This window comes from Silene latifolia, chromosome Y, assembly GCF_048544455.1.
Source record: "Silene latifolia isolate original U9 population chromosome Y, ASM4854445v1, whole genome shotgun sequence".
Classification (NCBI taxonomy): domain Eukaryota; kingdom Viridiplantae; phylum Streptophyta; class Magnoliopsida; order Caryophyllales; family Caryophyllaceae; genus Silene; species Silene latifolia.
Genome location: NC_133538.1, coordinates 57369959 through 57442047, shown reverse-complemented (window position 1 = coordinate 57442047; position 72089 = coordinate 57369959). Strand labels below are relative to the sequence as shown.

Sequence of the window (72089 nt, the reverse complement as noted above, 5' to 3'; positions counted from 1 at the left end):
AGAAAAGTAGTTTCAACTCAACTACTACCATTGTGATCTTCTAATAACCCCCATTTTTATCCCAACCGCTATCACTATCGTATTCCCCAAAGTTAGTAGAAGAACCTACTTCATCTATTTCAGTAACAAAATCCTTATGTTGTCGAATGTTTAAGAGTACAAACTAAACATTCTCTAGTTATAATAATCAAAGTCCTGATCTCGAATTGTCAAGGATCTTGAATTGTCGAGCCTATGTTGCATATAGAGCTGGCAAGTCTGACCCGACCCGAGTGACCCGACCCGAACCCGAGCAAACCCGACTCGACCCGAACCCGAAAATATTATGACCCGAAACCGACCCGACCCGATGACGACCCGTAACCCGACACGGCCCGATTATCAGTGACCCGAACCCGACCCAGACCCGACCCGATATTGACCCGACCCGATACTGACCCGATTAAATTGATGACCCGATAATTATTAAGCTTAATTTTGATCAAAATGAAAGTGATTTTGTGTTTAGATTGATATGTTTGACTTAGTAATGAATTAACTAAACCAAATAATAGGTTACAAAAAATTAATGGTAAAAAATTATAGTAATGCGATTAAGTTACCGGACCGGATAATGACCCGACCCAAACCCGACCCGACCCGATACATCATTTGACCCGAAATGACCCGACCCGATAACGACCCGAACCCGACCCGACTCGACCCGAAAGGGTATGCTGACCCGATATGACCCGAACCCGATATGACCCGACCCGACGTGACCTGACCCAAACCCGACCCGACTGACCCGATTGCCACCTCTAGTTGCATACACTCACAATATGCAAGTGACACTATTCATGGGGTGCTCCATTTCCCCCCACTTGCCATCCCACTTGCCTTATCGTGAGATTTTATGACGGATAGTGTCCGTCACAAGTAAGACGCTTTGATTTGTCTATGGTACCGAACCTATGTTTATGTATGTCATACAAGTATATGACAATAAAATTTATACCTCTGTTCAAATTATTCATTGTGGTTAAATTTCACTAATTTAAAAAGAAATGCAAATATCAAGAGCTAATAGTACTTTGGAACAAAGTGCAAGCAAATTAAAGAAATAGCCAACATAATTCGGGATTCATCCTAAACAATTCACAAGAAGCAAGCACTAACAAAGCATAATTCGTTCGATTGAGATTAATGTGTGAATCACAGGCAAGCACTAGCCCATAGTACAATCATTTACTCCCCTATCTTGGTCAATTATTATTCTTTGATTTTGGCACAAAGACCAAGAAAAGGGGAGGAAATTATTTATAAGATAATTCATGCTTCTCAAATATCCTCCCTTACATTCCATGATACTCGAGAATTTAGGGCTGATATGAATATAAAAGTTTCCTCTTAGGTTCTTCAATGCTAGTAGATTTTCTAGCTCCCCAACGGAACTTTCTTCTTCCACAACAAACCTAGTAGGAACACATAGGCAGCTCAGTTTGTCTAGACCTGAAGGCATGTGTCTCAACACGTAACAACCAGATATGTCCAGGTGCCTCAGATTTGCCAACTTGGCCAAACCCTTTGGCAACTCTTTCAAACCTTTGCACCTACTTAGATCTAAGGTTTGCAGATTATACAGTTTTGTAACTGAATCAGGAAGCACTAGTAGACGCTTATTGTCAGATAGATCAAGATACCTTAAATGCAATAGTTTACCAATTGAATCCGGTAAAGACCGGATGTCTAGGTCATGTAGATCTAATGTCCTAAGAAACTTCCAATTTTCTACCTACCTGAAAGTTGATTTCAAACCCATCTCGAACATAGGAGCGGATCTCAAACCCATTCTCTATTTATAATAATCATAGTGCCACTTGCATATTGTGAGTGTATGTTTGTGTTAAGTGAACCTTAAGAAGCATCGTGGAAAAGATGTGTCAATGGAAATGCGGTAATTAAAACCGAGAGCAGCGAACAGTTTAGAAACTTGACATCCTGGCCTGGTAATTGCACATCATAAACTAAAGTGCCTCAATTTCGTAGACCTTCCAAATAAGAAAGAATGTAATATAAGCTTAATTTATGGTTTTGTTTGAATAGGTTTGTCAGTGGATTGGTTCCTTACGAAGCCAGGAGACGAAAGCATGTAGGAGTCCCTTGAACAACTCAGCAATAAATACCCAACTCTGAAATTCCTCAAGGTATTACCCCTCTTTAATGGTTACCGTTATCTTATACTCCTTTTCAAACTGCATCAATATTCACGTATTTCAAAACTCCCCGCACATATACGTAGGCCATTCCACCATTCGTATGTTCGCGTGATTGATCGAGGGAGTATGTAGGAATAAATTTCTCTATAAATTGCAAATGTCGGCTAACATAGTCAGTAAAATCATTGAGTTATGGTACTCATGTCCTCAGTTGACGCCGTTAAATACACAAATGATATGAGAACCCCAAACATGTTGTAACTCGTGATGGTTCACACCTTCGCGGTAGCTCACCCTAAATCATGTTGGGACAAAGGTTGTCAGGTTGTATTGATGTTGATGTTTCTCAATAGAAATCTGAATTAGTGATGCTTACAAATTTACAGGTTGAGATTGACGAAAAGGTCGATAACCACAGCTTCATGAAATCAGATAGCATTAGCATTAGGTCATTGCCTGTGTTCAAAATATACAGAAGCGGGTTAAGCATAAAGAATGTTTCCGAAGATCGAGGATTGCTAGATACACTGATACATTCCTTTAGATTGCTAGATACACTCATTTACCTTGATAGATACACTACTTGCTATAGTGAATAAATTATGCTAAAGTGAAGTTGTGTAACTACTAACTAGTATCTACGACTATACCATCGATTGATCAAAATCCAAAACCTTATGTATCTAGAATTCAAAAAGATGGATAAACGGATCAAATATATAGCAAGTTGAAAAATAAACCATTGAAGTCGACATCGACCCTTACCCCAAAACACACCCAAACCCCCTGCTACCTAAGCCCCTCGTCATTTTCAATCAACCATCCTCCATAATTTCCATTATTAACCCAATTCATCATTTCATCCACCAAGAATAAAAATGAAGGTAATATGGATATGATTGGTGGATATATATATGGAGCAAGAAAGACGTAAAATAAAAGAAACAAGTGTTCCCAAGTAAGCAGAATCACTGCCTCCAAGATTTCAATTACACTAATATGAAAAAATAGTGATATTCTCCATTCTTCACCCATCAATTTGGAAGCTATTTTCAGCAAGTGATTTTGAAAACAACTGCTAGTAGTTTCTTATCTCGTAAATTTGACAAACATAAATGCATTTGTAATCAAGTACCTTCTCTAATATTTTGTCAACCATTCTAGTTTGGCCGCCTCATTTTGTTCGCTTATATTTTTTTTTTACATACCCGGTGCTATTTTTTTTTTTTTTTTTGCCAAATTCAATTGAAATGCGAGATCTACAATAAACGAAGTAATATTAAAGAAAACCAATTGTACCGTTGAAGAAATCGGAAAATTTAAAGCTGAAAACTGCAATTGGAACGACCAAAAAAGAGCGGCAGCTTGCTGGCACGGTCTGCGTGGCCGGCGAAGGATAGCACCATCTCTGGCGGTCGTCTGGGAAACTAGGACGGATGGTGGTGGTGATTGGTGGTGGCGGTGGTTGAGGGAGGAGATGGATAGTTATGTGGGATGTGGATATAAACATAAAGGATAAAGGAAGGAGGAAGTCAGAACGATGGGTTTGCTTTTGCTGTTTAAGATAATTTTTTAATCACTAAATCTCATTGAAGACGGGCGATATCCGTCACAAGCTTGTGACGGATACCGTTTCCTCTCACAAAATACTCATTGAGAAGTGGGTGGGACACGCGTAAGTCTGAAGTGCCCCCTTGTCCCTCTCCTTTGTGAGAGTCACATGTTTTCTTCGACGGGATTAGCCAAACATCAGCAAAGACAATTTGTTTTTAATTTAGTTCGTAAGGTTCGTATTGAACTTTAGTTCGCAGCTGACCCCGCCCCTATATATATATATCTATCTATATTATTAAAGGAAGTTTTTTTCGAGCGATTACAAAGTCTCCAACATTAGCAAAACACATCAATAAAATAACACTCTTTTAACGTAAAAAGATAAAATAAAATAATGTAGTGTGTGAAATACTCCAATCCGTAAGATATAGTCAAAAGATATAATTTGCAGTAAAATTGTGTGTAACTACACTTCAAACACCTTTGTAGTGGTGCATATAAAATACTGATAAATCCGTTTTCTTAAGCCAATTTCTTTTGATGCGAAATAAGAGTAATATGTCATCATTTTACAATAAAATGTTGTTATTTTTTTATAACATGTTACCATTATTGTTCACATCATTTTCAGGGTAAAAAATGACACCTCTAGTCATTACATTTTGTGAATTAATTGGTTACATTTTCTTAAAAAATGGCAACATTTTATCCGTCTGACAAATAAGACCAAAAATGTCCGTCTGAAACAAAAATTTGTGAAAATACGATATACATGCATTCTATTTGTGTGTAACTACACCTCAAACACCTTTGTAGTGGTGCATATAAAATACTATATATACATGCATTCTATTTCACGTAGAAATCAATTTTTTCCCCCAACTTATATATCCTGCACTATGAAACAATTGTTTTGGCTTTCTATGTTTCCTATTTTCTAATTTTCTTATTTGTTTTTTTTTCAAGCTGTAGATGTTTGGACTATTCTAATACGGAAAGTGGTGGAGTTAGGGGGCTAGTAGAGGCGATCTCTCCTCTGACGGATGAAATTTTAGAAATTTTTAGTTAAATTTTTCGAAAAAAATTCGAGTGTACTTTATTAAATTATTCGTTCGTCCCCCCTAAAATTATTCGCAATACAGAGTATATTATTAGTGCTAATGCTTAAAGTACTCTGTATTAAGAAGTTATTATTATTATTATTATTATTATTATTATTATTATTATTATTATTATTATTATTATTATTATTATTATTATTATTATGGTTCTCCCGTTTACCATTCTCAAAGTTCTTACAAAGTACATCGGCACTATATGTATATCAACATTAATTAAATTAACCGAGTGGTGTTAGTCCAGTGGTAGCCGGGTTAAACCTTGAAGCTTGCAGAAATGCAGGAGTTGAGAGGTCCCGGGTTCGACTACCAGCTGGGGCGATGATCACTTGCCACTGCGAGCCCCAAGGGGTGGCTTACATGGTCCATGTGGTGGTGCGGGAATGCATGGACCCGGGGGGATTCAACCCCCTCGTCATCAAGAAAAAAAAAAAAAAAAAAAACATTAATCAAATTGTAAGAGGTGTAATTTGAGTTTAGTAACAACTGTTCATTATATCAACTTACATGATATTGTTTTTCTCATATAATATTCCAACCTGGGATAATTTGTATAAAACAAATATGATTTTCGTACATTTTTTTTTAAATTTAAGAATAATACAGAATTGCTACGAAAGACTATACAAATGACCCATGTTTATATATGACGTAAGTTATTAAAGCTATAGAACGGGGAAAGAGTAATAAACGTTATAGCTATTATTATTATTATTATTATTATTATTATTATTATTATTATTATTATTATGGTTTTCCCGTTTACCATTTTCAAAGTTCTTACAAAGTACATCGACACTATATGTATATCAACAGTAATCAAATTGTAAGAGGTGTAATTTGAGTTTAGTAACAACTGTTCATTATATCAACTTACATGATATTGTTTTTCTCATATAATATTCCAATCTGAGATAATTTGTATAAAACAAATATGATTTTCGTACATTTTTTTAAAAAATTTACGAATAATACAGAATTGCTATGAAAGACCATACAAATGACCCATGTTTTTATATGACGTAAGTTATTAAATTAAAGCTATAGAATGGGGAAAGAGTATTAAACGTTATAGCTATGATAATTGTTAGTTTGTTATAATAAACACTCGAGTTATATATATATTAGACTAGATCAATTCAAGTTACTGATCAAGTTGGGATACTCAGTTTGGGTATCGAGGTGTCATTTGGGCCGAGTTAATTTTCTGCGAACTCACGAATGAAAAGGTACAAAAACCTAGCTATACTACACAAGGAGTTCTTTGAAGTTGGGTTTATTTATGACAAAGTAAGACACGAGTTTTGTTTATATATGACAATCTCTAGCTAATTAGTAAACTTCTAAGTCTATTAACAATATAATGTAAAGTTTGTTTAAATATTTTGGTGTAAAGATCAATATCATTCGAGACTTAAATTGTTTGAGAAAATATTTTGGTGTAAAGATCAATATTTTCAAACGATATTAGAGTCTCCAACAATATTAAAAAACTATTAACAAACGTGAATAATTAAATGGGACAAAAAAACAAAATTCATCTCAATATGTTTGTTAGAGCAAATAGATGATTAACATGAACAAGTTGAGGGATAACGGTCAGCATGGGACGATAAATATTCAGGTCGAGTCAGATAAGGTCGATTAAGGTTTTGGGTCTTTTACTCGGGTGTGGGTTAGGTTTGAGTCATTCAAGTCAAGTCATTAATAGCATTAACATTAACTAATCATATAGCTCAATAAATGTATTAGGACGCGTGGTTCAATCAACATGACGTCGAATCGAGTCGTGCTTGTTGGGAAATGTGTCCTCAACAATAGTGCGATCACATGATTTAAATATCATATATATATAAATCTCATATAAAGAATACATGAGGGATGATTATTTATAAAGTCGACTGACCGTCATTAATCGGTAATGATTGGTCGACTAGAGTTTGACATTCTTGTCGTGTGACGGTGGTGGTGATTGATCCCTTAAGGTCACACCTAAAGGACAATTCCCTTAATGGATAAATTGATTAATTGTATGACGATACGAGGTAATCAAATCCTTAAAAGTGAACAATTTACTTGTGAGAGAGAAATTAATATCTTATTGTAATGGGATTAAATAAGATTCTTTTTAGTAATAAAAGGCTTTATTACTAAAATAGCTTATTGTTTGAGAAACAATAGAGATAAGAATGAATGGTTAATTATAATTACAAGATGTTGTGAATTATAATTTTGTGACCCATTTTATTTATGTGATCAAGTATCACTAGTCAATTTATTGTATGTAATTTAATTAATTCGAAAAATGATATTTATGGGATAAATATGCATTAAATTAATTAATAACATGTAAAATACTACATGTGACATATTGTGTGACAAATGACAAATTGACAAAATAAAATGGTAGTCCATCTAAGATGGATGTCACGTATGGAGGGAGTTATATGGGTGTGAGATTGATTTATTTTATGATAAATAAATCATAGGTTTTATATTAAAACCAACCCATACTACTAGGTTCTAGACAATTACATTGTTAAGACCAAAAGGGAAAGCATGCTTATTCCTTGGGTTCCCTCATGGCACGGTTCCCTCACCTCTTGAACCGTGAGATGCTCTTAATTATAGAGCTTTTGTTGTTGAGAAACAACACCAATTCATTCAACATTCATACGTGAGTTTTGCTCTTGTAGTAACTCTAGTTGTTGGACAAAGATAATTCATTCATTTTTGATGCAAAAAGTGTTGCTCTTATTTCTCTCTAATTCTCCAACAAGTTTTGGAGACACATAATATTAATGTTCATCAATTCTAATATTAAACATCATTACTAAGTGTAGTAGTAATAATTATATTAGGATGTTTTAAGGGTACTTGTATATTAATCTAGTTAATTAGTATACTAGTTTAAGGGTAAGTCTTGGGTGCAATCTAAGGAGGATTTCTATACTTGGGATCTTGGAGGATCATCCATCATTATAAGCTCAAGAACAAGAGAGAAAGGTGATCTCTCTTGTGCCCATTTATACCGAAATTTAAATGGTGAGAATACAATTTCTTCTCTAATTTCATTATTGTTTGCATGCATAAGATTAGTAATTAATTTTATGACTAAATTAATATGGAACATATATGAATATGTTAAAATTGAAATAAATATTTCCAACAAGTGGTATCAGAGCACAAGGTTGGTTGCATGCAAATCGGTTATTGTTTTTCCGAGTTATATGATTAACAAACAAAACTTATAAATTTGTGTTTATTATGAAATATCACGAAATTTATTATGCATGTTATATATTCTGGTCCTAAAATGTTTTTAGGTCATTTTTATGATTCACGGAAATTAATGCTCATTTTTAAGGATTTTTTGTCATTTTATTACATTTTTATGACTAAAATGGGAATTAAAATGCTAAAAATAGTTATATTTCGATTCTGACCTTGGAAAAATTATATGACCTCACATGCATATTTTACAAGTTGTGTGTAAAAGGACGAGTTAATGTGATTAATTTTGCATGATTTATGATTTTTATGAGATAAAAATGGATTAAAAGAGGTAAAATGGTTAAAAATAGTTAAATGTCGAATTAAGCCATGATCTTTTAATATGATGTCACATGCTATATTTACAGAGAGTATGTATTTTTCCAGATTTAAATATCTTCTTTAGCATGATTTATGGATTTTTGAGTAAAAATGGCATAAATAGTGACTATTTTAGCAAATATTAGCTAAAACGTATAACATGGCTTGAGAAAATTATTTTAAGTTGCATTTATATCCCACATATCAGAACTAAAGTTGTAAAAATTATTGGAGTAATTTTCGAGTACTTTATGTATTTTATGAGATAAAACTGATAAAATGCAACTATATTTACTCAATATTAATTCGAATTTTTTAACCATGTTTTTTGACATTATGAGGGTCATGGAATTATTCCAGAATGTTCAAAATTTTAAAATTCAAATTTTGAAACTTTTATGAGTTAATTTGGATTTATATCATATATATTGAGTTTTTAAGGTCAAAAAATGAGCATAAAATTAAATCAAGTTGAATTATTGTCAAAAATTTAGTGAAGACTGATTTTTGAGTCCTAAAATGTGTTAGGATAATTAACTTGAGCTTAGATGTGATTTAAGTGTTAATTAGTGATTTTAAAAGGTTATTATCACGCATTTCCATGAAAGCTTAGGGTTATATGTACGACATAAGATAAATAGGGCGATTTGGCACATGATTTTGCATGATAGGTACATATTATAATGCTGCATATTTCAATTGTTGAATGTCTTTTATTTATATAATTTTGAATTATGTAATTTTATCTTAGTATGGCCTTAGTTTTAATTAATATTACCCGTAATGCAAGGGAATATTGATTCGGTTGTAATTTAATATGATCTCGTATCATTTTTATTTTATTTCATTAGTTTTTCCATTTTACAAATGTATAATAGGAATAGCTTTGTATTTTTATTATTATTTGTAATTATGGAGCATCTTCAAAGACGGTGCCATTCGGAAGGGTGATCCGACAAAGACGGTGTCTTGGAAGGCGTGCCAAATTGAAGATTCAAGGGACCAATGGAGTTGGTTTCCGAATTTGTAATAGATTATTTGATTTTCTATTTCTAGGAAGGCCATACTAGGAATTTTTATTTATTGCATTGCATTTCTTTTAATATGTTACATGCATTGCCAAATCGCCATAACTAAACTTGCATCATACATTTCTTATCGAGATAATCGACCGTGTCAATTATAATTATCGTAGTTCACCGCTTTAGTTCACTTAAAACGTGATAGATAATAAATTGACATGACCTCTCGCTAAAACAATCAATTGAGATATAGCCTTACCAAATAGTAGAAACCATGAAAACCTATTTTGTGAGGGAGTGCGCTCGGCCTATCCCGGGTACAAACCTTGTTACGTAGGGGAAGTGGGTGATAAATGTCAATCCACCGAATTCATGTTGATGAGGGTTCCATCGGCTATCCCGTGCCCAAGTTGATGTGGATTTGGATCATGGACACGTTTATTCGAAATTTGGATTGACCTCAACGGAAGTATTGTTGACCGTAGTCTCATGTGTTCCGGGCTAAAGATAAGATTTAAGAGTAATTTTATCGACCGAGAGTTCTAAAAGTAGAATCGATTAAAGAGTTAATCCACCGAGTTATATTGATAAGGGTTCCATCGGCTATCCCGTGCCCAAGTTAATATGAATTTGGATCTCGGAATCATTTATCTAGTTGGGTAGAGGTCACTAGAAAAATGCTTTAAACTTGTTATTTACAAGTATGATTTAAAACGATAAATGTTAAGTTTTCCACTATTCCGTTATCATATTGTTCTATTTCTTTACCAATTCATATACGATATTATTTCGATTTTTCAAAATCTCCATCAAAACATCGTAACTAAAGACAAATATGAATTTGCTTCAAAAACCTCGAATTAACCATTGCTAAGGATCTCTTGCAAAGAGTATAGATTAAAGTTATTCATTATCAAACAGGTTTTTGATTCTTGACTAACACATCTACTTAGAATGGATTGTTTTTCATATACTTAAAAGAATTAAGTACCTTGAAATGATTGTTTTGGTATTTGGTTTTGTCAGAATTCGTAATTGACCAAAATAACGCAACCACCTCAATGAGAGTTTTTAAGACTAAAACGAACAAATGAAGAGTGTTCTTCATGAATTCAATTTTGCTTCTCAAAACCAAGACTCATTGAAATGAGTGGGAGCATTCTCTTAAACCGTTAAGATGAGAACGAGGTTCAAAAAGTAAAGATTATAATGGAATTGATACAAGGTAATGTTAAAAGTAAAGTTGTTGAGAATGACGATACTAAACCTATCAATCCCAACCGATAGAGTTTCCATTGTCTTAAATGTTGGACACGAGAAAGGAAACTACCCCAAATTATTGAAGAATCAACAAGTTAGTTGTGGGACATCTAATGGGATCTTCTTATTTAAATGTTTATTTGATTAAACATAAATTTTGCTAGTACTACTTCGTCAATATTAGAAACCAATGGAGGTTTTCATCATTGTACTTGATACATAGGATGATTAGAATATGACGACTAGCAACAATGAAGTCGAGAGATAGAGTCATTGTGTACTAAATCTAGTTTTTGGGTTTGGAGTTGTACTTAATTGTGACTATTAAGTACAAAAACTCTAAATAAGAATACAAACTTGTTAAAGATACAAAAGAGGTTTCACTTTTGTGACCCTTCACACCACGATTTGATATATGGCTAGCCCATTATCAAGGTGATAATATTCTAAACCAAACTAGAATGATATATCATGAAGATGATGCAAGACTCAAATTGGTAACCCAAGATTAAACCTTAAATTTTGGAATAATGAACGCAAAGAGTTATCGAGTACTCTTGAAACCATTAGATTGTCAATGGTATATGCGTATCTTGTATTCAAAGCAAGATGTCTCGTGTCTTTTGGTCGAAAAGGAGATCGAGGTTGTAAATCATTGATCCAAAATAGGTTGATCATTTTTTTTACCAACGATTTAAGTTTACACTAATGTGTTCACTTAATAAGGTAAATAGAGAAATCTTTGAAGAAGTTCAAAGTGTTCAAAGGAATCACGATTTAGTCGTGAAGGGATTATCAAAGTGAGGACTTTGATATAAGCCAAAGGAAATGTGATATGGTATCACAAGTTAATCTCTCTTAGCACGCATTATGGAATAATGTGTGGTTGGATAAAGAATTATAACGCTATACAATATGATTTGGACTTCAATCAAGTTACTTTGAGTTACTTGATCCTTTTGGGGATTTTATCATTTTTGTCTAAATTATTTTTCCACTAAATAGAATCATATGAGATATGAAATGGTAAGGGTACCATGTTTGCAAGTTTTCACAAGAAACAAATGCTCATTTTTCCTTATTATAATCACGAGTACACCAGGTTTGTGGCTCGTGAAGCTGTCGTTCTAAAATACAGGTTTATTTTTAGAAGACAGAGTGGGAGAAATTATTCAAGAGCCACAAAGAATGTTATGTTGCAAGAAACAGGTCTTTCTTGGCTACATGAGACGTGTTGTGTAAGACGTTGTTTCTTTAAAACCTAGGAGGTTAAAATTCGTCACTTGTTAAAGATGATGAATTCATGCTACTTTGAAGAAAGTAAAGAGCTTATAACTTACAAAAGAAATTGTTTGATTCAAGTTGATTACTTCTAGAAAGTAATGAACATATGACTTACATAAGAGTGTTTAAGTCACAACTCAATACAAAGCTTAGAGCCATGAAAATCCGAAACAAAAGGGCTTGATTAGTGACAAAGGGTTTTGCACTAATAAAGAGATATTTCAAAGCAAGATTGGTTGCAAAGGGTTTTGCACCAAATGAAATGCTTAAGTCTATTTGGATCTTCTTAGGGATTGTGTTTCATTATTATGAAATACATAGCGAGTGAATCTAAAACTCACTTCTTTAATAGAAGGAATGTATTCAATACATGTCTTGAGTTCAGTAGATTCTTGTAATCCTAAGATAATGTGAAACTTAAGAAAGAATCTTAAGTAGGACATCAATGAGTTGGAATCATTGTTTTGATCATGTGATAAAACTTTTCTCGATAAGTCGAGAAGTTGTGTTTATACATGGAGTTTAGTGGGAGTTACGGAAATTTTAATTAGTCCGATATGTGGATGACATATTGATCATTGAGAATGATTTAAGACTTTTGGAGTAATATAATACATCTTTAATATCTAGATTTATGTAGATAAATCCATGTGATATTAGCGTCAATAAGAAGTCTTATGTTGATAAGATTCATGACTAGTTCAATTAAATTGAACATATTTGATTGATTCCATTTGCTTCATTGCCGAATCAATTAAATAGGAAATGATGTATAACACTTCATATACTTTGAGTATGATGAATTGTTTTCAAAATTGAATTTAAGTAATCTTTATCAAGTAAGCCATGACAATTACCCTTAAGTGCTTGCAGAAGCATTAAGTATGTAAAGCAAAGTGTTTATGATGCAATTTTGTGTAAGGGTGTTACACAAGTGACAATTGACAATTGATATTGCGCATGGTTCCGACAAACCATAATCAAAACACATTAGGATGGTTAAGATACCATTGTGGCTATGATGATTAAGAAGTAGATTTTCTAGAATCGTTCTAGGCAATAAAGAACAATGAGAGATATTTATAACGGAAATTGAGTACACTTGTAATCATGAGATGTGCAAGAAGGATGAGTCCCGCACATTGTGAAATCAGTGGGAGCTATTCTAAGGCTAGAGGGCCTATGTCTTGATTGGATCTCGACACGTACTCGAAAAGTTTTGTAATGCAAATGTATACATTACAAAGGAAAACGAGTATGTAGTAAGGTTGAGTAAGGTACAAGAAGTTGATAAAACCTACTAACCAAAGCCTTCTCATAGGCTTAACATGATGAGTCATGTCATTTCAATTGAGTTGAAATAAATAACTACGTGCAAGATCAAATTAGATTATAGAATATGAAATAGTAATCAGGCATTGACTATTCATATGTGATAATCGCATTTGTCGTTCGAGTTTTACTTTAAAACTCTTTTATTATACTTTGTTACATCCAAACGGGTTGTAGAGACAATTGAACCCCGTTAAAGTGAACCCGGATTAACATAGTATTCGTCCATAGTCACTTGTATGAGGTGACGTCTCGAAGTGACTAGAGTGTGATGCGATTGATGGCAAGTTCAAGTGTCATAGAGTCATATGGGATGACTAGTCGATCACATAGGCGGATCAGTATGGGACACTCGTCGGACAGTGACCGCTTATAGAGTTCAGTAATTCATAAAGCCTGGTCGTGGCAAGAGCTACTATAGTATTCTTATGAGTCAATTCTTTTGACTAGAGACTATTCGCCCAAGTTGGCACAACTTCTGATTAGCTTTGATTTATACTCTACGATTTCGTAAATGAGGTCAAACTGGGTATATTTTGGGTTATGATGGACTGTGGCTGAACGAAGGGAATAGGGCGATAGGAATTGTCCACCCCTTGTCGGGTTAAAACAAATCTCAAGGCCACTCGAGGAGTAGTTAACCGGAAATGCGTGGCCACGCTCGGAAAGTATCTATGGTAGATAATCCGGTCAATCAGTTATTCTCCAGATCGAGGAAACCACTCTCGATATGATCACTTGCAAGTACGACCCGAAAGACACCTTGCATTGAGTGGGAGATAGTAATAGGACAAGAGAATTGGTGACGCACACTTGTCGAGGACAAGTGGGAGATTGTTGGGAAATGTGTCCTCAACAATAGTGCGATCACATGATTTAAATATCATATATATATAAATCTCATATAAAGAATACATGAGGGATGATTATTTATAAAGTCGACTGACCGTCATTAATCGGTAATGATTGGCTGACTAGAGTTTGACATTATCGTGTGTGACGGTGGTGGTCGATTGATCCCTTAAGGTCACACCTAAAGGACAATTCCCTTAATGGATAAATTGATTAATTGTATGACGATACGAGGTAATCAAATCCTTAAAAGTGAACAATTTACTTGTGAGAGAGAAATTAATATCTTATTGTAATGGGATTAAATAAGATTCTTTTTAGTAATAAAAGGCTTTATTACTAAAATAGCTTATTGTTTGAGAAACAATAGAGATAAGAATGAATGGTTAATTATAATTACAAGATGTTGTGAATTATAATTTTGTGACCCATTTTATTTATGTGATCAAGTATCACTAGTCAATTTATTGTATGTAATTTAATTAATTCGAAAAATGATATTTATGGGATAAATATGCATTAAATTAATTAATAACATGTAAAATACTACATGTGACATATTGTGTGACAAATGACAAATTGACAAAATAAAATGGTAGTCCATCTAAGATGGATGTCACGTATGGAGGGAGTTATATGGGTGTGAGATTGATTTATTTTATGATAAATAAATCATAGGTTTTATATTAAAACCAACCCATACTACTAGGTTCTAGACAATTACATTGTTAAGACCAAAAGGGAAAGCATGCTTATTCCTTGGGTTCCCTCATGGCACGGTTCCCTCACCTCTTGAACCGTGAGATGCTCTTAATTATAGAGCTTTTGTTGTTGAGAAACAACACCAATTCATTCAACATTCATACGTGAGTTTTGCTCTTGTAGTAACTCTAGTTGTTGGACAAAGATAATTCATTCATTTTTGATGCAAAAAGTGTTGCTCTTATTTCTCTCTAATTCTCCAACAAGTTTTGGAGACACATAATATTAATGTTCATCAATTCTAATATTAAACATCATTACTAAGTGTAGTAGTAATAATTATATTAGGATGTTTTAAGGGTACTTGTATATTAATCTAGTTAATTAGTATACTAGTTTAAGGGTAAGTCTTGGGTGCAATCTAAGGAGGATTTCTATACTTGGGATCTTGGAGGATCATCCATCATTATAAGCTCAAGAACAAGAGAGAAAGGTGATCTCTCTTGTGCCCATTTATACCGAAATTTAAATGGTGAGAATACAATTTCTTCTCTAATTTCATTATTGTTTGCATGCATAAGATTCGTAATTAATTTTATGACTAAATTAATATGGAACATATATGAATATGTTAAAATTGAAATAAATATTTCCAACAGTGCTATGACTGGACTGAAGTTTGTAATGGTATTTTATAACGTTTTAAAACACGATATTACAAGTGGCCCGTGCATCGCACGGGCATTAAATCTAGTATATATATATATATATATATATATATATATATATATATATATATATATATATATATATATATATAAGCGGGATCTCGTGAGTTTGGTTCTTATGGTGAGTTTGTGTTCACAAATCTCAGTCATTAGTTGAGGTTAAATACACAGCTGAGATGAATTCATCTCAAAAATCTGAAAATAAAATAAGAACACGGTCCTATCAAAACAAACACTCTCTCTCTCTCTTAGTCTCTCTTCAACCTCCCTCTGTATAAATCCATAAATTATATAATCGAAATACATTTTAATTTCTTACAAACTGTATTCGCATTTATTAATTAATCGTTAATATGAATTCCAATTATAACAAATTCGATTTCGAGTTAGGCATGAGATCAAATAATCATTCATTTAAATCTCTAGATCAACACAAAAACAATTTGGGGAATTGAAAATTGTCTTCGTCCAAGTAATCGAAGGTGGCGGCGGAAGAGGGAGTGGAGATGGGCGGCGAAGATGGTGAGATGGAGGAATCGGAGGGTGGAAGAGGGAGAATCGAACTGAGTTAAGGAAGGTGCATCAGTGAGTTAGATCGGAGGTGAGTCGTCGAGGTCGTCATCGCCCAAGCCTTCGAAGTGTTGGGGGGTTGCGGTGGAGAGAGGGAGGAGATGACATTAACATGTTGCTCGTGGTAAACTAACTGCTCGTTAGAGATCGAATTTGGGTTGCTCCTCTAGTCCTCTTGTCGCGTGGTGCTTCTGATGGTCGGGTGAGACGGACATATGGTTGATGTTGTTGGTGTCGATGTCGTCGCTCCTATCATGATGGTCTTGTGTGAAGATTGGTTCAGCCCAGATTTCGGTAATGCAATTGAATCATGGCATTGGTGGACGGAGTAGTTGAGCTCGGATTTCGGTACCGCAATTGAATCATGGTGACTGAAATCAGATAAAATAGGAGAGTGGCCTAGATATGCGAATTACATCCAAATTTTTGTTCTTAAGTCTATTAACTATAGATAGCTAGGTTCCGTAGAAGCCCTACAACATCGGAATAACACCGAAGTAAAAACACAATAACATCGGAATAACAACACAATAACAACAGGACACTGGCGTAACAACACAATAACACCAGAATAACAGCGAAATAACAACACAGTAACACCAGAATAACACCGGAGTACACACACAATAACATCAGAATAACATAAGAGTAACAACGCATAACACTAGAGTAACACGTGAGTAAAACGTGATTAAGAAAAATAACATAATGAGAAATTTAGAGGAACGTGGGAGAACATAAGAGTAACACTAGAATAACAAGAGGTAACACAAAAAAAAAGTATAAGAGTAATACTGGAATAACACGTGGTAACAAAAAGAAAAGAAAAAAATGACAAAAAACAAGAACAACACTAGAATAACAGGAAAAAAAAAGAAGAAAAAAACAAGTGGAATAACATGTGGTAATACAAAAAAATAAAATAAAATAAAAGGTAATATAATAAGAAAATTAGAAAAGCACGAGAACATAAGAATAACACTAGAATAACATGTCTCGTGAGTTTGGTTCTTATGGTGAATTTGTGTTCACAAATTTGGACCATTGGATGGAGTGAGATCTGACGGATGATATTAATTTATTTGTTATAAAAAAACTTACACGTTTCCTAATCAATCTTTCACTTTTCTACAAATCTATCGCCATTTTTTCCTGTTCATTCCTCCCTTTCATCTTTCTCTCTCCTCTCATACTTCCTCCACGCTCACCAGAATTTCGGCGACAATCACCGTCAACGATGAAATCATATAACGACGACACAGAAACACAGACCACCAAAGCCGACATTGAAATCATCACCTTTGATACAAGTCGCGATTGAAAACCTCGTTGTGGTAAGTTCATCGGAAATTATTTAATTTCTGAATTAGTTTTGTTATTATTACTATTTTCATGACTAATTTTTTCTTTAGAACGGAGTTTATGCGTCGCAATCATAATCGTCGCATTTAAGTTTTCATGCTAATTGATTGTTCTTCATCGTGATTTGTACTATTTTGATGATTTATTAGCTGTATTGATATGATGATGTTTGAAATTGCACTCCGTTTAGGTAAATTAAGGCGATTTTGGTAATTATTTGTTTACTTAAATCGGAGTTCATATGGGGCGGCGCAATCATAATGTACTATACTCAAAGCTTAACAATTATAATGATGATGGTCGTAAACCGAAAGATCTTTGGCTGTATTGCTATACTTGTTACAACATTACATATGTCACTTTTGAGATCGACGCTTGTGAAGTCGATTGTCTCTCGTTGTATTCTGGCACGTTCCTATTTCTGGAGGATGTTTTAAATTAGAATGTAAAATATGCTATTATTTTTGTAGTTGGTTGATGATTGTTTTTTAGCTTAATTGTCCGGTGTACTTAGGCATACTTTGTCTGATGTTACGTTTGAAGATCAACGCATGCGACATATAACGAAGAACTTGAAAACCGTAGTTTCAAATTTTAGTATTTTAGCTACTCTGTTTAGAATCATACTTCAACTTTGAGCACAAATTTTCATTTAAGACGGCCATATCCGTCTTAATCTCAAGACGGTCAAGTATCACGCATAAAAAAAAAAATAGAATGCATTGAGATCAATAGATGTTTTGTCCCATCTATGTATGTGGGCTTTATTTAACCTGCTCTGCTCTTAAGATGGAAACTATTTCCGTCTCGAGGAAGACATATTTGTGGGTAGAAAATAGAAATAGCTTAAAGTTGACCTAATAGTCGAGTCAACTGGTAGATACATATTTGGCAAAACTTTTCTTTGGCAACAAATTTGCACATCATCTGTGTGCTTTGATTCAAGAATTTCTTGAGGTGCTCAGTAAGCTAGAAATTATGATAGTTCGTGCTGGTCTTGAGACTCTAGCTCATTGGTCTCTTCTTGCCTTCTCTGTTTTCCATCATTTGTTGTCCACCTTTTTGTTTGTTTTCACTCAATTCAGCGAGAGTTCCTTGTAACAGCTCATGTTAACTAATTTCTGTAAAAAAAAATTCTTTCTACTACTGTGTTTTTCCTCTTAGTCAATATGTGTGAATTGAAGCCTATTAGCTCAATTGGTAGAGCATCGTGTAATAACACGAATGGTGTGGGTTCAAATCCCACATAGGTTATCTTGCTTATAAGTCGTTTACATTATACTCATTTCTTTCGTACTACAAGTCATCTAATAAAAATTATAAATTTGATAATTACAATACAGTAACACCACTATAACACTACAGTAAAACCACTATAACACTGCAGTAACAACACAATAACTCTACAATAACAAAGTAATAACACTACAATAACTCTATAATGACAGAGTAATAACACTACAATAACACAACAATAACACTATAATAACACAACAATAACACTACACTACAATAACAAAGTAATAACACTACAACACTACAATAACACAATAATAACACTACAATAACACAACAATAACACTATAATAACACAACAATAACACTACACAACAATAACTCTACAATAACAGAGTAATAACACTACAATAACACAACAATAACACTACACTACAATAACACAACAATAACACCACAATAACACAACCCTACAGTAATAACACTACAATAACAACATATTAACACTATAGTAACACTAACACTACAGTAACACCACAATAACACTAGAGTAACACTACAATAACACCAGACTAACTCAGTTCTCAACTGTACAGTAACAACACAATAACATTACAGTAACAACACTACAGTAACACAGTAATAACTTCATAGTTACTCCATTGTTACTCTTGTGTTGCTCCATTTTTACTCGTGTTACTCCTTTGTTATTCTTGTTACTCTTGTGTTATTCTTGTATTACTATGTGTTACCTTGCTTCTAAACGCTACAAAAACTCTTTTTCCTAATTAGTAATGTTTAAATAAATATAAAGTACACTTAATGCGGGAAATTAGTAAAACGATATATAATTTTTTTTTATTTAAAACGACTATTAATACGAAACAGATGAGTATAATGTAAACGACTTGTAAGCAAAATAGCTAGGTGGGATTTGAACCCACACCATTCGTGTTATTACACGATGCTCTACCAATTGAGCTAATAGGCTTCATTATAAATACGACAATGATAACGAATGCCCCCGGGGCATTTGATAATGAGGATAATTGACATCATTAATAATTATTATTCCTACAAATTAGCAAAGCCAACAAGTTAGTTATTTTTTTTTACTTGAACATTTCCTATAAAAAAAGGAAAACTCATTAATTCACGTTGACTTTGATTACAAGCTTAAACATATGCAGTGTATTATTGCCATGCTACTGTAATTAATTCATACTTCTTTTTTTTTTTTTTTTTTTTTTTTTTTTTTTTTTTTACATCAACATGTAAATTAAAATAAGATGAAGTTAAAAACACAGAATTAATAATGTTCTCAAATGAGCAATCATCACAAAAACTAAGAATAACAAGCTAATTAATTCTTTATAGAAAATACGGGGTTCACATTTGTGTCATTTGATGCAACTTTCTTCTTCTTTCTCCTTGTGCCATTAGAAACAATCTCGTTCTCTTTATTTGCAGGGCAATTATTTACATAATGACCAGAATTGCGACAAACAGAACAACGCCTTACTTGCTTCGCTAACTCTTTTCCACCTTTCAGCCTCTTGTTTCGGGGACGTCCTTTGGTTATTGATTGTGGAGGACATAAAATAGTATCATCATCCCTTAGAACTTATTCAGACATTTCGACATAAGTGTTCAGTCCTTCATTTTCATTCACGAAGTCATTATCCAAATTTTGACTTTCTGATACGTCAACCATGTGGCTGATGCTTTGGACTTGAAGTTGCCATCGAATAGGCAAGTACGATGATGGAATATGATTGCAATCAGTTTGAATAAAAACCCGTAAGATGTGACGACAGAGTATCCCAAGGAACTCGAATTGTTTACAGCTATACATCGCAATCTTTCCATCCCAAAAAACTCTTCGGCTTCGACTATTTCCAGGTTCATAATATTTCAAAATAAAATCATGGCCATCTTTATTAGCTATCACATATTGACTAGCTCTTTGATATTCTTCCTTGAACTTTTGAAAAGCAAATGGCGTCAGAATTTGAGAAACTTGTTGTTCTAGTGGCGATTTAGCGCTGAAAATTTCCATCTTACTAACAGCTAACATGTTATCGTGAAACTGCTTTTGCATAATTTCTTGAACAATAACTTCAATATGTTAGATATTAAGCATAAGAAATAATATGATCCACTATATAACACAAGAAATTGAATTTAGAGAATAAAAATAAAACACGACGGTCTAAAATAACTAAATGAGTTTTAGATACTGACCTGCTTCGCTAAATCACACAATGTGTAATTAGATGAAATAAATCGCTTGATAAAACCGTTGATATATTCAGATCTACCTGTTGTTGTCATTCCTCCAAAATAGTAACCTCGAAGATAAGCGGGAGCCCAAGAGTGCTTGATCTCGTACAACCCTTTAATGTGCTTGTTGTCTTGCAAATTGTATTTGGCAGTTATAAGAGCTAATTTATAAAGGGTGTAAAAATCCTTACACCATTTTTGGTACTCGGTGAAGAGAACGGGTGCAAACCATCCACTAAACTTATAAGTGATATGTCATATGCAAAAAGAATGTTTAGTAAATGGCAACTCTGTAGCAATTGCTTCCGTTATACATGAATCTTGATATGTTATTATTGTCTTGGGCGACTTTTTCATTACGGTCTTAAATGTCTGGAAAAAAATCATTGAAACTTTTTAACATACTTTGTCAATCAAAGTACTCTGTATGTTAGAAGCATGTAGGCATGGAGCTAACATCTTAAGAAAATTGCTCATAGAGCAATATGAGCAAGTTGACATATATGCTTATAATAAATCATCATATTTATACTAAAGAAAAACAATAGACTTGTACTGATTTTAGACTTGTTAGACACCAAGAATTGCATACTTGTGTCTTTGAGTAGTTCCTAGTATGTCTAAAAGAAAAATTATGTACTTGAATCCGTTAAATGCAATAGATACCAAGTTATTAGTAGAGTTGTAATCAATAGAAAGTGTGAAGGTGTGATAGTTATCATACCTTCATTAACCATTTAAAGGTGTCTGTAGTCTCATTTCGGAGAAGAGCAAACCCAAACAAAACCGTCTTTCCATGGCTATTAACACCAACAAATATTGCACAAGGTATGCCATATATATTAACCTTGTACGTCGTATCAAAAACAACGACGTCTCCGAATTTATCATACCAATCAAAACACTGAGCTGGAGACCAAAATAAATGTTCAAATTTCTTTTCTTGTTCAACTGTATAAACATACTGAAACTTTGGATCTTGTTTTTTGCTGCACTTGAAAAAATCCAACAAGTTCATAACATCATTTCCGCAAACACTCTTCTTGATTCGGCTAAACAAATTACGAACGTCTCTTTCAAGAAAAGGAAGATCCCCATGTTTTACATTTTTCTCAAGTTCAAGTACACGGATAATTTGTCGAACTACGGGGCCAGCATCTTTTAAGAGAAGAATACGTTTCTCATCTTCGGCACTTATAACTCGATTAGCGGGAAGGAAACGTGTATGTGATGCTAATAAAAGGCTATGGTTATGATCTGCTACAAAAGTTGTAACATGCCATTCTTCCGGAAAAATTTCATTTGAACGTCGCCATTTAATACGCATATGAGCATTGCACTTACATTTCGAGGACAATCGATTAATTTGCTCTTTGTTCAGATTAATCTCCTTTAATGGTTGACTCCCACCACGATGACAATAAAAGTCAAGCCTCACAACTTTCCCATCTTTATTTTGTGTGCGATCTTTACGAATACTGAAACCGTGAAGACGTGCATAATTCTGATAATAAACAAATGCTTCTTCTTCACTTAAAAATGTCTGACCCACAAATGGCTCTAATTTGTCGACTTCTATGGGCTGACTTTGAGAAGGGTTATAAATACTTGTTTCCGTCATAAAAATAGCTTCAGTAATAGGTAGTTGATTCAAATCAATCATCATCTTTGAAATTATTTTTGTGATTCTATATTTGGGTTTTTGGTTTTCGTTGTCATTTGTCAACAAAGCTTTAGAATTAGAATAGCAGTACCTCTCTTGAAGAAGTCTCATGTTGATTATCAAATATAAAATTAGATACGTTTCCTAGTTTATAGGAGAAGAAGTAGTTAAGCAATATTCCAACTCTAAGAATTTATTTATTTATTATAGCTTCCTACTTTATAGGTACACAAATATTTTAACTTCCATGTTTGCAGGGAATAATAATTATTAATGATGTCATTTATCCTCATTATCAAATGCCCCGGGGGCATTCGTTATCATTTACCTTATAAATATGGATGAGCCAAATTATTGATAATATTGCTCATAAAATGCACTTGTTAAAGATATCAATAAAATTGTCACAAATACACCTCTTTAAAACAGTACACAAACCCCCTCTTTATCATCACTTTTTAAAATCTTAAACTTGGGAATGAGACATGATTCAAAGGCGACGCAAATGCCTGCCACGTGAATAGAGATGATCGATCATCAGCAAATAAATAAATAGAAGAAAATAAAAAGCATAGATGAGAAAAGAAGAGCACCTAGCAATTCAAGTGCTGCTGGTTGATGAGCTAATAACAATTGTTCTATTCTACTCCGTATTAAGTACCACTTGAAACCCATCAAAACCCAACTAGCATTCTAATTTGTAGGCCTGTACATTAATACAAATTCAGGAAACAAATATTTTCTAATTCACATTGACATAAAACCATAGCCGGAAGCATCGACAACAACATTAATAGTGAGACAACAATGAAACAAATATACTCTAATTCAAATATATTCTAATTCTCATTGAACAGCTGCGACAACAATGAAAACATGATTCTACTACTAATTAACATTCAATTAATCCAAAAAAATCTTCGTCACAATCATTTGTTTACCCTTGATTAAAATAGGGAAGTAGTAACAATACTGACCTGAGAGCGGTCATTGAGCATCTCGAGATTATACTGTTTATCAGCACGTAACTCCTGAACCTTATCCTCGTTCTGAAGAAAAGCCATTAAAGGGGCAACAGCTTCTTCTAAAGACTTCAATCTGGCAACAACATCAACTCTCCTATCAATCATCTCTTGAGGAACTTGGTCGGTGTGGTAAAGTGATTTGTGGATATCCATGGCATAATCAACCATGTCAGTGAAGTTGAGAAGGTGGATCTTTCCCTTAAGAAGTTGGTCTTCAGGATGGAGTTGACGCTCTTGTAGGAATTCAAAGAGTGGGAATATCAGATGACGGTCCAGATGCGGCGCCATTTGAGGAGTTAGGTCATACTTCGCTATCGTTGCTGCTGCTTCTCCTTGATGCTTCTTCTATCTAGTATAGGTTTTATTGGAGGAGATTGGTGATAACTGATACTGGTATATAAAATCAGTTGCTCCACATTAATTCCCACGTTCAAATTGGAATTTAGCAAACTGATAGAGCGTTTCTATTTGGTTTGGACCAATCTATTTATTTAGACAATATCTCGAGTGACTTAGATCTAAGTAACATGCTGCATATTGCAAATGCATCATGTAAATGAACAACACAAACAATATGACTACGCACGCCGTAACAAAGAAAAGAAAAATCAAAACCTTAGAAAGTCAAGCGCTGCTCGTTAATGAGCTAATAACAATTGTTCTATTCTATTAAGTATCGAATAGACCCAACTAGCATTCTAATTTGTAGGCCTGACAATAGACTAATAGAGTGTACATTCATCCAAATTCAGGAAACAAAAAGCCAGGTCCCTGGTCGTAATTGCAAGTATAGTCTAATTGACATTGACATAAAACCATAGTCAGCTTAATAGTTCTTTGAAATGATCAGATGAAACAAACCCAAGGACCTCTAGAAATTAACATCGACTTTTACTGAACATTAAAAATATTTAAGCGAAATAACGAGCGAACATCAGAAACTACAATAATGTAAATGATATCCCCTTACTAACTCATCCTATCATCAGCATCAGATAGTGAGATAAGATCTCGTTGAACAGCTGCAACAACAATGAAAACACAAATTCGCAAAATTGGAACTTGTTACAGACAAAGTCTTTGGAGTATCATAGAACTATCAAACTGCAATCACAGTAATAGCTTAAATATACAGGAAAAGTGTAAAACCAAATTATATACAATATAAGATAGCGAATAGAGTGGTGCAGTAAGATAAGGTGCAGATCCCTCATGAAAAAACAGGTCATTTATGCAACTGTATGTAGGTTAATATACCTGGTGTGGCAGGCAAGAAACAAGTGTAGGCATGACAGAGCAAAGCTCAGGCCAAAAGTGCTTTTGGCTTAGCTACAAGAGGCTAACCGCATGAGATTTCAAAAGAAAACATGGTCTGTTAAGCATTGCATTCTTTGTAGTTGGTTGTAGTCTATTGGTTTCATTTAATGGTCACTAATTGAGCTAGGTGGTCTGGTTATGTTGTAATGGGCCTCGTCCGAAGGCAAATAGTGTGTATGGTGCATGGGCATTTTGATTATTAATATAATTTTTACATTCCACCAAAAAAAAACTTAACTCATATTTCAAGGTTGCACTAACTTCCGCTATAGCCCTGACTCATATTTCAAGGTTATACTAGTTTCAGCCATAATCCTTGGCCTTCTCTTGGTCGTGAGTCAAACCGCCTCTAGGGTATCACTCGTGAACCCTAGTTGCACACAACGACACAATAACAGCGCATTGATAGCATACGAAATGCAACTAAGACATTAAATCATATATTAACATACAAAACATAGTATTCATGACAAAACAATCATTAAATCACATTGATCGTATCAACTGGCATAAACACGATTAAAAGAGAAACACCTATTTAGCTTATTTGCAATTAAAGACCACAATATAATTTCCATCTTCATAAAAACGCCATTAAAAGATCTTCTTCTCTTTACCCATGAAAATACCATGAAAAACCATTCTTTTTTTTATCCATCAAAATAAGAAACCCAAAACATAGGTCGAAAGGTGCATACAAATATATTTTCTTTTTTAGTTAGGAAAAAGGAAAGATCCACAATAATGGAGTCAAAGAGAGAACGAAGATCAAAATAGAGAAAAGAGGAAGAGAGGCGTGCGACACCTTTCACGCAAGAAAAGAATGAGCAGCCTAGTTTCTTGCTTAGGGTTTTGTTTATATAAGAAGGTTAATAAGTGGACTTTGGGTCCATTAGATTATATGTTGGATAATCTAATTACAAATCAGATTAGATATTAATAAAATGTAACATGAGGTGAAAATAGAAAAGTGGTAGTTGTAGTTAAACCGTGCACAGACATTTTAACCTATCTAAAAATAGGTCGAAACGAGAAATAATAACATGGAGAACATATATATATATATATATATATATATATATATATATATATATATATATATATATATATATATATATATATATATATATATATATATATATATATATATATATATATATATATATATATATTTGGGATCCAGTGAGAACCACCAACATAATGAGAACCGTGAGAATTCCACCTTACGGATATTTTTTCTAAAAAATAATGACATTTTTGGATTCGGCATAGAATTTTATGGCTTGAAGATAACATATATCTTCGTACAAAAAGCATAAATTATTGACGGAAATCGAGACGAGAAACATTTTATTAATTTTCGTGCACCTACTACTCATTTTCATGTATCTAACAATTTTTATGCACCTAGAACTCGTTTTCGTGCACCTAGAGCCTGATATTTTCATGCACCTAGTAATCATTTTCATGCATGTAACAATTTTCATGCACCTAGTATTCGTTTTCATGCATATATAACTATTTTAGTATACGTAGTTGTACTTTCGTACACTAAGTTTATATTTTGTTAATAAAATAAAAAAAAATTGTTTACCCATACTAAAAATGTGTTTGAATAAACTTAACAAAAGGTAAATGATCGATCAAAACTTTCAGAACAAGATTTGATGATGATTTAGTAAGGGTTCTCACGGTTCTCATTATGTTAGTGGTTCTCACCGGATCCTAACCATATATATATATATATATATATATATATATATATATATAGAATTAGGATCACATGAGTCCACCCTATCTTTTTGAGTCCGTGAGTCCATGATACAATATCACACGTTATACTACACAATATCACAGCTTACAGTTTCACACGTTATACTAAACAATATCTCAACTGAAAAAAAAAAGTTTTTGAAAAAAAAATTCGGAAAAAAATCGTGATATTGTTTTGTAATACAATATCACACGTTATACTAAACAATATCACAGCATACATTAAAATCTTTTTTTTTAAAAAAAAAAAAAAAAAAAAAAAAAAACTTTTTCGAAAAAAAAAAATTGAAAAAAAAAATCGTGATATTATTTTGTAATACAATATCACACGTTATACTAAACAATATCACAGCTTGAAAAAAAAAAAAAAAACTTTTTCAGAAAAAAAAATTTCGAAAAAAAAATTTTGAAAAAAAAAAATTCGAAAAAAAAATTGAAAAAAAAATTCGAAAAAAAAATTTGAAAAAAAAATTTCGAAAAAAAAATTGAAAAAAAAATTTTCAAAAAAAAAAATTTGAAAAAAAAAAATTTCGGAAAAAAAAATTCGTGATATTGTTTTGTATAGTGCGTGATATTGTGTTATGGACTCATGGACTCAAATATAAAGGTGGACTCACCGGATCTTGCCTATATATATATATATATATATATATATATATATATATATATATAGGAATGGGATCAAGTAAGTCCACCTTCCTTAGGTGAGTCCATGAGTCCTAATCTTAGCCATTAGATTATAACAAAATCAATGGCTAAGATTAATTCTGAAAATGGTGAGTCCATATAAAACCCAACAAACCTACCCAACAAACCATAATTTCATTCATTCACTCACTTGCCTCCCTCACTTCTACTTCTCTCCCTAAATCTCTAAACCTCTAAATCCCTCTTCCTCCTCTCACAACGCCGCCACCACCGCCCCACTTCCCTATACCACCATCACCGCCCCTCCTCCCGACGCCGCCACCACCTGTTATCTTTCCCGCCTGTCCCCTGCCTCCCCCGACCACCACCCGAGGCCGCCTTCCTCCTCTCCTTTTGTGCCTCCCTCGGCACAACTCGCCGCTGCCACGCCGCCTCTATCTTTTTTTTTTTTTAGATTTGAAAAAGTTGTTGGTGGTGGTGGTTGGAGATGCGGTGCATAATGGTGTTCTCGCCTGCCACGCCGCCTCTATCCCTCCCCCTTTCTCTTTTTTTTTTTTTTTTTTTTTTAAATTTGATTGGTGGTTGTCGTGCTGTTTCGGTGGGTGATGTGGGGGGTTAGTCGGGGTTGTGGCTGCCGTCTCTCTACTTTTTTTTTCTTTTCGTTTTCAGATCTATGGTGGTTATTGTTTTTGGTGGTGGGTCTTTTGTGGAGATGGGGTGGTGATGATGTCGTGGCCGCCGCTTTTCTCTTTGTTTTTTTTCTTTTCGTTTTCAGATCTATGTTTTTTTTTTCCGAATGTTTTTTTTTCGAGTGGTGGTGCATGGTGGCGACGCTTGCAGGATGGCGTCATGGTGGTCGGTGAAAGTAGTGGTGGTTGTGGGTGGTTATTAATATAAAGTTTCAGCGGCATGGATTAAAGTTACAACGCATATGGACTAAAGTTACGTTTATATGGACTAAAGTTACGTTGACATACTTGCCAAGGACTTAAATTACATAAATTCAAATTAGTATAAAGTTATAATCGTAAAAAAAAATAAAGTTTCAAAAATTATGACTAAAGTTACAATCGTAAAACATTAAAATTCCATTCATAAAATTATAATATTTACATAGAATCTATAAATTAGTAAAATTTAATAACTTCAAATTTTTATATTAGAAATTGTTTAAAAAAATTAAAGTTTTAATTTTTAGTATTAAAGTTTCGTTCGTAAAACTTTAAAGTTATATTTGTAAATCTGTAAAATTAAATAAATTCAAATTTTAATATTATAAATTGGCTAAAAAAAAATTAAAGTTTCAATTTTTAACATTAAAATTTCAATCTTAAAACATTAAAGTTATATTTATAAATCAGTGAAATTAAATAAATTCAAATTTTTATATTAGAAATTGTCTAAAAAAAAAATTAAAGTTTCAATTTTTAATATTAAAGTTTCACTCGTAAAACACTAAAGTTACAATCAAAAATCAATTTTATATATTTAAAATAAAATTTTATAACATAAATGTAAATTTTTATTTATAAAATGACCTTAAATAATAAAGTTATAATTTTAAAAAATTAAAGTTACACTCATAAATTAAAGTTTTATTTATAAAATATTAAAGTTTTCATCTTAAAATTTTAAAATCTCAACCATCAATTTTAGAAGATCAATGGCTAAGATGAGGACTTAGTGGACTCACCATTTTAGGTGAACTCATTTGAACTCATCTCTCTCTCTCTCTCTCTCTCTCTATATATATATATATATATATATATATATATATATATATATATATATATATATATATATATATATATATATATATAAGTCGAGGATCCAGGTGAGAACCACTAAGATAATGAGAACCGTGAGAACCATCATTAAATCTCTACCAAATCTCAATTTGAAAGTTTAGGTGAATCATTTAGCCTTAACTTAGTTTGTTCAAACACATTATTTGGTATAACTAAACAAAATTTATTGATTTTATTAACAAAATATAAACATAATGTACAAAAATACAATTAGGTATACTAAAACAACTATAGATGCACCAAAACGAATACTGGGTGCATGAAAATTTTTACATGCATGAAATTAATTACTAGGTGCATGAAAATAACAGGCTCTACATGCAATTAAAACGAGTTCTAGGTGCATGAAAATTGTTAGATACGGAAAATGGGTAGTCGGTGTATGGAAATTAATAAAATGTATTTCGCCTCGATTTGCGTCAATAATTTATAATGTTTGGACCAAGAAATATGTTTTCTAGCCATAAAATTCAATAGAATCCAAATATGTCATTATTTTTTTTTAAAAAAATTCCGTAAGATGGAGTTCTCACGGTTCTCATTATCTTGATGGTTCTCATAGGATCCCAATTCTATATATATATATATATATATATATATATATATATATATATATATATATATATATATATATATATATATATATATAGGCGGGTTTGTGTCACGAACTAGCTTATCGTACGAACCGTCTAAAAAGGAAAGTTGAAGCGCTGTGTTATTCTTGTATTTTGTTAATAAAATCAATAAATTTTGTTTATATTTTGTTAATAAAATCAATAAATTTTGTTTAGTTATACCAAATAATGTGTTTGAACAAACTAAGTTAAGGCTAAATGATTCACCTAAACTTTCAAATTGAGATTTGGTAGAGATTTAATGATGGTTCTCACGGTTCTCATTATCTTAGTGGTTCTCACCGGATCCTGACCCTATATAGGGGCGGGTTCAGGTACGAACTAGCTTATCGTACGAACCGTCTAAAAAGGAAAGTTGAAGCGCTGTAATAAACTCACACTCACCTAAAAAGTCATCCCAACAACAAAAAAAAAAATTGTTCGAAGAAACGCGAATCTCCATTGCTGCAAATCATCCTACTTTCCGCCATTATTGTTCCTGTAACATGCGAATCTAAGAGGTAAGCTTTTACTCAGATTAGGGTTTACAAAATTTAAATCGTAAATTAGTGTTCGAACAAATTGAAATTCTTAAAATTAGGGTTTACCAATTTTAATAGTAAATTGTATTTTGAGATTTTGATGGTAATTTAGTTTGTGTTTTGATACTATTTTTAGGATGGTTTTAATTTCATCATCATCTACTGATTCAGGTATGAATTATTGTTGTAAATACATTTTTTGGAACTATTTTTCCAATTAAATTTGGGATCCATTTCTGAAATTGCTTAAGGTGTTGTAGGTGATAACGAAAAAGAGGATGATTCAATAACAGAAGAAGTTATAGGTACAAATTACTGTTTTTACTTATTGCGGGATGTCAGATACATGTATCTACAAAACTGAAGTAGTGTATCTAGGATCACAAAGATGTGTACCTCTGTATAATTTTTTTACCTCTGGATAATTTTTACGATTGTTTTTTGTTTTTTTGGGGGTTTAATGGGGGCCAAAGATATATCTCTGACAGAATAAAATTCTTAGCCAAAGATACATCTCTGGCTGTTAGATACATGATTCCAGCTATTTTGAAAAAAAAATGTATTTGGCTAGCTAAAACAGTGTATCTGGCTAGTTAAAACAGTGTACCTAATGTGGCTTGGGTGAGAAAGTCTGTGCTCCGTATGTGATAAATACTCGTATTGATTATGGTTTTGTGCACCGTAGAGCAGTCTTTCAAAAAATTAAGCTAGTATAGCATTTAAAAATTTTTGGATGAATGTTTAGCAGTTTGAAAATCGCAACTTCTTTTTCTCTGCACAAATTGTTGATGTATAGTGACATATGAATTATTGTATCTAATTTGAATGAGATGTGTACAATGCGAGATAGTATACTGCTACTAATGTCCATGCCTCGAGATATAATGGTTGTACTTCCCTTGACAGATGCAACAGGTACACAAAATGTAGCGTGAGCATGTATCTAAATACATTAACTATTGTATCTAATATCATAGTAATGTGTACCTATGGACTATATTTTTTTTGATTTTAGTCTTTGGAAAATAATGCGTTTCCCTCTTGTGTGTCATTTCCTGTGCAGACAGTATAGCTACTTCTAATGTTGATGCTCTAATGAACAATGATATACCTCCTGTGATTCCATTGACTAATGCACCAGGTAAAAAAATTGTGGTTTGTTCATTTACAAGGTTTGATTTCACTAATATAATGTACTTGCCTTAAAAATAACAACCTTTTGGTTAAATTGTCTTGTAGAAACCCCACAAGTTGGTTCTGAAAACACAATTTTTGGATTCCCAAGCTGTCCAGAAGATCTAAAACCAATCAACGGTATGATATTTTCTAATTTGGAAGATGGAATAGATTTTTACAACAAATATGCAAAAGTTTGTGGGTTTATTCCAAGGTTAGATTCAACAAAATTGGTTAATGGGATTGTTACACACAAGCGCTGTGTGTGTAATAAAGAAGGCAAAAGTAAGAACAAGGGGACTAAAAGAAAGAGGACTGTTACGAGATCAGGATGTGAAGCTAAGGTTAGTTTTAAGAGAATTGACACCGGTGAATACCAAATTTATGATTTTGTTGAGGTGCACACACACGCAATGGTTACCCCAGCTACAATGGTTCATATGAAACCATCTAGGAATTTGAATCTCTTTCACAAGAAAATGATCATGGATAATTCAAGGGTAAATCATGGTCCAGTGGATTCCTTTAGAATGTTTAAGGAATATGTAAAAGGTGCAGAAATGTTGGGGCTTCTTTAGAAGATTTCAAAAACTTTTCAAGGGATGTTAAGAAATATATCAAGGAATATGATGCTGAGATGTTATTGGAGACTTTCATGCAGAAAAAGGCTATGTCTCCATCATTTTATTTCAACTTTGACGTGGATGATGAAAAAAGACTAAGTAAGGTTTTTTGGGCAGATCCAATCTCAATTAAAAACTATGCCCTTTTTGGGGAAGCCGTCTCTTTTGATGCTACTTATAACTTCAATGAATATAAAATGGTGTTTTGTCCATTCACTGGTGTGGACAACCATAAAAGATGCGTCACTTTTGCGGGTGGTTTGTTAAGAAAGGAAGATGGAGAATCATTTACCTGGTTATTTGAGAATTTTGTGAAGGCTATGGGTGATTGCTATCCTACTACAATTATAACTGACCAATGCAAAGGCATCAATTAAGCTGTAAAAGATGTGTTTGGTGACAAAACACAACACCGATTATGCATGTGGCATATAATGAAAAAGTTGCCAGACAAAGTCGGGCCGACAATTTGCCAAAACACAAACTTTTTGAAGGAAATAAATTCTATTGTTTGGGATCGAGAGATTGATACACAAGAATTCGAATTGAGATGGAAATCGAACCTTTCTTCGTATGAGCTTTCTGATCATGAGTGGCTGAAGTCAATGTTTGACATTCGTTCAAGTTGGATTCCTGCCTACTTCAGAGACATATATCTTGGTGGGATTATGCGCACAACATCAAGGTCAGAATCTGAAAATAGCTTCTTTGGAAATTTCACAAACCCGCATCTCACTCTTGTTGAGTTTTGGATGCGTTTCCAATCGACTATGGATGCGCAGCGTTGGAAATATGCTAAGGTGACTGCCGATGATAAGAACTCTTCTCCAAAATTATCAACACCTCTCCTTCTAGAAAAAAAAAAACCTCTGAATTTTACACCACCACTGTTTTTTATCAATTTCATGAAGAACTCCAAGCTGCGTGTTTTACTTATGGTCTTTCACCGAGGACAACTGAAGACAGCAATGAGCATATTTCAATAATGGACCGCGAGAAAGACAAGGTATACACAGTTGATTTAAGTGGTAATAAATTTTCTTGTTCATGTAAGATGTTTGAAAGGATTGGGTTACTTTGTAAGCATGTTCTGTGGGTGTTAAAAGATAGAGGGTTTGATGATATCCCTACGGAGTATCTATTAGACAGATGGGGCAAATATGCAACTTGTCGTCCCATTTTTAATGTTGTTGGGACAACCCTCCTAGCTGATTGTATGTCAATAGAAAACCACCAAAGTAAGATAAGTGAATTGTGGTCGGAAGTATTTACTTCAGTTTCGCTTGTTGAAGATAATGAGGAACTTGGTGATGAGCTGCTTGAACTTCTTCGCGCTTTCAACGAGAAATTGATGATTTCAGTTAAGCGTGGGAAGTCAAAAAACAAGAAAGCTGAAATTGAGATGCTTATTGGCTCGAAAATACCGTCTGAAGCTAGTGTTCTACCACCAGAAAAGTGTAAGAATAAGGGATCAGGAAGACGGATTACTTCAAACAAGGAAAAGGCAGTACAAGAAAATGCAAAGCCCTTGAGGAAATGTCGTGCTTGCGGTGAAATGACTCATCATGATAGTAGGAATTGCCCAAGTCGAGCCACTCAAAAGTGAGTCCAGTTTGATTTCAGCTAGAAAAAGTTTAAGTTGTATTAAGTATTCTAAAAACTTTCTAATATGTAAAGACATCTAAGAAGTATGTTGTATTTGACTTTAAATAGTGGTCTTTCTAGTAAGTAAAGACTTCTAAGAAGTATGTTTAATTAACGCATCATGATAGTAGGAATTGCCCAAGTCGCGAAGTGTTATTTGGTTGTCTAATGTCTCACGTTCTTGTTCAAACACTTTGCTTCTCTATTATTATACAAACTTTTATTGTGTACCCTCAAAAGTCGAGGTGTGACACACATAATTAAAAATAAAATATAAATACAAATTGAAGATTAAGTTCTTTATTTTAAAAAATTGATGAAACAATGGGAATAGTGAATTGGTGTAGTTTTTCTCGTATCTTGAATGTTGCATGTGGTGTTAATCGGTATGAGCGAATGACGTTCTTTGAAGTAATCTCTTGCACAAGTGATATGATAGCGCTACTCATCAAAGCCCCCAATTCCTATGGCACCATAATCATAAATTGTGGGACTAACCACCCTACACTCATAGGGACAACACCCTTGGGAACATCAATAAGTCCATTCCTACTTGCAACATGGACCCTCTTTGTCTCGATCAAGGCAGCAACAACAATTGTAATAATTGATAACCGGATCCTGATCCTTTGAAGGGTATTTATTCCGGAAGGGATTTTAGTCAGTTTTCTCATTGTAGGAACAAAGAGTTTATCATAAAATGGGACAAAAATTAGGATTACAATCCCCGGGATAACTTGTAAAGAGGCCGGAGGGATCTTAAATTTAGGTCCAATTGAAAAGGTTAAGGGTAGAGGCTTGTTGGATGAAAAATGTATGCACTTGGGACACTATAATTGCAATTGCAAATCCAAATTGGAATTAAACGAAGAATGGGTTTCAATTCATTTTGGATTCTTTTTGGTTGATGCGTTAATTAAACATACTTTATGCATTGCATCTGCCTTAATTACAACGTTTATGCATTGTATAAAAACGTTGACTATTTACAACGTTTCTATTTACCACACATTTACACATTTCTCTTGGTTTCACACCAAACATTCATTCGTTCAACTCTATGCATGCATCTGCCTTAATTATTTCTATATAAATAGGTTTTCATGTGTTTAGAAGGGTATTACATTCTCTTTGTTTCAAAAAACTTCAAACTTAATCTATACTGAATTCCCTCTCAACCATTCTTATACTATAAACTAATTATGTCTTCTAATAATTCATCTGATGCATCCTATGAATCTGATGTAGAATCCTTTGATTCAGTAGAAAGTTTCGGAGGCCATTCCGAAATATTGTACGTCAAACCTGTGATGTGTATTCTATATAATTTGCCAAGCACACGAGATGGGTTTGGAAAGGAAACTCTCTCATATGATCTTGACAGATTAGTAGAAGTTATTCGGGGTGCTGGATTAAATTTAGTTCAAGCTATCCACCCGGCTATTTCTTACAATGGGTCGTTCAAGGGACATGCAATGATTGAGTTTGGAGCGGGAGATGAGCGCAAATGCTTCTTTCAAGCTCGCAAACTGGAGCGCGCTTTTTCTAATAATGAAGCTTCGAGGTGGTGGTTTGAAAACGTTAAACCTCCGTCAGGACCATATTTATGGGTTGCTAATAGAGATGATTTGGGACTGGTCGCATATTTGTATGCTCAGGGGCCTTCCTTTGAGTTCGGGACAATTCCGCTTGTATGGGAAAATGACCCGGTGGATTGGGTTGAAGGTGATAATGATGTTTTCAGTGATATTCGTTTTGAAATCCGCAATTACTTTAGGATTATTAATTTGTCTTGTACTTTTTATAATGTTGGTTATATTTTATAACTTCAAAGATGGGCTACAATCCACATTTTACAATTTAAAACTATTACGGAGTAGTAGGCAATCAAACCGAGGACAATAGTAACAATAAAAAATCATAGTATACGATCATCGTTTTTGTTTTTTCCAGTGAAGTATAAATGATTCAACTAAGTGCTGCTATATAATCGAGTATCAAGCTAACAAATCTTAATGCACGCCATATCTTTATAAACATAAACCCAAATAATTAACGCTGCAATTAATCGAAAAAGAAAACAACTAAAACAGAATTGACATACCTAATAAGGCAGGTCGGTTAAAGCATCCTTTTATTTTGAAGTGTATCCACAAAGCCGGGTATGTGTATCCACACATCCTTTTATTTTGAAGTGTAACTGTCCAATGGCCTATACGGAAACATTATGTGTATCCACAAAGCGGGATGTGTATCCACAAAGCCAGGGGATGTGTATCCGGACACCGACAATGCGTATCACACAGATGCGGTGTGTATCCACACAGCCATGGGTGTGTATCCACACAGCAGCTGGGGTGTATCTGTACCCAGAAAGTCATATATGTGTATTTACACAACCAGTAATGTGTACCCACGCAATAACCGCAAGATGTCTTAATAGGAATTTAATAACTGAATAGTATTAATAGTAGCCATACATTGAAAAAGGATTGAAACAAAAATACATTTGATGAACAAAAATAATTGAGTCAAAAATGTTCCTGGAATGTTTGAACACAACACTATTAAATTCAAATACATTTCACTACGCACAACACATCCTCAAAACACACTCCCATCTACGAACTCACCTGGTCATAAAACATGAAAAAAGTAACGTTAAGTTAGTTTAAAATAATTTTATATGTAAAATAAAATTAACATCTCCAGCACATAAGTGCCTACAAAACAGTAGGGATGTGTATCTGCGAAGCCGGGGTTGTGTATTCACACACCGTGGTGTGTATCCAAACGACCCGAGAGATGTGTATCCACACTAGTTGCAGGTGTGTATCCACATAATATAACCACGAGGTTGTGTCTAAATTTGGAGTTTCAGAAACTTCTACTTTCTATATCTATATTAATATTACCAACTTGATGAAAGTAGACATTATAATCAATGGCAAGTGGGAGTTAGTCTTGTGTAAGATGATTTTACACTAATATAGTTGTAAAACGGATCTAAACACAAACTCTATTAGTAGCTAAACAAAAGTGATTTAAAGATTCCGTCTTACAATAAATTTGTGTAAAACCGCCGAACACGAATATTTGTGTTTGTTTTCCTCCCAACATATATGAAGGCACAGAAAAAATGTAAACGTCTCAAGGATGAGAAGGTAAAATCTACCATTTGGTGAAGGGAAATGAACTCTAAAACTAGTGGAGAGACATTTGGTGACATGGATAACTAACTATAAACTACTACAGAAATTACTATCAGGTGTGTATGCAGCCAGAGATGTGTAACCGTACATTCTGATATGTGTATCTAGATGACCAACAATGCGTAATCGCACATTTCCCGGTGTGTGTATGCAGACAGCTGCAGGTGTGTATGCAGACAGCTGCAGGTGTGTATCCAAGCAGCAGCTGGGATGTATCTGCACAGCCCCAAGAACTGTAACCTCACAACCTCGTGGACCAGATAAGTGTATCCACACAGCAGGAGGTGTGTATCTACACACTGAAAGAAGTCTATCCAGCAATTTAAGATTGTGTACCCCTACTAATGTATTCTATCTCACCTACATATATGTATCTATCAGTTCCACATATTCAAAAATTACCTTTGCAGTATTTTTCTCCCACTTGAGTAGTTTCAACATAATTTGTCGACGATAAGCAATCATATTCTGCAAATTAAAAAACATTGATAACAACAGTAAAATACGATAAATAGAGAAATGAAAAACTGACATTTAGCTAATTTGGCAAGCTTACTTTGAAATAGTTTTGGTCCTCCCATAATTTCCTATCGTGTATTGCACCCTCCAGAAACTTCATAACAAATAGTCCGCAATCATAACTACACACATCTTTGTTAAGATTATTAGACTAAAAAAACTACATCCATTTTCAGGCTAATAAATAAAGGATTTTTTAGAAAACTTACGTGTTTTCTTGCTGAGGTACATTGATAACTTGTAGTAAACAAGATGATGCCCTTAAGATGATTGTAACCCTTGTGGCCCTCAAACTGACTTGCAACATGGAACACCTTTGAATGACAACAACTTATCAAAAATAGTAATAAATCAATTTCATCCTAACTGATAATAAAAATGCAAAAATATAACAAAAAAAGTAGGGGCCATACAATATCCTCCACATAAGAATTATACTCCTCAATATCATCTGCCTTTTCTAACTTTGGCTTGCATGAGTCCAAGATATAGTTTTCCTGTTTCTTGAGGTCCGACACACAAGCTAACCAATGATTACCATTTTTGCCAATTGTGAAAAACACCTACCAATGTCATAGCAGCAAAGGTCATACAATGACATTCCACCCAACGCCAAAACAACTTTTCCGGTAGATTCCCAACAAATTTACCTTTTCAATAGTTGCTCCATTTTCAGGCTTGTAGTGCATCTTAAGATGAGGGCACCAGACAATATTCCCTTTCTGAGGCCTTAATGCGGGTTTAACAAACTGAAAATTATAAAATTGTTTAGATATTGAGGACTAATACATCTGAAAAACTGCATTTTCAAATCTGAATCAACATGTATAAAAATGCATTTTTGAATCTGAAAACCTGCATTTTCGAATCTGAATCTTAATTATCTACCGGATTTGTTGTTGGCAAGTAGAGAATATCGGTTCTATCATATGTGCACATCACACCATACATATCAAGCACCTAAATATAAATGATCATGTTCTAAATATCACAAAAAGATTAGTATAAATAATAATAATAATACTAATAAAGGTGTAGGAAAACTTACCAAATCCATTATCCAGTGCCGATTTTGCAAACTTTGCATTCCTTTTCGACACACTCCCATCCACTCAGTATTCACAAGAGTCTCATCTAAACTCTAAATGAATATAATTAGAACATAAAAGTGCATCAACAAAATTTAATTGTGCAAATATGTTATCGATTTCACAACTTACTCGATGCCTTTACCCCTTTTCATTACAACAGCAAGAAGTTCCGTGTCTGTGAGTCGACGTTGACATTGATGTTGTGACTGCCTTCTCATTTGGAACTCTTGGTCAACTGCTTCAAATCTAGAAAAAATAAGGGACAAAACAAAAAATTAAATTTATCAAGAAAATTACAACTTCATTAGAAAGTAATTTATGATTATATTTACTCAAAGGAATAGAGGGATACCTCGTATCAAAACTCAAAGATCCAGCTTTTGATAAGAGTTTATCCTTCAGTTTATTACCCTCGAAACAACAAATCTGAGAGCAAACTCTTGCAGCAAAAAGCTTAACTTGGTTGTGCTACAAAACAAATTGGAATATATGTTAAGCATTACATGTGTCTAGAAACAAATTGGAATATATCTTAAACATTATAGACTAGCAAATTGATTGAATTGTATCTAGGTAGCTAGATGTATACTATATGAAATCATAACTTACATATCATTTAGACCCAAAGGGAAACCCTTTCTAGTGCCTCTGTACTTCTCCAACAAACGCATGAGATAAATCCCAGAATCAACTCCATCACCCATATTTGATTTCGGAATATACTCCTCTCTCACCAGATTCTTGATGTCTTGTATAGATGGAATCTTGTTTCGAACCAAGCAATTCATAACAAATTGTACCCGCATTTGGCAAAATTGTTTAGCAAACCAAAATAAATATGACATTCAGAAAAGGACTTTACAGGTCATACCGTAGACTCAATAATTGTTGTATAATTCACAGATTTTGGCTTCATCACATGCAGGATTTCCAACTTCATTACTATGAAGTTAAAACAAAACACAAATGGTGTCTCAGAGATTATTGGAACAAAAATCTGCAATTTCATGTTAAAAAGTCAGAAAACTTGCAGTTTAAAAATAATAGTAAACTGGCACATTGAATAAAAAACTTGCGGTTTAAAACGCAAATATTTACTTACGAGATTTGCTCCCGCAAAATTGTGATTAATGCCGGTAGTATGAGTAGCAATAAGGGGATCCTGGTGATTAGAAAAAAAATTATAAGAAAATGTAGCGGAGTACGACTGCAAAAGAGATAAACATGAGTAATCCCAAGAATATCATCAGATTATTATACAAAACTTACTTCTTCATCGGTTTGCGGGAGATACACCATATACGGTGTGAATGGGTCGCTCTACGTGTTTCACTTTCGTTCAAAATGAAACACCAAGCATGTATGATAGATTTAGGCACTATGTCACCTGTCACTACCGTCTTCAAATCTGCCCGACTAAGTTTATGGTTATCACATTGGAAGAGGATCTCCTTTGAATAAACATGTATCGATAAAAAGTTAGTTACGACAATCATACTTTATAAACAAAAAAAGTGTCTAACACAAATTCATAGACAATGTTAGAAAAATCATACCTTTCATCAGATGTCTCTGAAAATACATATTCCAATACATCTTTTTCAACTTTATTCAAATTCCCAGCAACTATAATACTTCTCTGAAGGAAAGGAGATTTGAAAAATTGTGATTCAACTCTCTTTCTCTTAAGCATTGCTCTTGTAATGTGCACTGGTTCTTTTGGTGGCAATGAGGAAATCGGTTCAACAACAAGTGGTTCCACAACTTCAACCCCATCTCCAATATTTAGAGCAATATCACATAACTTTTTTAACTCATCTTCTTGTGATTGTGATTCTGAACTTAGTAATCTAAATGAAGGTGGGGTAAAATCATTATCCGATGGGAGGGAAGGTGGTGTAAACTTTGGAGGGGAGGGGTGTATAAACCGTGGAGATCGTCGAACAAATGTAGAAGATTTTTGTTTCTTCTCAAAATTCAGTGGCTCAAACTCTTGAGACTCAAAGTCCAAAACAATATGAGAAGCTGGCTTAGCTTTGGTGTTGACAGAAACAGGAACTGAAGCCGTTACACAAGTTGGTTTGTTGATAACATTACTTTTCTATAACTTTTTTAACTCATCTTCTTGTGATTGTGATTCTGAACTTAGTAATCTAAATGAAGGTGGGGTAAAATCATTATCCGATGGGAGGGAAGGTGGTGTAAACTTTGGAGGGGAGGGGTGTATAAACCGTGGAGATCGTCGAACAAATGTAGAAGATTTTTGTTTCTTCTCAAAATTCAGTGGCTCAAACTCTTGAGACTCAGAGTCCAAAACAATATGAGAAGCTGGCTTAGCTTTGGTGTTGACAGAAACAGGAACTGAAGCCGTTACACAAGTTGGTTTGTTGATAACATTACTTTTCTCCTTTGCTGGCCGTTTTCCCAAAGCAATTTCTAATTTAAGAAGAGCTGCCAACAACTCATCCTCATTATCAAATTTGAGTTTACCAAACTTAGTAAGTGGATCCTGCTCCTCACTATCACCTTCATTACAAACAGCTCCATTATCTCCCACGTTGTCAGCTCCTCTCTTGTTCACTTTTTGGCTCCTTCTCTTCCACTCTGACAGACTCATCAACTTTATTCCCAGGAATATTCAATCCCTCTGTTGTAGGTTGTGATGAATAAGAGCAATCACTTAAAGTAGACGCGATTTAAGCCATCTGTTGTACAATCTTACTGTCAGGATAATTCATTCTAGCTTCTACCAAAGACTTTGAGAAGCTAGAATAGGCAAGAGCAAGATTGTTTGCATCTTCTGCCAATTTCTTGAAAGTAAACATCTGCTCCGCTCATTGTCCTCCTCCACTTGTCTCGGTAGCCTTCGGGTCCTCAGTAGGCTTTGGGTCCTCAGTAACCTCAGTAGGCTTTGGGTGCTCAGTAGCCTCAAGTTCTCGAATAAAAGCCTCGGGCATATCCAATTGTATTGGGATAGTAAAAGTTACATGCTGAACCGTAGCCTTGACAATGCGACATAGAACACCTCCAGTACCAAACCCATCCTTCATCTCATCCTTAAGCCTAGATTTTATCCTTTCTTTCGTCCATGATGCTATTGTTGGGAATACCCGAGGGACTGAAAAATAACTGAAGGATACTCTATCAAGATAGATGAAAACGAACACCATGATAGGCCCAACAAAATTATCATTTCGGACATTCTCCAATCTTTAATGACTTCAATAAACTGTTGTGCGGTAAATTTGCACCGATTAAATGATGCAACAAACTGAAATATCTTCTAAACACTTCAACACTCGTAAGTGGCACAAGTCCCTTTTACGCCCATAAAAATCTTTGAGACAATGAATACAATAAAGTTTCTTTTAAACTCTTCCCCGCCGTCTCTTTGGCTAATTATCAGTTGTAATATATCCTTAACATCAACCTTTGTGGGATCTTTTGTATTGAATTGTCTTAACTATCTACTCTTTAACTCAACAAAGTCAACACTCCTATCTGTTGAGGAAGCTATCGTGACATCATTTGCACCCATAGGAATACCAAGTGATAAATGAACATCTTCATCCGTTATTTGAAGTTGCCCTTTCATATAGGAGCATGACGATATGTTGAATTTGGTAACTAACCAATGCACAAGAGCACCTGGAACCATATATGTCCAGAGATTAAGAACCCCACCAAAGCCCATGTCCTTTACATCAGCTACTTGTTTTGCACTCAAATTACTGTTGATAAATGTCAACAACATTTTAGGTGACATACGTGTCCTCAAATAACACTGCCCCAAGCCATCATCATCTTTTAAATTCGTTTTAACAGCTTTCTTGCATCGACTTCTCTTAGTAATAGCATTCTGGGTTTGCTTGCTTGTACTTGCACCATCATTATATAGCGTCAACTTATCCAGGTGTGGTAATCTGAAAATATGATTAAAATGTGTGGTTTAAAACATGTGTATCTATAAACCAAAAAATACCATTGACAAAATACATTATTCACGAATGACAAGAATTTTACATTGTGAAGAAGATAAATAGAATAAGAAGCAAAAATAGGAAGCACAAATCTGAAAGAAAGTGAGACAATGACATTTGACAGACACACCTACCAAACTTTAAATAGTTGTGGACAAGGCCCTCGGGAACTGCGTCCGCGGGATCCACACTAGGCATACGACTCGAGGTTCTTTCGAATCGAATTAAGACAAATTAGAGTCGCCACCAAGTTTTTTGGGAACTTGGAACCGTTCAAGTCAACTTTACACCTTTCATCGAAAAGCATAAAGCCAATCGACTACGAGTGATTAAAGATAAAGACTTGTACCCTATATCACTCGATTTGAATGACTCTCGTAATCCAATGGCATTTAGACGGATCCACAAACCATAGATCTTGAGTAAGGGGTGAGGGTACGTGTTAGGAAGCCCATAAGGACACCTAACCCCGCCCGTCGATAACGGCCTCTACTAAGTCAAGTATCGGATTTCAAACAAGGTCATAGCTACTACGATATATGATATGCAAACATCTTTTTCAAAACCCTAACATGTGAAGTTTCTATGTCGATTTAGATGCAACTAAACTAACTTTGTCAAAGTTGTAATTTATCATGTGGGTTGATTGATCTAACAACATATAAACGAAACAAACAAGGCTTGATGGGAATGGGGGAGCCGTTGGGATCTACCCTATTACAACCCAGGCATTTCATGCCGACACAACGAGGAATTAAAGATACAACTCGATCTAAATACAATCGCTATATACAACACCGTACATGACACATTACACGGCCATTCGACCTAGAAAACGTGCACAAAGGGGTGGCCCACGGCTTACATGACTCACGGCCTTGGGTCACTCCTCGTAATGTGTGCTTTCACTTAATCTTATCGAATTAGACATTGGGTCACACACCAAAGCATGCATTAGCATAAATCGGGCCATGTTGCTTTAAACAACATGCGATTTACTACGCTCCTACATGCATTGGGGCACAACCATCTAACCAAACAAGACTAAGGTTTTGAAAGAGGTTTTGACTCGATAAAAGAAAGCTAACTCGAAAATTACAAATAAACTACCAAACACGACTCGATAAACAAAGTAATTACAAGATACGAAATAACAGGATAAAGATGAGAAATAACGAGAAAAGGGACTACAAGGACACGGCCAAACACGGCCTACACGATTTATCATACCCTAATCCTTAGGTTAGATTCATTAGGTTAGATAGATGATTGCGAAACGGGATAGGAAACAAGTTAGAAAACGAGTTAGAAACAACGTTGATTGATTGGAAGGATGTCGCGCAAAGGTGTATTCTACACGGCCTAAAGGGTCAAATTAGATCATGTTCGCTAATTAAATTAACTCACCGAGTGTTAATAAAAAGGTGCTAATCACGCACTCTTATACTAGCGAGAAATTATGTGAAAGAGAGAGATGTATTCAATTAAGTTACAGAATTGTTAGTTGATTTTTAAAGCTACGTCGATGTACCCTAATGTGTCTAATTAGGTTATCAAATTGATCTAATGTCATCTAAATGAGTTATATGTTAACAATCAGAGGTCATACTAACATGTGACGGGTCCTAAGGTGGGTCGAATCACACAAAACAAAAGAGGGGTCAAAAGCGAAGAGCGAAATTAGAACTCGTTTTATTAATGCCCTACCTTGAACACGAGGATATGTAAATGAGACGGGGGTGTACGACCGACTGATGTAGCGGTTTCTTTCCCATCTCAAGTCAACGCGGGTGTTCATGGTGGTACTTTAACTCATACTCGGACTAAACTAGTTTCATAGTTAATTTAAACGATAAAAAAAAACGATAAACGAAATAAAACGAAACAATAAAAAACAAACATAAAAAAACGAAATAAAAGGGAGAAAGAGGAGGATTTGATGCACCCTCAACCTACATGTATCGTTGACACCGTCTTGGGTCGTAATCGATGGTAGATTTTATCTCGAGAGGCCGTCGTCGTCGAAGAAACAAAGCAAACACGCGTTTTTATCGAATCTGGACAGCAACTTTCAAACAGCGATTTCTCCCTCGTTTCACGATGAAAATTCGATTCAAAAGATGTTTTGAAAACTAGAAAGAGAGGAGAACAGAGATATTAAAGCAAACCCTGCTCGTTTTGAGTTATTGGGCACGAAAAACGAGCACAAACAGAACTGGACAGACAGGAACAAACCGCGAAAACAAAGTGTATAACACTCTGTTTTTCGAGGGATTTCGTGTACTCTCAAGGGCAATTTGGCTCGTAAATCTTTGTCTAATGTGTAGATGGATGTTATATGGTTAATTAGGAACAAGAAACTCGAGCTTTGATGGAGGTTTGAAAGAGGAACGAACTGTTTTTCGAAGAGGACACACAAACTGTTTCAGTTTGGATGTCGGTTTTGTGGAGGCAATTAGGGTTTGTTTCTGAGGTTTAAAGCTTGTGAGTGAAGGTAGGATGTATGTAGAACTTAGAGGAATGAATGTATGGTGAAGGGTGGGTATTTATAGGGAGTTAAAGTAGGGTAAAAGGGAGGAGAGGCAGACGGGCTCGGCTGAGCATAGCTGCTGTCCAGCAGCTTTTGGGGGGTTTTCTAGGGTTCGTATGGGGGGTTTTCTTGGTGACTAAGGTAAGGTAATATGGGTAGGATATTAGGGTATGGTTTAGGGTTAATGGGCACGGGTTTTGGTGATGTTTGGAGCGGGTTTTGGACTCGGGTTTGAGCTGCAAAACAGGGGGGCTGCTTTGTGTTTTGCGCGGGCTGTTGGGGGTGATTTGGGACGGGATTTGGGCCATGGTTATGGGGTTCGAACTGGGGTTGGATGGGTAGTGGTCTAGTTTGGTTAGTGTACTCGAGATTCGTGCCAATTCGTAAAGAAAACGGGCTCAAAAACCGAGCTAAAATCGAGCTCAAAAACACATGTTCAAAACGAGTTCTTTTCGATTTTCAAATCGATTTTTCAAATCAAATAACACATTAAAATAAATGATTTTTCAAACCAAATATACTCATAAAATGATTTTTCAAATCAAATATTTATTTTATTTTCAATAAAATAAACTTGGGAAAATAAATTCAAAATAAAATAAAATAAATTGAAATCACCTAAAAAAAACCATAATTTAAATATCATTTAAATTAATAAAATGAACTCACTAAAAAAAACATTAATTTAAATATCATTTAAATTAATAAAATACTTCATCGACGACGCCCATTCTACATCGTAAAACGAGCTCCAAATAATGACAATGACAACTAAAGAATACATGTGTCCTATCATCATCGAGTGTTTGTCGGGTTCTCTATAAATTCCAATATCGACGGATACGGGTATCTACAGAGCCCCCACTTTGACTGAGGCTTGGACAAGGCGAAAGTCAAAGTATACCCTTGGTCCCTTTCGACCTGAGGATTCTTCGGGTCGTTTATAGTCCATTAGACTTGCGTATATAAGCTAGCCAGCCATAAGAAGAGATCATACCTGAAACTTCGTTGGGGATTGACTCTTGCTTCTGTTGTGTCAAATTATCATTGTTGATCGTCGACCCACAAATTGCATATATGGTGGATTGAGCCTTATCCTTAGGCGCCTACGTATCCGTTTCTGACGGAATCAAACCCGCGTCGTAGTTCGGCAACTGCTGACACATGCCCAAAGTTTATCATCTGCTGGCGTTTGTCTAAAATTCATCATCTGCTGACATTTGCCCAAAATTTATCATCTGCTGGCACTTGTCCAAAATTCATCATCTGCTGACATTTGCCCAAAATTTATCATCTGCTGGCACTTGTCCGAATGGGACGGGACTTTCCAAGGAGGTTGCCGCCGCTTTCATCATTTGCTTTCAGCTACGGAATTCTTCCATTTCATACTCTTGTATTGAATTGAATTCTGAGTGGATGTCATCCCTTACATCTTGATAATGGTCTCCGAAGCCAACGGCTTCAGAGCCCCCAGTTTGCAATGGCTTTAAAGTCGAAGACTTTAGAGCCCCCAGTTGAAGCATATCCTGCTATATTTGAAACACAAAAACGTACTAGCAATAATCATCACATAAGCGCATTTGGATCATCGATCTTGAAATTGGATCATTTGAAATACTGGGTTATCGACCCAAAAATTGAATTTGAAAATTTTGAAAAACTGGGCCATCAACCCGAAGTTTGAATTTGACATCACTTGGAATGTTGGGTCATCGACCCGAAATTTGAGTTTGAAAGACTGGGTCATCGACCCGAAATTTGAACATGTTGAAAATTTTGAATAATTGGGCTATCGACCCAAAAAGATTCTACTACTTGGATCATCTATCCACAATTCGCAAAAAGTTTTTGAAATTTTGAAAATTTGAAATTTTTGAAATCGAACCTTGACGGGTGAGCATGAAATACGACACAGACACTCTGTATGACTCGTAAACAACGTGGGCGTAGCCCGCTACCGTAAAACAAAAAAGGAAAATAAAACCGTAAGTGTGCACGAGTTTTAATTCAATTATTGACTTGTTGGGGGTAGAAATGTAAATTGGCCATTCTGGCGCCAAAAGATGGCAAATGGGAATCACAAGGTCGTCGAACTTGGGACGGAGATATCGTATAACGTAGGCGTTCTCCCGAGGGCACCCGGGAATCAAGATCACTTGGCATTGACAAGGTGGATTAAAATCACAGAGCAACAACGTTGGCTTCGCCCGACACTAAACACAGACTGATCTTATGAAAGCACTTAGACATCACACATCACTCTTGTTGGGAACATTATGCCACTCTTCTTCTCGCCTCCTTTCTTTTCAGCGAGTATTCATCATTTCTTGCCACCGCCTTCTTTCTTTTCAGCGGGCTTTTATTATTTTTTCTTCCACGCCTTCTTTCTTTTCAGCGGGTTTTTCATATTTTCTGTTCCCAACACAAACCTACATCTATATGACTCGGCATCTTTGCCTACACCGTTCGATAAAGCTCATTCTGAGACTTGACACTATTCATCCGAACCTATATCCTTATCCTATCCTACATCGAGTGCTAAGACCGACTCAAACGAAGGTGGCTTTATTTGGACTTGGTTAAGACCCGTAAGAAACCGACAAGATGACAACTTGGTTGATGAGTGGATTGAATCCCTTATTCTGAAGGACTGCCTACGTATTCGCGTGGAGCGAAATCAAATCCGACGTAGTTCGATCATGGTGCATAAACATGGCATTTTGATTGTGTGTACACACTCGAAGGTTTCACCTAAGGTATCACGTCGTATCCCATTCTAGCCTGTAAGGTACCGTTAAATCCCGTGTTTGGGGTTAGGTGTAAAAGGCTTGGATCTTTTGGGATGTGGAGTTTGGTAATAACAAGTTGGAATGGTTAACCATCATTCTGAAGGTTTGTTTTGTGGTGCTAAGGCCAACGGGTTATGGCTGCTGATGTGGTTGGAATGGGTGTCTCAGTTTTGATGAAATCCGAGTGCAAATGGGTTGGAAAACAATGTGGGTTCAAATCTCCATATCTGGACCCTAAAGGCTGGGTGTAACAGCACAAGCGGAATGATTCTCAAAATTCCTGACTATCCCCTTGTAACCGTCTCAGGAAGGACTTAGAGGGTAAAGAGGTCACTACTTACGCTTTTGGGCTTTGCCCATTGAACCTCAACTATGGGTACTTGACTTGACTTTTGGCTTCCGTAACTTCGACATTCAACCAAAAAGCATTCCGCAATAACTTCAACATCTTTTTTTCTTTTTTTTTTCTTCTTTCATCTTTTTTCATTTTTCTTTTTTTTTCATTTTTTTTCATTTTTCCAATTTTTCTCTTCTTCTCATTTTTTCATTCTTTTTCACCTTTTTTTTTTCTCTCTTTGAAAATGATCTTCTATTCATTATCTTAGTCATAAATGGATACACTTTGAAAACTGGGCTTCACCAACTAATTTGGGTAGGAACTAACAATTCCTTGTTAGAACGGGTTGATATCTTCTCTCTTCGAGATGGGATGATTTTGTTGGGGAAAAGGCTTGCCTTCCGTCATTGATAGGGGAAACAAGGAGCTAGTCCGGGTTCGTCATAGAATCATCTAAAAGCTTGTCATAAACATTGGTTCAGATGGAGGTTTTCTACCACCAGACATGGAATAGGTAAAGGAATCAAACACGGGATCCTAGTGTACCTTACGTTTTGAAACGGGACATATTTCTACCCCAGGGATGCCTTTGAGTGTGTTATGCATTTTATCGTGTTTCGGAATGATTGAGGATTGGAAACAAGATATTTGGAAATGAAACTGCAACTTTTTATTGGGAAGGCAAATGCTTAACAGACTCGAAGGAACGATTCCTAGGACACACCCTAGGTCATCGCCGAACAAACGACTCAAATTCAAGAAAAGAAAGTCCTAGACTCGACTCGACTAAGATAAGAAAATAGATCCCGACTCATAATTTTCAAATCTGGTCTTGAGCTTTCTCTTGTTCAGTTGTCAGCTTAGATGCTCGGTTCTTGTCCTTGATCCCTTTGATGGTTTGCCTCCATCCTGAGGTAGTCCTCTGAGGATCTACACCAGTGATAAAGGTTGGTGAACCGAATTGTCTTTTATTAACTTTGCTAATGAGAGGAGTACATTCTAGAGCAAGACTCCCGACTTGAATTTCATTCTTCGGGTTTGGCAAGAATTCAGAGCAATCCAAAAATATTTTCCCGATAAACACCCCTTTCAAGTGACATGAGCGGATAAGATGGGAGTAATCGACATTGTCTTCGACAGAAACAACGTTGGCGTGATCGCCAAATGGATTAGTGATGTTATTGGGTTTGACAGCTGGGATTGGGAGTGTTCCATTCTCAATCATGTCTTGGATTTCGTGCTTCATCGATAGCACCTTTCAAAGATCATAGCCTTTCCCTTGATGAAAGGCACAATAGGCATTTGGTTTATACCATTTACCTTGTTGATCAGCGGGAGGGTCCGGAGTTGGACCAATAGGCTTCAGCTTTCCTTGGGCTATGAGCCTTTGGAGAGCGTATGTATAAGTGCATCCGAGATCGGTGAATGCCCTAGGTGTTTGGCGCTGCGACTTCTTCGATTGCCCTTCTAAGAGATTGATGGCTTCGTCAATATGGGTCGTTGCTGGGGCCTTGCCCTTAGACGATGAGGCCCCTTGGTACCCTTTCGGTTTTTCAGCCTCTGCCCTTATGACATCATCTTCTACCTTTATCCCGATTCTTATCAATTCTTTGAAAGAGCAAAAATTCTGGTATTTCAGAGCATTGCGGTAAATAGGTCGTAGGTTCTTTACGAACTTATCCACCATTTCAACTTCGTCAGGCTTCTTGGCTAATTTCACGCTTTCAGCGCGCCATCTTGCAAGGAATTCAGTAAAGCCTTCTTTTTCTTTCTGTGTCATCACCTCCAATGTTCTTATGTTGGTTTGAATCTCGACATTATCAGCATAGTGCTTACAGAACTCCACCGTAATATCTTCGAAAGTGGGGAAGTTCTTAAGGTCCAGTTGTAGAACCACGCCTTCGGTGTTCATCCAGAGATTGAGCGAAAATTTCGGAGAGCATGTCGGCGGGTACTCCCTTGGTGCTAAGTACCCCTTATAGGCCTTAACATGGTGGACTGGATCTTCCGTGCCCTTAAACTTTGGGATATCAGTGAGTACCATGTTTGTGGGCAACTTATCTGAATCGGGGCATAGGCCCTAGCATTTTCATAGTGGATGTTCTTCCCCGGGGAGAGTTTCAGACGGTCTTCAATGAACTTGAACCGTTTCTCCGATCGATCGAGGTGGGGTAGATGAAGAGGAATCTTCACCCAGCTTGGATTCGATCGCATCCATTCTGGTCATCATGAGGTTCACGGCCTCAGTGAGTTTGTTAACAGCATCTTCCATTGCTTGAAGTCGGGTTTTTGGCGGCCTTTCTACAAGAAAACCCCGAACCGAGTCAATATTCAAATGTAAGAGCCCCTGCACACTTAAGGACACGACACCAACTTGACTCAAACAAAGACTCGACTTGAGACCGACTAACCAAAGGTTCGACTCACGGTTGGATTTAGACCTTGATTCATTTTAGACTCGACAAGACGACATGACTCAAACTGTCATAGCTTGATTCTAAACTGGACTCGGTGTGACTAAACCCGTGATTGGACTAACATAGTCCTTAGGTTCGAGTGAAACGTCCTAAAGGGCCTAGCTTGGGCGTTTCTGTGGACTATCCTAGACCAATTGATCGACCAACATGACTCAAAGCCCAAGAGGTGAGCTTGGGTGACCCAACAGGGTCATGTTCTAGACTCTTAGAACGAAACACACCCGGCCTAACACGGCCATGACCCGGACACGACTCGACGCATTTCATGCTTGGTTGAGGTTCGAGAGGCATTTTGGATTTATTTTGAAAAACGAATGATCGATTTGAAAAATGAGATTTGAAATGGGCAGCATGCCGGCTATAAAAGCTTGTTTTGGCCGAAATTTCTAGTCCTATTTGGGCAGCATTCCGCGTTTTTAAAACCATGCTAATTTTGAAAGTAAGTTGTTCAAAAGTTCGGTTTTGAAATGGACATGGAAAATTTTGAAAAGACTCGGGAAACAACTTGCACATTGTCATTCTCATGTTATAAGGATGTATGCTCCTAGACATCTCTAAGTCTCGGCAAGTCTTCTACAAGAAGGTCTATGCCCTCCATCCTTTTGCGGTCTTATAGAGCAAGGGCCTTAAGGTAAAGTACCTAGAAGAGCGTCCCCACCATCAAGAACCACGCGAGGTGAAGTGGAAGCGAGCAATGTGCAGCTTCCTAGCATAGTGGGACGTCGCCCCCACGCATCACAAAGAAACTTATTTGGGACGGCCCGGAAAATCCTTAAGGGTTTATGCATGAATCGTAGCACTATGAGTAATGTTTTACTTTCCAACACTTTCTTTTCAAGTTTCACCTCGGAGGAAAAGACCCTAGAAACAAAGTGTAACTAGTCCTCTTTTCCCCAGTGAGTTGCCAACCGTGGACAAGGCCCTCGGGAACTGCGTCCGCGGGATCCACACTAGGCATAATCGACTCGAGGTTCTTTCGAATCGAATTTAGACAAATTAGAGTCGCCACCAAGTTTTTTGGGAACTTGGAACCGTTCAAGTCAACTTTACACCTTTCATCGAAAAGCATAAAGCCAATCGACTACGAGTGATTAAAGATAAAGACTTGTACCCTATATCACTCGATTTGAATGACTCTCGTAATCCAATGGCATTTAGACGGATCCACAAACCATAGATCTTGAGTAAGGGGTGAGGGTACGTGTTAGGAAGCCCATAAGGACACCTAACCCCGCCCGTCGATAACGGCCTCTACTAAGTCAAGTATCGGATTTCAAACAAGGTCATAGCTACTACGATATATGATATGCAAACATCGTTTTCAAAACCCTAACATGTGAAGTTTCTATGTCGATTTAGATGCAACTAAACTAACTTTGTCAAAGTTGTAATTTAGCATGTGGGTTGATTGATCTAACAACATATAAACGAAACAAACAAGGCTTGATGGGAATGGGGGAGCCGTTGGGATCTACCCTATTACAACCCAGGCATTTCATGCCGACACAACGAGGAATTAAAGATACAACTCGATCTAAATACAATCGCTATATACAACACCGTACATGACACATTACACGGCCATTCGACCTAGAAAACGTGCACAAAGGGGTGGCCCACGGCTTACATGACTCACGGCCTTGGGTCACTCCTCGTAATGTGTGCTTTCACTTAATCTTATCGAATTAGACATTGGGTCACACACCAAAGCATGCATTAGCATAAATCGGGCCATGTTGCTTTAAACAACATGCGATTTACTACGCTCCTACATGCATTGGGGCACAACCATCTAACCAAACAAGACTAAGGTTTTGAAAGAGGTTTTGACTCGATAAAAGAAAGCTAACTCGAAAATTACAAATAAACTACCAAACACGACTCGATAAACAAAGTAATTACAAGATACGAAATAACGAGATAAAGATGAGAAATAGCGAGAAAAGGGACTACAAGGACACGGCCAAACACGGCCTACACGATTTAGCATACCCTAATCCTTAGGTTAGATTCATTAGGTTAGATAGATGATTGCGAAACGGGATAGGAAACAAGTTAGAAAACGAGTTAGAAACAACGTTGATTGATTGGAAGGATGTCGCGCAAAGGTGTATTCTACACGGCCTAAAGGGTCAAATTAGGTCATGTTCGCTAATTAAATTAACTCATCGAGTGTTAATAAGAAGGTGCTAATCACGCACTCTTATACTAGCGAGAAATTATGTGAAAGAGAGAGATGTATTCAATTAAGTTACAGAATTGTTAGTTGATTTTTAAAGCTACGTCGATGTACCCTAATGTGTCTAATTAGGTTATCAAATTGATCTAATGTCATCTAAATGAGTTATATGTTAACAATCAGAGGTTATACTAACATGTGACGGGTCCTAAGGTGGGTCGAATCACACGAAACAAAAGAGGGGTCAAAAGCGAAGAGCGAAATTAGAACTCGTTTTATTAATGCCCTACCTTGAACACGAGGATATGTAAATGAGACGGGGGTGTACGACCGACTGATGTAGCGGTTTCTTTCCCATCTCAAGTCAACGCGGGTGTTCATGGTGGTACTTTAACTCATACTCGGACTAAACTAGTTTCATAGTTAATTTAAACGATAAATAAAAACGATAAACGAAATAAAACGAAACAATAAAAAACAAACATAAAAAAACGAAATAAAAGGGAGAAAGAGGAGGATTTGATGCACCCTCAACCTACATGTATCGTTCACACCGTCTTGGGTCGTAATCGATGGTAGATTTTATCTCGAGAGGCCGTCGTCGACGAAGAAACAAAGCAAACACGCGTTTTTATCGAATCTGGACAGCAACTTTCAAACAGCGATTTCTCCCTCGTTTCACAATGAAAATTCGATTTAAAAGATGTTTTGAAAACTAGAAAGAGAGGAGAACAGAGATCTTAAAGCAACCCCTGCTCGTTTTGAGTTATTGGGCACGAAAAACGAGCACAAACAGAACTCGGACAGACAGAACAAATCAAAACAGAGTGTATAACACTCTGTTTTTCGAGGGATTTCGTGTACTCTCAAGGGAAATTTGGCTCGTAAATATTTGTCTAATGTGTATATGGATGTTATATGGTTAATTAGGAACAAGAAACTCGAGCTTTGATGGAGGTTTGAAGGAGGAACGAACTGTTTTTCGAAGAGGACACACAAACTGTTTCAGTTTGGATGTCGGTTTTGTGGAGGGTTTTTGAGAGGCAATTAGGGTTTGTTTCTGAGGTTTAAAGCTTGTGAGTGAAGGTAGGATGTATGTAGAACTTAGAGGAATGAATGTATGGTGAAGGGTGGGTATTTATAGGGAGTTAAAGTAGGGTAAAAGGGAGGAGAGGCAGACGGGCTCGGCTGAGCATAGCTGCTGTCCAGCAGCTTTTGGGGGGTTTTCTAGGGTTCGTATGGGGGGTTTTCTTGGTGATTAAGGTAAGGTAATATGGGTAGGATATTAGGGTATGGGTTAGGGTTAATGGGCACGGGTTTTGGTGATGTTTGGAGCGGGTTTTGGACTCGGGTTTGAGCTGCAAAACAGGGGGCCTTTTGTGTTTCGCGGGTTGTTGGGGGTGATTTGGGACGGGATTTGGGCCATGGTTATGGGGTTCGAACTGGGGTTGGATGGGTAGTGGTCTAGGTCGGTTAGTGTACTCGAGATTCGTGCCAATTCGTAAAGAAAACGGGCTCAAAAACCGAGCTAAAATCGAGCTCAAAAACACATGTTCAAAACGAGTTCTTTTCGATTTTCAAATCGATTTTTCAAATCAAATAACACATTAAAATAAATGATTTTTCAAACCAAATATACTCATAAAATGATTTTTCAAATCAAATATTTATTTTATTTTCAATAAAATAAACTTGGGAAAATAAGTTCAAAATAAAATAAAATAAATTGAAATCACCTAAAAAAAACCATAATTTAAATATCATTTAAATTAATAAAATGAACTCACTAAAAAAAACATTAATTTAAATATCATTTAAATTAATAAAATACTTCATCGACGACGCCCATTCTACATCGTAAAACGAGCTCCAAATAATGACAATGACAACTAAAGAATACATGTGTCCTATCATCATCGGGTGTTTGTCGGGTTCTCTATAAATTCCAATATCGACGGATACGGGTATCTACAATAGTGAATCTAGCGTGCTAGACGTAAGTATCTAACTACTGTAAAACATGTATCTACCTAAGAAATAAGAGCTATGTATCTATCAAACGGAAAAAGGATCAAAAAACGGGACATAAATCATAAAATTAAACTAAAAAAAGTAAAAAATTATACAAAAGAAGATGATGTTAATATTGGATACAAAAGTAAAAAATTATATTACAAATAGAGAGTACGCAAAATGTTAAACAACTTACTACAAATTATACAAAAGAAGTACATAATTATACAAAGGTTTATAACAACTACATAATTATACATAATAACTACTAAAAAAAAAGAGAAAAATTACACATAAACTAGCTTGCGCTATATGTCAAGCGGGAAAGGGAAATCAAAAAAAGAGAAATTTTCACGAGTAATTAGCAAATCTGCTGCAATGGAAATTCTTTGTGCTTCTTGTCTCGGATGGCGAGCTCTAAGCAACAAAAACACTTCGCCAATTGCAATATCATTAGGAATGTTAAGATGCATATTAGGACTTTCATTTTTTGCCTGGTGAAAATGGAGGATGAACTTTGCTATCATATTGTCCGTTAAAAAACATTTGCAGCTTTGATAAAGGATGTTAGGACCCCTACGAGCAATCCGTACCCCATTCAAATCATTTAGAACTAAAGACCCCAAGAATGCCATGTCAACACGAGGTGCATTTCGATGTATGAGAAAGAGTTGACACCAATTTCTACAAACCATTGCCATATTTGCCTTATCTTCGTACAAATCAAGTCGTGTGAAGATCTCATTCATTAAATGTTGATTATTAAAAACATCATATTGTGCTTCAGAGCTTGTGCCATTGACGGTAACTTCCTTTAACGGATCAAATGAAAACTCCATTCCCGTTTGCTTTAGGATACATAATTACTAATAAAGTTTTCTTTATCTTCTGCTAGAATATTAACAACACACCCATTGCACCAATTTTCCATAGATGATTATGTAGACTTAATTAAGAATAAAGTATTTGGACCTACATTTTTAGCAAGTTAGGAAAAAAAAGAAAATTAGTTACAAAAAAATAAACTGAAAATAACTAAGATTAAATTTAATTCTGTTTCGACATAACTCCCGCACATGTGTAACCTATAGAAGTAGCATGTGTATCCTATAGAAGTAGCATGTGTATGTTGTAGGCAAGAGATGTATACCTAGAGGTAAAAGTACAGCTATGAACACAGCAACACATGCTAATATTGGAAGACACACAGGCTAACGCTACCAGATACATGAAAACAAATTGTGCATCCAGTAAGAGTATCATGTGTATTCCGTAAGTGACAAATGTGTATCCAGAATACAAAAAGACCTAATATGGCATCCTAATTGTGGACTTAGCCCAAAAAACGTGAGACTCTTCTGAATTATGACCCAAAGACAAAAATCGCAAACATTAAAATAGTTCCATCCATTTTTAAAAGAGATATTGTCACTTTGTCGATCCAACGCCAAAGAAGAGATCTATATCTAGAGCTAAGTCTGACTATGAACACAAGAACACATGCTAATATTAGAAGATACATAGGCTAATGCTACCGGATACATGAAGCAATTTGTGTATCCAGTAAAAGAAGCATGTGTATTTCGTAAGTGACAAATGTGTATCTAGAATACCAAAAGACCTAAGATGGCATACTAATTGTGGACTTAGCCTAAAAACGTGAGAGTGTTCTAAATTATGACCCAAAGACAAAAAAATCGCGAACTATTTTATATAAGAAGATACATAGGCTAATGCTACCGGATACATGAAGCAATTTGTGTATCCAAAGAAAAGAAGCATGTGTATTCCGTAAGTGACAAATGTGTATCCAGAATAACAAAGACCTAAGATGGCATCCTAATTGTGGACTTTGCCCAAACCGTGAGACTCTTCTGAATTATGACCCAGCACAAAAATCGCGAACATGAAAATAAAATGGAGGGACATGCACAAGCTATCTGCATCGCATACAGAAACAGATTGTGTGGATCCTATAGAAGGAGCATGCGTATCCTGTATGTAAGAGATGTGTATCTAGACTTAAAAATACACCAATAAAACACAGCACAACTGAGCATACCACTTAACAGAACTCACACCAGTACGCCAACCAGAAAAATCAATCGCATCCCCTCAAAACACATGACAACATAACACAACAGATAACCATAACAATTAAAACAGTAATTATATACGTTTGAGCTTCAATAATCAACATGTGAAGCTTAATAAAGATCAAAAATCAAAAAATATAAATCAGCTGAAACATAAACAACATAAAAATGAAGAAATTAGGGTTACAGCAGGATAGAAAACGTCACCGTCGGAAGGCAATGGGAGATCAAGTCGCCACCGTCGCCGTCGCGAGCGGTCGTCGGTGATGTCGCCGTCGGGGGGCGGTGGTCGGTGATGAGAGAGAAGTCGTCACCGTCGGGGATAAGAGTGAGATGTACGGGAGTGTAATGGGAAATTGTGAGTGACAGTTGTGGTTAAAAAAAAAGTACACAGTGAGGGGGTATTAGTAGTTCGTACGGTTCGCACCGTAATTTGGTTAAACAGATCCGATTCTATATATATATATATATATATATATATATATATATATATATATATATATATATATATATATATATATATAGATAGATAGATAGATAGATAGATAGATAGATCGATAGATAGATAGAGAGAGAGAGAGAGAGAGAGAGAGAGAGAGAGAGAGAGAGAGAGAGAGAGAGAGAGAGAGAGAGAGAGAGAGAGAGAGAGAGAGAGAGAGAGAGAGAGAGAGAGAGAGATAAAGAGCAAAGTTCTCCTAAGTCCTTAATATCTTTTGAGTTCTTAAGTCTTTATTAGGGCCCTTGGATTAGGTAAATGGAAAGTGGAGATTTGCCTACTGTAAAGCCAATATAGGCGTAAAAAAAAAAGGAAATAGGTTGAGGAGGAGAGAGGATGTGTGTGTCAGTACTATTTTCTATTACCCACGGTGAACACACAAACACATGCATAATTATTCAACCACCTTCCTCAACACAATTCTAAACAAATTCCACAAAAAAACACAATTTGAAAAAAACTCATCATGGATATTCATCCTTACTGGCGATAATTTTGAGCAAATAAAACTTCTGAAAATAAAAATCATACATTCTTCCTTCATCATCTTCCTTTATCATCTTCCATTCTTACAGACAAACAACAAGACCATAGTCCAACGTAAAAAATGAGGGATTTGCAAATGATTCCATTTGTCGATGGTAATTTTTGGATTGTTTATTTATTTGCTTCATTCAAAGTTAGGTTATATTTCTTTTTTTATCAAAACATTAGGTTAAATATCAACAGTAGCTTAAATATGAGAAGGAACTGTATTTTAGGTTATTTTTTAAGCTTGTTTTTTTATTATCTGAAATATGTAAATCCACTCTTTCAACATGAACTCCAGCATTATAGAGTTCAACATCAACTCTGTCAAGTTGAAGTTAAACTTCTCGACGTTGGAGTTATTTATTTGGTAGATAACGTCACATTTGTTATGAGTTGTTTCATATTTCAGTTTATTATTTGTAAGAGTCAATATAGTATCTACAACGTGACAATAAAAAGACGAATAAAGTGTAACTGTAACATTCAAAAGTGTAATACTGACGGACGAAAGAGTAATTTCAGGATTAACAAAACTGTAATTGTAATGGTCGTAAATGTAATTTTAACTACCAATGGTGTGATTTTAAGCAACAAAAGTATTATTGTAATTGTTATGGTAGAAAGTATAATTGTAATTGTAGTCGTATAAAGTACAATTCTTTTAACTGTAATTGTAAATTTGAAATTCAAAAGTGTAATATTTGAATCTGTAATTGTAATTGTAAAAATTGTAATTATAACAGAGAAAAGTGTAATTTTAACAACTAAAAGTGTTATTATAACAGACAAAAGGTGTAAATTTTTAAACAGTAATTCTAATAGTAAAAAGTATAATTGTAACAGAGAAACGTGTAATTTTAACAACTAAAAGTGTTATTGTAACAGACAAAAGCTGTAAGTTTTTAAACTGTAATTCTAATAGTAAAAAGTATAATTGTAACAGACAAAAGTGTAATTTTAACAACCAAAGGGTTATTGTAACAGACAAAAACTATAAGTTTTTAAACTGTAATTCTAATAGTAAAAAGTATAATTCTAACAGACAAAAGTGTAATGATAACAACCAAAAGTGTAATTCTAACGAAGCTATAATTTTAACAAATACAAGGGTTACTTTAAGATGTTATGAATACAATTGATAATAATTGTACTATTGACAGATAATATTGAGCACAATGGAAAACGAAAGCCGAACGAGGAAGAATTTTGCAGGTACGTTGAAGCTAAGTTCACCCCCTATGTTGGTCAGGAATTTCTGGAAATAGAGGAGGCAGTGACATTTTATAGAATTTATGTTGTTGCTTGTGGTTTTGATGTGCGGAAGTACACGACTAAGAGATGGCGTGGCGGGGAAATAAAATCTAAACTGTTGCTTTGCAACCGAGAGGGGTTCAAACATAAGGGACAATTGGAGTGTAGTGGCCGCCAGGACTCAGGTAGGAGACACAAAGTCAGGCGCGTTGGGTGAAAAGCGAGGATTAGGCTATTTATGAATAATGGGGAATTAATAATTGACAGATTCCACAGTGGCCACAACCATGAACTCGTATCAACCAGAGATAGAGAGTTTCAAAAGTTGGCATGCAACATAACAGACTATCACAAAATGATAATCCTTTATAATTCAAGGGTGAGTATTCTAGGTTTGCTGAAGTTAGCCTTCGCCTTCCTAAACTTACAGTTTTGTTGGTTAGAATTACACTTTGTTTGAGTAATTAGAATTCTACTTTTGTTTATTACAATTATTATTTGTCTGTTAAAATTACACTTTTGTCTGTTAAAATTATACTTTTATCCGTCAAAATTACAATTTATTTTGTGAAAATTACAATTTTGTTGATTAAAATTACACTTGTATCTATTAAAATTTCACTTTATTTTGTTAGAATTTCACTTTTGTTGATTAAAATTAAACTTTTGTCTGCTAAAATTACACTTTCTGACGCTACAATTACACTTTTTCTTGTTAAAACAATACTTTTGTCATTTAAAATTATACTTTTGTATTTGTTAAAATTACGCTTTTGTTAATTAAAATACATACATCTAAAAGATTGTCAATAATTAACAGCTGAAGATAGGAGCAACGAAGACTTTCAAAATTTTGAAGGAACATGTTAATGGGTTTGAAAACATCGGAGCTAGTTTAAATGATTTTAAGAACTTTCACAGAGATGTGAAATGCTACATTCATGTCAGATGTTCGTGGACCTCTTTAAGGAATTGACTTTTAATAGGCCAGGGTTCTTCTTAAACTATGATGTTGATTATGACGGTAGCCTCAGTAAAGCTATATGGGCCGACGAAATCACTAGAAGGAACCACTCGGTTTTTTGGGATGCAGTGTCGTTCGATCCGACGTATTTCACCAATAAGTATGACATGGCCTTCACACCTTTCACCGGGGTTGATCACCATAAACGATCAGTCACTTTCTGTGGAGTGCTGGTTGCTCATGAAGATGCAGACTCGTTTAAATGGGTTTCCACCCGTTTTTTGGCTGCGATGGGTGGGAAAGAGCATAATTATATTATCCCCGATCAGGATCCTGATATTCTTAAAGCGGTGCCCTTGGTGTTCAAGACAGCGTGCCACCGATATTGTATGTGGCATATCATGAACAAAGTGCCAAGCAAGTATGGAGTGACGAGAGAGGATTATTCTGTCTTTGTAAAGAAATTGAATGTCATAATATGGGATGAAGACATTGAAGTGGTAGAGTTCGATGCAAAATGGGAAGAAATTGGCAGAGAACACATGGTTAATAACATTGACTGGTTTAAAGAAATGTATGCTAAAAGGAAGCAATGGGTTATGGCATATTGTAGGGACCTAGATATTGTAATACCCAGGATATCTAAGGACTCTGTTGACTGACTTTGTTGACCAAACAGACCTTAGGAATGAATGGGTGAGGGATCAGACTCTTAACATGAACTTTATAGGATTGTATACTCAACCTAGCGGAGACTACTCGGCCGAGTATCACCTATACTCGACCGAGTAGAGCCTACTCGGCCGAGTACCCCAGTACTCGACCGAGTATGGCTACTGTCGAGACGTTAATATAAAATGAAAGTTCGCGAGATTCATTTCATTTCCCATTTCCTCGACAGTTTCTCTTTCTCTAACCCTAGCCTATCTCCCTCTCCTATCACCCAATCTCTTCACACTCTAATGTATATAGCCTAAACCTCCACCATGGGAAGGACGGGATTCGCTAGGGAAGGATGACGTGTGTGGTGGCCGTCTATGTCACCGCCGATGCGTATTGTTAGGTAAGTCTCTGCCTTGTGTTCTTTTGGGCGATTCTTCGAGTATAGTTGTGTAATAGAAGGTGGTTATCATTGTTAGGATGCTTATTGGAGTCATGCGTGGCTGTGTATGGATGTCTTAAATGCTTTGCGACGAGGTAGGGTTTCCTACTCAGTTTTACTGCTAATTGTTATGGCATGATTGTTTCGTGATTATTGTCAACTGCTGATCATCAGAGTATGGGCGTTGTTGTGACGCTGTTGGTGTGGAGAGGTTGTGACAGCTATGATGCGGTGTGTTGTGATTGTGGTGGAGTCACTTGCGGGAGTGGCTTCACACCCTAGTTCGCCCTCCGTGGAACCCGCCACGGGAGGGGATGTGCACATTAAGGGACTGGGATTTGTTTTAGTCGCTCGTTGATGAGCTGGACTTGGTGGGATCGGCTGCGGTCACCCACTGGCGGCGTGGATTACCTGTTGCGATGGGTAATCTGGCAGGGCTACGCACTTCGGTGTGTAGTCGGTTACTATGTGAGATCGGGAGACCGGGGAGTGAGGATGATCAGCTGTTACTTTGGTTGCTCGCCTTACATTTGATTAGTCAGTACTGACCCCGTTGTTGTTTTGTTAAACCTGCGGTGATCCATTCAGGGATGGTGAGCAGTTGGCTTAGTAGTTACTGATGATTGTGGCTGCTAGGATTGGAGAGATCGAGTCATCACGCTACCAGTCTAGAGATGCCGTGTCATGAGTGTTGTAGTTGTATCTTTGGTGTAAAGAGTTTGTATTGAGTCACATTGTATGAGGTACATTAATATTTTATAATTGTTCTTTTATTGTCTAATTCGATTTACTTCCTCGGGAGACCGAGATGGTGACACCTTCATACACTGGGATGGTCCTTGGTAAGGCGTCATGGTGGGCGGGGGTGTTATAAAATGGTATCAGAGCTGACGATTTTGGAACCTGAACCAATGAATCTAATGAATGTAGGGTGTCAACTAAAATGAACCTGGTGTATGTGCGTTGGGAGCCACAACCGATGCTAGATTTTGGGTGAGAAGGCGCCCTCATTTCAAAATCATGGCCCCATCGAACTTAAGCCAGACACGGGAAAAGGGTGGCTAGTGAGAGTCGTTGATTGCTTAATGATGATTGTTGTGTGCATCTATGTTTATGATAATATGTGTCAAGGTGTGTGGAAAAAGTTTAGAGTGGGTGATGGAATGGTTGCGATGTGCGACCAGAGGTAAGTTAATCAATTGTTAAATGATGATTGTGTTGTGTAGTGATTTCTGCCTGGTAAATGTGGTTAGGGTGTATATCTTGTGAGTAGCGGAATCTGTGATGATGTGTTATAGGAGCTAAACCATGCAGGTACAATAATTAATTGCTAAGTATTCTAAAACGTAGGGCGTGGTCGTTTCATAGCAAAGTGAGGAATGAAGGTAGAAATGATGATCGAATTGGTAGTGGATGTATAAAATACGTGTTGATATGTGTTTATGTGGTAGAACTAAGCTCTAATAGTGACGAGCCGGTTGCACGGAACTCTAAACGATGTTATTTATTTTGCAGGAACAATGAAAATTTATGATTTCCTCTTCACTTTTGGAAACTCGACCGAGTAGAGTACTGTACTCGACCGAGTAGACCATACTCGGCCGAGTATAAAGATACTCGACCGAGTGTCCATTTGGTGAAAATTACAATCGCTGCTGTCCTTGAAAACTCGACCGAGTAAGGGGGGATACTCGACCGAGTAGTCGACACTCGGCCGAGTATGCCCAACACTCGACCGAGTATTGCTGTAGCGGGACTTACACGGGTTATACAAAAACCCTATTTTCGTCCCATTATTTCTTATTTACACCTCCCATCTTCACATCTCCTTCTCTCTAAAACTCCATACCCTTCCTTTCTAAAGCTTTTAGGGTCAATCCTTGGTGATTAATTCATTCTCCCTTGCTATAAACCAATCTAAGGTAAGGTTTTAAGTCGATTTCTCTTTTTATTTTCAAAGTTATGGTATAATTTCAGCTATACTTCGAATTCTCTTCGTGAGCATCTGAAATCGAGTATTCATCTCACTAATTCTTGGATTTAATCGTATATAAACCTCGTGTATGCCGCAATTTCATGGTTGAAAATTTGATTTCTATATCCTAGGGTTGCTAAAAACGAAACCCTCTTTGTTTGATGTTTATCCTTTGGTTTGAGGCAACTTAAAGCTTCTAATCATATAATTTGTAAGGTATTTGGTGATTTTCTGATAAAATTTGTCTTAAAGGATTATTTCAAAATCTGTATACAATTGAAAATAGTCTGTCTTTTACTATAAGAGTTGTTGTGTCAATCCCCTGTTAAAAAAATGTTCTTTTGCAGTATGGTGAAAACCAGAGGCTTACCCAACAAAAGAACTCGTGTTAATGTCCAGCTTGAGACGAGTCAGTCAAGCCATGAACCTGTAGTTCCATCGATGGAGGCACATCTATCGGTAATATTCTCTGATTTTAATCACCGTAAGGCTTTTGTGGCCCTTATGCGTCGTCCATTCCTTCCCACCCGTTGTATTAATCCTGGAATTCTTGAGACTTTAGGGATCAAAGAGGACATATCTCACATCTTTCGGATTCTGGGTATGGAGGGATTATATCACCTGAGGAAGAAATCCTACCCCCACTTGACCTTGGAGTTTTTGAGCTCCTATGTTTATGACAAAAAGGGAAAGACTGTCTCTTTTCGTCTCATGAATGAGGATCATGAGCTTACCCTAGACGAGTTTGCTGACCATTTGGGTCTAGAGGCCGAGGGGGAGGGGTACCTTAGTGATGTGGCCAAGAACAGCGGTGCACCTCTTTACTTTCCATATTTGATCGGGACACCCGCCCTAGTGCCCGTGCCATGCCGATCAATGATGTGCAAAGACGTTTCCCTTCGTATGTTTCGAGAATGTTGACACATTTTTTGTACTCGAGAGACGACGTGAGCAAGCTTAATTCTCACGAGGTCATGTTGCTTATGTCTTATCTTAATCTACACCATCAGAAACCGTTCTACTACAGTGCTCCAGGGGTAGTGTGCTCTAGTCTTGAGCGCATGGCACAGTCCGATACCCGACACATTGCTTGCGGGGCCATAGTGACCCGCCTAGCTCAGCTCCTGACAGATTTTGAGGCCCCACCTCCGGAGAGGGATGAGTATGTAGAGACTGTCCCTACCATGGACGCTCAGTACTTGTGTCAAAACAGATGGTTGAGGAAGATGGATGACGAGTCTTATGCCTGGAGGGTGAGGGGATCTATGTGGATGGTGCTTCCAGACCCAGCTCGTCTCCCTGTTGTTGACCATTTGGCTGAGTGGGAGCCTTGTGCTATTCCTAGGCCTGTGCCCCAGACCTACCTGATTGACCCAAGGATCCTCTTGGACCTACCGAGCCCTGCCACCGTGCCGTCGAGGGGCAAGAACAGCACCTCTCCCACCTCGAGAGCGCCGTAGGTGAGGCGATCCAGTGGTAGACCCGGTTGTACCGAGCCCTCTTACTCCGCCCCCGACTTCTAACCTTACTAGTACTCGCCCTACCCCACGGTGCATGACCCCAGGATGCGGCCCGAGTGACTGGCCGAGCGGATCTCCACTACCTTGGTGCTCGCAACATGCATGAGATGGCCCTTAACCAGGGCATAGAGACACGATTAGCACGGCACATGCAGTGGAGGGGACCGGGAGTGGACACGGGAGTATTCCAGAGCTACGGAGTTGACCCGAGTTACTGGAGACCTCCGGAGGAGACTGAGTTTAGCTGCCTTACGGGACCGTGGGGAGCCAACTATGGCAGTCAGCTAGGAGGAGATTCATCAGCAGCAGCAGCAGGTTTTCCAGGTGTGGGCAGTTCAGGCGCAGGTACTTCTGGCGCAGGTGGTGATGATGACATGAAGGAGGGTCCTCGTTATTGATCTTGTGTTGTTATATTACTTGGATTGACTTCGTTGGTGTTGGATTTATTTACTTTGTGTTAGATTTATTACTTTTGCGTTGGATGTTCACTTTCGGGATTTATTATTTACTGTTGGATGACTGTACTTGGGCTTAAGGCCGTTACCTTTCTTTTGGCTTAACTGTGGACCTCGTGGAATCGGTTATATTCCGTATTGTGGTAGTATGTTTGGATGAAGGTAACACAGGATGTTGGACTGCAATTGTTGGCTCTCTGCCTGTTACAACTCGACCGAGTATAGACAATACTCGAGCGAGTAGGGCTTACTCGGCCGAGTATACCCTTATACTCGACCGAGTAGAGCTTACTCGAACGAATAACCATTCATACTCGACCGAATTTTACTGTTACAGGGATCTTTTATGATGTATGCTTATTAACTGTCAGATGTATGTGGTTGTCTACATGTTAAAGTGGGTGGGTGTTTCATAGTATCATTTAGCGTAAATGGTCTACGTTGGTATGTACGTACCTGGGGTAGTATATCGATTTATGAAGATTAGACATATTGTCACGGTCAACATGAAGGATCTTAACTTGGTCATAGTACTGAAGGAGTTCTTATTTAGTGTGGGAATACTAAAACATAGTAAGAACGTGTCATAACTGCCCCGAGTCGTGTACATTTGCATGTTGATGATTCAATGCTATCTATCGTAACTTCCCTGTTTGGTTACAGTTATAATCGGCCCAACTGGATAAATGAACCTGGTGGTCGGTACATGTCTAACATAAAGGCTAACGAATAAAGTGTTATCATTTGTTAACCTCTCATTTGGATCTATATAGAATAATTTAATTGTCACACATTTTGCTATGAGTCACAATCGTGTAATGTCATAGAGTAAGCTTTGTAATATTAAGTAAGGTCATTTATAGTTATGGGTAATGTCAGAGTTGGGACGTATGTGTTGGTTCGCGGTACGGAAAGTGTTTAGCGGTGAACTTCGGGGACGAAGTTCCTTTAAGAGGGGAAGAGTAATGTCGCGAAAATAAATGTTTAACTATGTCTATAATATTTGAAATCGCTTTGATGTTACATTATGTTACATACATGTTATTGAAGTTTCAGTGTGTTTCGTTGAAATTCCATTACGCTTCTTTGAAGTTGCATCTAGGTTATATTGTAAGGAGTATGAACGTGCGTTGAGCAATTCTGTATGAGTGTGTAGGACGTGTGCTTTTGGTGGTCGTTGTGTTGCTTACACCAGATTGGTATACGAAAAACATGTGGTATGGGATATGAACATACTTTGGTTTGAATTTATGATGGAGTATTTCCTGTACATTTTGTGTATGGTAGCTGTAATGGTATGATTGTAGGTTGAATAATGCGATGTAGTAATAGTATCAAGTACGGCCGAAGTCAGTATGTCTTTATGTATGTGGATTGCTTTTTTTTGCGAAGCCTTGCTGTTAATGTCGTGGAGACTGAACTTCGGGGACGAAGTTCTTTTTAAGGGGGGAAGACTGTAATACCCAGGATATCTAAGGACTATGTTGACTGACCTTGTTGACCAAACAGACCTTAGGGATGAATGGGTGAGGGATCAGACTCTTAACATGAACTTTATAGGATTGTATACTCGACCTAGCGGAGACTACTCGGCCGAGTATCACCTATACTCGACCGAGTAGAGCCTACTCGGCCGAGTACCCCAGTACTCGACCGAGTATGGCTACTGTCGAGACGTTAATATAAAATGCAAGTTCGCGAGATTCATTTGATTTCCCATTTCCTCGACAGTTTCTCTTTCTCTAACCCTAGCCTATCTCCCTCTCCTATCACCCCATATCTTCACACTCTAATGTATATAGCCTAAACCTCCACCATGAGAAGGACGGGATTCGCTAGGTAAGGATGACGTGTGTGGTGGCCGTCTATGTCACCGCCGATGCGTATTGTTAGGTAAGTCTCTGCCATGTGTTCTTTTGGGTGATTCTTCGAGTATAGTTGTGTAATAGGAGGTGGTTATCATTGTTAGGATGCTTATTGGAGTCGTGCGTGGCTGTGTATGGATGTCTTACATGCTTTGCGACGAGATAGGGTTTCCTACTCAGTTTTACTGTTAATTGTTATGGCATGATTGTTTCGTGATTATTGTCAACTACTGATCATCGGAGTATGGGCGTTGCTGTGATGGTGTTGGTGTGGAGAGGTTGTGACAGCTGTGATGCGGTGTGTTGTGATTGTGGTGGAGTCACTTGCGGGAGTGGCTTCACACCCTAGTTCGCCCTCCTTGGAACCCGCCACGGGAGGGGATGTGCACATTAAGGGACAAGGATTTGTTTTAGTCGCTCGTTGATGAGCTGGACTTGGTGGGATCGGCTCCGGTCACCCACTGGTGGCGTGGATTACCTGTTGCGATGGGTAATCTGGCAGGGCTACGCACTTTGGTGTGTAGTCGGTTACTATGTGAGATCGGGAGACCGGGGAGTGAGGATGATCAGCTGTTACTTTGGTTGCTCGCCTTACATTTGATTAGTCAGTACTGACCCCGTTGTTGTTGTTTTGTTAAAGCTGCGGTGATCCATTCAGAGATGGTGAGCAGTTGGCTTAGCAGGTACTGACGATTGTGGCTGCTAGGATTGGAGGGATCGAGTCATCACGCTACCAGTCTAGAGATGCCGTGTCATGAGTGTTGTAGTTGTATCTTTGCTGTAAAGAGTTTGTATTGAGTCACATTGTATGAAGTACATTAATATTTTATAATTGTTCTTTTATTGTCTAATTTGATCTACTTCCTCGGGAGACCGAGATGGTGACACCGTCATACACTGGGATGGTCCTTGGTAAGGCGTCCTGGTGTGCGGGGGTGTTACAGATATGGGGGGTGTTATGAGAACAACCCAAAGGTCAGAGAGCGAAAATAGTTTTTTTTAGAGATTTGAGAGCAAGTCGGGAACATTAGTTGAGTTTTCGATGCGTTTTGACAGCGCGATGGACCAACAAAGACACACACAGAAAAATATTGACAACTGTAACAGACACACTTTCCCTATAATATCAACGCATCTAGCTATCGAAGTGCACTGGGCGCAAGTGTACAGTCATAGAGTATTCGAGGAATTTCAAGAAGAGGTCAAGTACTCAATCGATACTTGTAAAAGCAGAGGTTTTTCTGAGTGTGACTCTTTAGAGGTGACCACTGTAAGAGATGCAAACAGGGACATAAATTATAAGGTCACATACTGCCCAGGTATCATTCTGTAGGATTTGTTTGTTAAAATTATACTTTTATCCGTTAAAATTATACCTTTGTTTGTTAAAATTACACTTATATCTGTTAAAATTATACTTTCTTTGCTTAGAATTTCACTTGTCTGTTAAAATAACACTTTATTTTGTTAGAATTACACTTTGGGTTGTTAAAATTACACATGTGTGTTAAAATTACACTTTATGCTGCTACAATTACACTTTTGTCATTTAAAATTATAATGTATATTTTGTGTTATGTAAGGTCTATCTGTTACTGCTATGCCGGTTAGAATTACACTTATGCCTGTTAGAATTACACTTTAGTGTATTATAGTCACACTTTTTCCTGACTGATTTAACTAACATATTACTCTATATTGATGATCTAGATACATTGAAAACCACTTGTAGCTGCAGAATGTTTGAGAGGAAAGGCATTCTTTTTCAGCATGTCATATGGATTTACTCATCGAACGGAGTGAAGATTATTCCAGAATAATGTGTTGTTAAAAGATGGTGTACAGATGCAATGTTGTCTAAAATGTTTGATTGTAATGGTGAAGCAACTGAGGACGTTGATATAATAGATGGAAAACAGATTGCGATGTCAGTAATGTGGTCAGAGATTCATCAGACAGTTGGTATGCTCATGGGCAAATTGAAGGATGATGTCGATAACTTTTCTAGTCTAATTAGACAGTTTAAGGAGAAACTGTCACCCTTAGGATCACCATTTAATAAACAACAACAGTTGGAGAAAATTCTTGGCTGTTCTGCTAGTCAGAAGATAACCATTTTGCCGCCTAAGCAATCCAAAAACAAAGGAAGCGGAAAGAGAATGTTGTCGATGAAGGCAAAAGCAGTTGCCTTGGCAAGGAAGCCAAAACGTATGTGTAAAAATTGCAAGCGATTAGCTAACCATGACAAAAGGAACTGCCCTAATCCTTTCGCAGAGCACCCACCGTTATCGCCATCGTCAGAGTCATCGTCGGAAGAAGAAGAAGAAGAAGAAGAAAAAGAAGAAGAAGAAGAAGAAGAAGAAGAAGAAGAAGAAGAAGAAGAAGAAGAAGAACAAGAAGTAGAAGAGGAAGATGATGACATCTTAGAATAATCAGTATAATACCAAATAATCAGTAGATTTTTTTGGGGATGTCTACGCAAAATACGAGGTACAACATGATGTTTCGTATTGTGTATAGTCATCAAACTGCCAGGAAGCCAATTGGTCGCCGTTGGTATTACAATGTATTTTTTTGAAGTATTTTCAATTGGACGAAACAATTACAAAGTGCAACATTAGTGCCAGAAATTGTTCACTCTTCACTATTATTACAATTTATCTTCTTAGAATTCCAGTTATCTAGGATTATAATTACAATGGTCTATTTTAAAGTTACACTTTATCCAAGTAGAATCTGCTTAGGGTATGATTGTTATTATCAGAATTACACTTTATCACATTATAATTACAGATTATGCGATTAAAGTTATACTTCATCTATAGTAAAGCCTTATAACATAGTTTAGAAAAATAACATAAATATTATTGCACAATATATTAACAACATAAATATTTTTTCTTAAAACACCTTGTCTGACAGAATGTTTGATAGGTCCAAATTACATACATTTTTACCCTAATATTTAGCTCCATTTTATATTTATTATGCACCAACTTTAGTGTTAATGAGCTAATATTTGTTTTCTAGTTCCAGTTGTATGTTTTGTCGTGTTTTGTAGGTATATAAGCTTTTAGGAGCTTAATTCTACAACATTTGCATGTACTACAAGCATGAGCTAAGTAGATAACCTAAGGAAGAGAATTGACCAACATGGAAGATGTGCATAGACTAACAATGCCAAAATGATGGACCAAAATGTAGATGTGCAACAAATACAAATGCAAAATGAAGCCCACATTACAAGTCCACAAAATTCTACATAAGATGCTCAACTTGAGATGCTCTTAGGATTCTCATGGGATGTAAATTGAGTGATTAACCAAAGGCTTAAAGATGGGATTAATGGCTCACATGAGATTCTCTAGGCAATTACTCAAGCAATTAAGAGAAAATATTTGGGGTTGACTCCTTGTATTTACCCTAAGTTTCACCCCTCATTTCCTATATAAAGGGTATAGACTTCAAGACACTACACACCATCTTTCTACACAATTTCTCATAATTATCTCTAAGTTTAGTAGTTAGATTAGTTTAGTTATTAGTTTAGTTTAGTTTAGATTTAATTTATGTTAATTACATTTCTTATTTACATTTCAAGTTATAAAACAATTTACATTTACAAGTTATTTATATTACAAGTATTGTTCTTCCATTTCCATTTCCATTTCCAATTGCAAGGTAATTTCTAATTCATATTTTCATTATGTTTTCATTTATCATTAGTTTAATTTACATTTCCACCATGTTAGAGTAGTTTCTTTTGTCTAGGGAATAAAGGGAGCCATGCATTAAAAGTATTTGTAAAATATTAAATTAGGTTGATATAATATTGTCTATGTTTCTATCACATGTTTGCACCTTAATGTTTAATCTTTGTTTAAGGCATTACTCATAGAGTAAGTTTGTTCATTCGTTCTAAAAGTCGAGAGGCACGGAATTGAATTAGACTAAGCATGTGTAGTAGGACGACCTAGTCATGGACGAGAGTTTTTCTAGGACCCGGTCTATGGTTGACACTAATGCCGTAAGGTGGGTGTCTCTAAGCCTTAACAATTAACATTTATCAACTCCTATGTTTAATTTAAGCATTTACATAATTTGCATGTGTGACCCGACTTCCCTAGACTCCTTTTATCATTTAGGTTATTATTTTCTAATCATCAAATCAATCAACAAACCAATTCAAACGATAACCGACCTCAAGGTAAAATTCACTCCATAACAACTAATTAACAACTCCCGTCTCTCTGTGGTTCGACCCCTATGTACTACATTCATTTGTTTTGCTAGGGTATAAATATTATTTTTGCATAGGTGTGCGATAGCCTATCAATGTTGAAAGCTACCGATAAGGATCTGTGAGCATTGTTTACACAAAAACTAACTGTCTATTGATAATGATACCAAGTATGAAATAGATGTTTACATAGGCAAGGCAATATTCCCACAAAACTTTAACCACTAGCATAGGATTGTTATTTTTTTCACATTGGCACGGGGCAATTTACGCTTCTGTTGTAATTCCTCCCACAATTTGTCCTTGTTGTTAACAAAAGCTTTGGCCTTCTCGAGCACACCTTCGCGTAAGACGTTCATGTCTTCTAGAACGAGGGTAGCAATTAGCTGGATCACCAAATAGCGCCTTGATTTCTTCTTCTCGAGGTCGTCATGCTGAAAAGGAAGACCCTCATATAAGAGCATTGCCATCATGGTGAACATCCCCGACTCCAGTTTGTTGAGAGTAGGTGAATTCCCGCTAAAAGGTATCTGGCGTAA

The 72089-nt window shown here is 36.1% G+C and overlaps 4 protein-coding genes, 1 long non-coding RNA gene and 1 pseudogene across 5 annotated transcripts; 4 read left to right on the top strand and 2 right to left on the bottom strand.

The window, feature by feature from the left end:
• Nucleotides 1-1146: 1146 nt before the first annotated feature.
• On the bottom strand, nucleotides 1147-3732 carry LOC141634230 (uncharacterized). Its single transcript, XR_012538981.1, has 3 exons — nucleotides 3498-3732; nucleotides 2575-2654; nucleotides 1147-2493 (listed from the first exon to the last, which is right to left on the bottom strand). It is a non-coding gene; the product is annotated as an uncharacterized LOC141634230 (long non-coding RNA).
• A 16443-nt stretch (nucleotides 3733-20175) lies between these two features.
• LOC141628124 (protein FAR1-RELATED SEQUENCE 11-like) lies at nucleotides 20176-24071 on the bottom strand (annotated as a pseudogene).
• A 7253-nt stretch (nucleotides 24072-31324) lies between these two features.
• Nucleotides 31325-32661, top strand: LOC141628123 (protein FAR1-RELATED SEQUENCE 5-like). Its single transcript, XM_074441304.1, has 4 exons — nucleotides 31325-31400; nucleotides 31549-31626; nucleotides 31725-32206; nucleotides 32323-32661. The coding sequence occupies exons 1-4, from the start codon at nucleotides 31325-31327 to the stop codon at nucleotides 32659-32661; spliced, it is 975 nt and encodes a 324-aa protein (XP_074297405.1).
• A 57-nt stretch (nucleotides 32662-32718) lies between these two features.
• Nucleotides 32719-33270, top strand: LOC141628122 (protein FAR1-RELATED SEQUENCE 5-like). The gene has a single exon (XM_074441302.1). The coding sequence runs from the start codon at nucleotides 32719-32721 to the stop codon at nucleotides 33268-33270; it is 552 nt and encodes a 183-aa protein (XP_074297403.1).
• On the top strand, nucleotides 33270-33890 carry LOC141628121 (uncharacterized). The gene has a single exon (XM_074441301.1). The coding sequence runs from the start codon at nucleotides 33270-33272 to the stop codon at nucleotides 33888-33890; it is 621 nt and encodes a 206-aa protein (XP_074297402.1).
• Nucleotides 33891-68370: 34480 nt separating this feature from the next.
• Nucleotides 68371-70379, top strand: LOC141628120 (uncharacterized). Its single transcript, XM_074441300.1, has 3 exons — nucleotides 68371-68629; nucleotides 69156-69518; nucleotides 70372-70379. Exons 1-3 carry the CDS (start codon nucleotides 68371-68373, stop codon nucleotides 70377-70379), a joined length of 630 nt encoding a protein of 209 aa, XP_074297401.1.
• The last annotated feature ends 1710 nt before the right edge of the window (nucleotides 70380-72089 follow it).

Excerpts from the sequence above, each read along its gene's own strand:
- LOC141628123 (XM_074441304.1), top strand. The coding sequence starts at position 31,325 with ATGCGAGATAGTATACTGCTACTAATGTCCATGCCTCGAGATATAATG. Across the intron at positions 31,401-31,548 it reads TCCCTTGACAGATGCAACAG|ACAGTATAGCTACTTCTAAT; the intron begins GTACACAAAATG and ends TTTCCTGTGCAG. Across the intron at positions 32,207-32,322 it reads TTAGAATGTTTAAGGAATAT|AAAAAGGCTATGTCTCCATC; the intron begins GTAAAAGGTGCA and ends ACTTTCATGCAG.
- LOC141628122 (XM_074441302.1), top strand. The coding sequence starts at position 32,719 with ATGAAAAAGTTGCCAGACAAAGTCGGGCCGACAATTTGCCAAAACACA.
- LOC141628121 (XM_074441301.1), top strand. The coding sequence starts at position 33,270 with ATGGACCGCGAGAAAGACAAGGTATACACAGTTGATTTAAGTGGTAAT.
- LOC141628120 (XM_074441300.1), top strand. The coding sequence starts at position 68,371 with ATGGACCAACAAAGACACACACAGAAAAATATTGACAACTGTAACAGA. Across the intron at positions 68,630-69,155 it reads TAAGGTCACATACTGCCCAG|ATGCAATGTTGTCTAAAATG; the intron begins GTATCATTCTGT and ends GATGGTGTACAG.